Here is a 72,089-nt window from a genome sequence, read left to right as displayed (position 1 = left end):
AAAGAATAAAAATAAACTTAAATGAAAACGCCAGCTCGGCATAAAAATAACTGGGGAGAGAGAGAGAGTGTACAAACACCCGATACTAAAGCTGGCTGGGAAGAGACTGCCTCTGATCAAGGCTCGCGCACGGCCAAGCGCGAACGCATGAATCAAATTAATTAATAAGAACTTATATTCGTGCCCCTCTCTCTCTCTATACAATGAATTGGTACTTCTAATGCAAGCAAAACATCATTAAATATACTGGTAGCTCACATAAGACAATCAAAATAATCAAATGCATACTCAGCATGGTATAAAATAAAATTGCCCTCAGTGGCGGGAACGAAAGAAACAAAAGAATTTGTAGCACTCACTAATATAAACTCCGCGAATGACGCGGATACATACTGCATAATCCTCCTAGCCCAGCTGTAACGGCTGCACCCGTGGGAACGGAAAGGCGGACAACGTAACACGCCCTTCCCCAAGGGAAAATTTTGAGCCCTGGATCAAAATTTTCGAATCAAGACCCTGACCCCTCCCTGGATAAACAATCAGCAATTACGTTATCAGTCCCCTTAATATGCCTAACTTCTAAATTGTACTCTTGCAAAAGCAAACTCCAGCGGGTCAAACGCTGGTTCTTAAATTTAAACTTGTTCAAAAACTGCAGGGGATGATGGTCTGAATAAATCTTGATCACAGGGCCAAAAGGGGGCAGGTAGACAGCAAAGTGTTGCAGGGCCAGGATAATCGCTAATAACTCCTGCTCTATGACGGAATAGTTCTTCTGGGCTCTATTAAACTTCTTTGAGAAGTATGATATGGGATGTTCAACCTGGCCCTCATCTGGCTGCATCAACACTGCTCCTACCCCTACTTGGCTAGCATCAACTGCCAGCACAAAAGGTTTGTCAAAATCTGGTGCACGCAATATAGGGTGGTGGCACAGCAGAGACTTAACCGTAATAAAAGCTTGCTCACACTCGGCTGTCCACTGCCACTTCTTATCCTTGCGCAATAAGTCAGTAAGAGGGGCAAGCACTGTGGAGTAATTCCCAATGAATCTTCGGTAATAGCCGATCATGCCCAAAAATCGCTGGAGGGCACGGCGACACTGGGGTGCTGCAAAGTTGGAAATGGCATCCACCTTAGCCCAAGGTGGAGCCACTTGCCCATGTCCCACAACAAATCCAAGGTACTGGACCTTAGCACGTACGAACTCGCACTTGTCTAAGTTGACTACTAAGCCAGCTTCCTCCAACCGCTTAATGAGCATTTCCACATGATCAAGGTGCTCCTCCCACTTGGTGTCATACACAATGACATCATCGATGTAAACGACACAATTGGGTATGCCATCCACCACTTTATCCATAAGCCTCTGGAAAGTGGCTGGAGCATTCTTCAATCCATAAGGCATCACCTGGCACTGATATACTGCACCACTGACAACAAAGCTAGCCACTTGTTTAGCCCGTTCCGTCAGCGGGACCTGCCAGTATCCTTTTACTAAGTCAAGTTTGGTGATATAAGTGGCATTTCCCACCTTGTCCACGGAGTCATCGACCCGAGGCAAGGGATAAGCATCGGTCTTAGACAGTGAGTTAACCTTCCGGAAGTCCACACACAACCTAACCTTCCCATCTGGCTTCGGCTGCAAGGTAACTGGTGAACTCCACTCACTGAAACTCCTCTTGATCAATCCATGGTCCAACATATATTTGATCTCATTATCGAGAGCTTTCTGTCTGATAGGGTTGATGCGGTAAGGAGCTAATTTTACAGGCTTACTATCCCCAACGTCAATGTCATGAGTAGCCCAAGTTGTCAATCCCGGTGAATCTCCAAAAACTTTCGGATGTTTCCATAATCTGTTGCACAGCTCTTCTCGCTTTACTGGCTCAAGGTGTCGCAATTTCACCACCAGAGCAGCATAACCATTGCCCTCCCATAGGTCAGCTGGTAACATCTCACCACGACTAAGCACTTCCTCCTGCTCCTCCAACTCACTACCAACCGCCAAAACTACAGGAGCGCTCTTATCCCTGGTTCCCTCAACGTCCACTCCAAAGTCACCTTCCAGGGACTGTGGCTGTAACCCTGGTCCACTACTCACATCACCGGCACCAACAGCTCCCTCCACAGCACGTTCCCTTGATGCCACGTCCTCCTTTCCCCGTCCTTCACATCCCAGGTGAGAGACATCAGCAGTCATCCCACAATGAGAATCAACTGGGCGGTAGTATGGCTTCAACATATTAATGTGGCACAACTGAGTACTCTTCCGCCTATCTGGGGTAACAATTAGATAGTCAAGTTCCCCAACTCTCTTCTTCACAATATAAGGACCACTGAATCTAGCCGCCAGAGGTTTTCCTTGCATGGGCAGCAGTGCCAAAACTTCATCTCCTTGCTTAAACTCACGACTTCTGACCTTCTTATCGTAATGAGCCTTCATTTTCGCTTGAGCCCCGATTAGATTGTCACGGGCAAGCTCTAAAGCGCAATGCAGTCTCTCCCGAGTGCTGCAGGCATAGTCAAGCAGGGATTCCTGGTTGCCAGATTTGTTGTTACTCCAGGCCTCTCGCACCACATCCAAGGGACCACGAACTCTGTGCCCAAACACTAACTCATTGGGTGAAAACCCTAACGACTCAGTTGGTACCTCTCTCACTGCAAACATAACAAAGGGTACCGCTAGGTCCCAATCCTTTCCACTATCATAGCAGAAGCTGCGCAGCATGGTCTTTAAGGTCTGATGATGCCTCTCCAGGGCACCTTGTGACTGCGGATGGTAGGCACTGGACAAAATGTGTTTGATGCCCAACTCTGTCATTGTCTGCTTAAACAAATTAGATGTAAAATTCACTCCACGGTCTGACTGCAACTCCTTAGGCAGGCCAAAATGAGTAAAGAACAGAATAAGTTGCTTGACTACTGACTTCGCCTGCATGCTTCTGATTGGTATAGCCTCTGGGTATCGCGTTGTAACATCCATTATGGTTAACAAATACTTGTTTCCAGCAGAAGTAGGAGGTAAAGGGCCCACGATATCAATGATTACCCGGGTAAACGGAGGTTCAACTGCAGGAATGGGAATCAAAGGGGCCACAGGAAGAACTTGATTAGGCTTGCCCACTATCTGACACGTGTGACAGCTCTTGATGTACGCAGCAACTTGTCCCGGCATACTTGGCCGCCAAAAATTATATCTTAAGCGCTGCACTGTCTTTCTATTTCCCAAGTGACCCGCTAAAGGTCCCTCATGTGCTAACTGTATTAACGGCACCCTATACTGCACAGGAACCACCACCTGCACTAACTCACCCACTCCTCCATCCACCGTGGCGCCAGTGGGCGTCCATCGGCGATGTAAAACATTGTCTTTAATCAGGAACTCCTCCTTACCACACTCCATACTTCTTTCTTCCCCTACTCGAGCAAACAAGGGCTTTAATGTTACATCCTCCTGTTGCTTCACCCTCAATTCTGCTGGCCCAACACCCGCCAGCTCTACTGAGGACTGAGATAAGGGACTGGTCGGGACACTGGATTGCGAAGGGCGATCAATCTCAGCGTCACCTCTAGTACACTCGACAGGGGGAGGAATGTCCAGACTCCACACTGACATCATCATCACCTCTACCCTCAACAGTGACACTCTGTTCCTCAGGCGCGTTTGACGGTGGTCCTGCATCCCCGCAGTCGACCCCAGCGTCCTGAAATTCTCCTAATTCAGTCGATGGGCTGGGTTCAGTCTCCACACAGACACACTCAACACCACCTCTAGTGTCCTGAGTGGGAAGTGGGGCGGCGCCCATGCACGCATTCCCACTCTCCTCACCCACTACAGCAACACTCTGCTCACTAGGTTCCTCCATTGGTGGCCCTGCCTCACCACAGTCGACCCCAAGAACCTGTGACTTCACCAGTTCTTCCTCTCGGGCTGCAACCTGTGCCATAGATCTTGTAATTGCACAGACCGGGAACATGGCTTCCACTTCTGCATCAACTTCAATACCAATTTCTGGGGCGTCAAAACACTTCTCTGCCACAACAACTGGTGGGGGAAGAGATGGAAATACTTTCTCCCCAGGCAGGTCGTTCCCCAGCAGAAAATCAATCCCCTCTACTGGCATTACATCAGCAACAGCTACTTGAGCTGCAGCCTGAACAATGGGGCAATCGAGTTCCACATGAACATAATCATAGTATTCATCTGAGTTCATGCCTCTACACAGCACATACTTCCCTGAGTTTACAGGCCCTCCAGTCACGTTTCTGCACACAGACTGTTGTGCACAGGTATCACGAGCCACAGTAACTGGATAACTGATCCCATGAATTTTCACTGTGCCGTGACATATAAAAGGTTTACACCAGTCTAGGGACGATTTCTGAGGCAGTTCATCCGGAGGTGGCGTAGCATGTTGGGTAACCTTTTCAGCCTGAGCTGGCAGCGAGCACAGCCGGCTGCACTCCAGCTTTCCACAGACTTCTCCCTCACCGTTACCACTCTCCCAACTCCTCTCGTTCACCTGACTCGAACCTACAATTAGTGCCTCTGGTTTGGCATTTTGGGAGGCCTTCCACTTAGGGCAGTTAGTCTTGATGTGCCCACTCTGTTTGCAAAAGTAACAAACTAGCTTCGAACTGGATACAGGGCTCTTTCTCCCTGAATTCTTTTTCTCCTCTGAACTTCCCTTGGACTGATTCACGGGAGATTTATCCCAGGCAGGGCCACTCACAGTCCTCTCCCTGGAATACTGAAAATTAGCATACTTGACCCCCATACTCCGCAAGGCAAACACCCGGTCATCAGCCCACGTCGCTGCTTCCTTCACGGTCTTGAATCTCTTCTCCCTAATTTTAACACCAATTTCTTTGTCAGCCATGTTGGTAAAATGTTCCATCAAAAGCAGTTCACGCACCTCGTTATACGAAGTGGCGCTCTCACTCAGCAACCACTCGTCTAACCTCTCCTCCAGATACCTGGCGTAGGCCATATAGGTGTCAGCAGGCCTTTTCCGAGCACCACGGAACAACAACCGATAAGCCTCTGGTCTAAGTTCATATGCCTTCAGGATGGCTGTTTTAAATTCATCATAATCATCTACATCCTCAGGGCTCAACCTATTATACACTTCCAAGGCTTTTCCCTTCAGCACATTAGATACCAACCCCACCCAGCGCTGCCTTGGCCACTCAAACTCCCTAGCCTTCTTCTCAAACCTGACAAACCATTCTGTCACCTTCAACTCATCAAATGCTGGCACTAATTTTAGACTCCTTGAGAACCAACTCTCCCTATCCTCTGCACGGCCTGAGGTTTGGGTATCTGAAGTTGGTCTATTAGCAGTCACCTCCAAGCGAGTCTTCTCCAGCTCAAATCGCATTTTTTCACGCTGCAACTCCATCTCCTCTCTTGCACGCTGCATCTCCATCTCTCTCTCTTCTTTTGCACGCTGCATCTCCATCTTTTTCAACTCCAACTGCAACTGAGCCTCCGGTGACAAGACTCCAGGGTATATGGGAGTGGAATGAACAGCTCCAGGGAAAGCACTAGACATACCCGGGGGAACTGCTCTAAACTGGCTCGGCGGCATCATAGATGGTAATAGTGGGGTAGCGAAACGAGGCAACTCAGCACCATAGTCAAACTCAGGGCTCACACGGGGAGTACCTTTGCTATGTGCCTCTTGTTGTTCCATATTTTCCATATCCACAGGTGACTCAGCACGTACGCGATCTGGTGTAGACACGCATGACTCCATGGCGACAAATCAATGGCAGTACTGAATAATGAAATACTAATGCTGACTGAGAAACTACAAACACATCAACTTCATCTCAAAGCACAGAGAACGCCAAGGTAACGATATCCTAGCAAGAAAAAGGCACTGTTAGGATATCCTGATGCGAGGTCGCCACTGTTACGGTCGTGCCGGCCCGGGGCTATTACAAAAAAAGACAACAAGTCAGCCTTAGATGATCGGCCTCCACTGCGTTGCAAAATAACGCAGACCCCGGCACTGACACTCCGCAAACTAGAGAAAAACTGCACAACGGAAGTACTTACTTAAGAACGCAACACTCTGTACTTTGATAATAAAACGGAACAGCCTACCTATAGATCTAGCCTACTATCGTCACTACCGGAAGTAATACCGCCCGAGACAGTATACAGGAACACCTCCCACTTACTTCCGGTGGTGACGACTTCTACTTAACCCGTGTCCAAGGGGGAACGCAGTTAATGGCTCACGATAGTTCTCACTAGCCTTGTGCAAAGAGATGGGATTAAACAGTGTAGGGGTTAGGGGTGTGTGTGTATGTACGTGTGTTGGGGGAACGTTAATTAAGGCAGCGAGAAACTACGGTGAGCCAGACTGGCCCTCCAAAGACAACAAGGTCACAAAAAAAAAATAAAATAACTACTTTCCTCATTCACAAAAAAAAATAATAAAAATAAACTTAAATTAAAACGCCAGCTCGGCATAAAAATAACTGGGGAGAGAGAGAGAGTGTACAAACACCCGATACTAAAGCTGGCTGGGAAGAGACTGCCTCTGATCAAGGCTCGCGCACGGCCAAGCGCGAACGCATGAATCAAATTAATTAATAAGAACTTATATTCGTGCCCCTCTCTCTCTCTATACAATGAATTGGTACTTCTAATGCAAGCAAAACATCATTAAATATACTGGTAGCTCACATAAGACAATCAAAATAATCAAATGCATACTCAGCATGGTATAAAATAAAATTGCCCTCAGTGGCGGGAACGAAAGAAACAAAAGAATTTGTAGCACTCGCTAATATAAACTCCGCGAATGACGCGGATACATACTGCATAATCCCCCTAGCCCAGCTGTAACGGCTGCACCCGTGGGAACGGAAAGGCGGACAACGTAACAATATATATATATATATATATATATATATATATATATATATATGTATATAAATATATATATTGTGTGAGGAAGAAGGAACCAAGGGCCAGGAGCCCGCAAAATTGCTCCTTTCATGAGAAAAACAAAATACAAGAGAGAGCCAAATTCAAGATCCATTCATTTCGAGATGCCTGGACACACTGCGTTTGAAAGACTGGAGATCATAGGAAGCAGGAAATACAGACAGAGGGAGACAGTTCCAGAGTTGACGTGTTGCATAAGTGAAAGACTGGGAGTAACGGTTAACTCTTGCATTAGAGAGTTGAACACAAAAGGGATGACAGTTTGCTGCTATACGGGTGCTACACGCCCGTCGTAGAGGTGTAGCAATGCATGCAGACAGTTCAGAGGAGCAGTGACCATTAAAGTAGCGATAGAAAAGAGATAAAGATGCAACACTGCGGCGAAGAGACAGAGGTTGAGGGGAGTCAGTAAGAGAGGGAGAGTTAATGAGATGAAAAGACTTTGACTCCATCCTATTGAGAAGAGCTGTATGTGGGGAGCCTCCCCACACATGAGAGTTCTACTCCACACTGAAGCGGATAATACCCCTGTATAGAGTCAACAGTTGTGCAAGGATAAAGAAGGAACGGAGTCAGCTTAGCACACCTAATCTCTTGGAAGCAGATTTTACAAGAGATGTAATATGATCTATCCAAGATAAGTCCCGAGTAAATGAAACCCCAAACATGTTCAAGGATGATGCTGGATTAAGCTGAATATTATTAAACATTAGTGGGTATACCTGTGGAAGATTTTGTTGGGTTGTTAGGTATAAAATCTGAGTCACTGATGCATTAAAAACAACCAGATTATTTTAAACTCAGTCAGAGATACGAGCCAAGTCAGACATTAGGTGTTCCATAGCCTCATCCCTTGTTTGTTGAAGTAACTGCTGAGATGGACGTTGCGGGAACCGAATGGAAAGGTGAAGGGTGGAGTCATCAGCGTATGACTGGATAGGGTTAGATGTACAGTTTAGAAGGTCACTGATGAATAAAAGGAAGAGAGTTGGTGATAGGACAGAGCCCTGAGGAAAACCACAGTTAATAAATCTAGGAGAAGAACGATGGCCGTCTACAACAGCGGCTATAGAACGATAAGAAAGGAAGCTAGAGATGGAGGCACAGATAGAAGGATAGAAACCGTAAGAGGGGAGTTTGAAAATTAAAGATTTATGCCAGACTCGATCGAAAGCCTTTGAGATGTCAAGTGCAATGGCAAAGCTTTCGCCAAAGTCCCGAAAGGAGGATGACCAGGAGTCTGAATGGTAGGTGAGAAGATCGCGAGGGGATCGTGCCTGACGGGATCCATACTGACGATCAGAAAGAAGGTTGTGATATGAAAGATGCTTTAAAATTGTTCTATTAAGAATTGACGCGAAAACTTTTGAGATACAGGATGTTAAAGCAATTGGACGATAGAGGTTGGGAATGGTCACCCTTCTTTGGGACTGGCTGAATGAGAGCAAACTTCCAGTAAGAAGGAAAGGTACAAGTTGACAGACAAAGGCAAAATAGTTTACCTAGTCAGGGTGTAAGCACAGAAGCATAGTTCTTAAGAACAACAGGAGGGACTCCATCAGGCCCATATGCCTTATTAGTATTGAGGCCTGTGATGGCAGAAAATACATCAACTTAAGAAAATTTAATGTCAGCCATGAGGAAGTCAGAGGGGGGGAAGTGATGGAAGAACAGCATCAGAATCATCTAAGGTGGAATTGGAGGAGAAAGTCTGAGCGAAGAGATCTGCTTTATCAGTAGAAGAAATAGCTACAGAGCCATCAGAGTAGAAAGGAAGAGGGAACGATGGTGAGGTAAAGTTGTTAGAAAGGTTTTAGGCAAGGTGCCAGAAGGAGTAGGAAGAATTCGAGTTACTGAGTTGAGAGCATTTAGTATGGATGAAATTATTTTTAGCAGAGCGAAGAACAGACTTAGCACGATTCCGGGCAGAAACGTATGAAAGATGTGATTTAGGGGTGGGTTGGCTCTGGTACCTTTTATATGCCCTCTCCTTGTTGTGAATAGCATTAGAACAAGCGTTATTAAACCAAGGCTTTCTTGCATTAGTCAAAGGATATGAGAAAGGAATATATGCTTCCATGCCCGAGAGAATAACCTCCGTAATGTGCAAGCCACACCCAGGTGGCTCCCGGCCATGGAAGCAAGAATCATTCCAGGGAAAATCAGAGAAGTACTGCCTGAGGGCCTCCCAGTCCGCGGCTCCAAAATGGCACAGACGACGTTTCCCTGGAGGGTCCACAGGCCGTACTGGAGCGATAGGACAGGTTAAGGTGATAAGGTTGTGATCGGAGGAGCCCAATGGAGAGAAAAGATTAACAGTGTAAGCAGAAATATTAGTTGTAAACAAGAGGTGAAGTATGTTGGAGCTCTCTCCAAGGCAGTCAGGGATACGGGTAGGGTGCTGTACAAGCTGCTGTAGGTCATTAAGGATAGAAAAGATGTAGGTTTGTTCACCAAATGGATCAGTGAAAGGAGGAGAGAGCCAAAGGTGGCGGTGAACATTGACATCTCCTAGAATGGAGATTTCAGAGAAAGGAGAAATGGATAGAATGCGTTCCATTGTAGAAGATAGTCAAAGAATTTTTGATAGTCAGTAGAATTAGGAGATAAGTAAACAGCGCAGGTATATCTAGTCACAGAACGACAGGAAAGCCGAAGCCAGAGTGTAGAGAATTCAGAAGAATCGAGTTCAGGAACACGAGAGCAAGATAAGTTGTTGCATATATATACACAGCATCCACCTTTGGCTTTGAAATGAGTATAGAGAAAGTAGAAGGATACAGAAAAGGGTTTGCTGTTTGTTGCCACAGACAGCTGAGTCTCAGAAAAAGAAGGTGAGGTTTAGAGAAGGAGAGGTGGTGCTCAGCAGAGCAAAAGTTAGAGGAAAGGCCGCAAATGTTGCAGAAATGAAGAAGAGAGTCAGGCAGTGGTTCCAGGCAGCTCGAGTCGTCACCGGGAGGGGGGCAGAAGGTGGGGGCATTTATATTCCCCCCCCCCCCGGGGACTCGGAGGCCACGTGTTTTGTTGCCATATTTTTTTATTTTATTTTAGAAAAGGAAGTATGATGTGTACTGTGCATGTAGTTTCGTGTTGATAGTTAGAGAAACTTGTATTGGAGAGCAGGGTGACCTACTCTCTGTTACTGAGACACTGAAAAAGTTCAGCAAAGGGGGATGGTCGGGACCTAGTCCTGAGGGCTGATGAAAGCGGAGCTCCAGCTCTCCTTGTCATCAGCTTTCCATCCACCTTGGGAGTACTGCCCTGCTCGAGTACAGTATATATATATATATATATATATATATATATATATATATATATATATATATATATATATATATATTCTGTATATATACACTGGTCCTTCGTGTTTAGCGATTTCATTAGTCAGGCGAAACTATCGCTAAATGAGAATTGTACTTTATGTGGGAAAAATATCAGTTAGTCTTTGTGCATCCTCCAGGTCACCTTTTTGACCTCCGAATTTCTATTTTAAGCGCTGAAAGTGAAACATAGTGTATTAGGAAAACATTATACAGATACAGTACTGTATGGTTATACATCTATTTACCTGCGAAAAACGGCAAATGCTTTGCACTGAGAGAAAAAAAAAGCAACCATATTCGCAAGATGCTCACAACAGTTATAACAATGGCGGCCTGATGATGGACGGACAAGGCATTGCACGCCCACATCGCTAAACGCGCAAAACAATCGCTATATGCACAGGATTGGTATCTTTTCTAACCTATCACTAAATGCAAAAATCGCTAACTTGAAACACGCTAAATGTGAGGGACCACTATATATATATATATATATATATATATATATATATATATATATATATATATATATATATATATATATATATACTTGGAGCATTGAACTAACAAACGTAATAGGATGAGGATCACCAGGCCGACCACAAACATCATGGCGAAGTTAGGGTCTGTCAGAAATTTGATTTTTACAAATCGGTATCTTCACTTGACACCAAAAGTGTAAGAAATTTCTGGTAAACAAATCATAGATCCTCACTCGAGGCCCAAAAATTTGTCCTTAAATAAATTCACGTAAGTCTCTTAGGTTTCAGTGTACTGTAACTGATACTTTAACTCACCTAATTATTACTCTCTTATCTCCTAGCTAATCCTCCATTGAATTGACCAATTCATAAAGGTTACTTAGCCAGAAAGAGTCGGACAGCGGATGACGACGAGCCTGACTTTTAGGTCAGTTGCCTGGGCATCCAAGCGTCCTTGAGGTGTGTATTCACAACGTGCTAGCTCGACGATTTCTAGGAGCAAAGTCAAAGTACACAGCAAGCTTCTTTCTTCCTCATAGGATTTGAAGGTGCCAACAATTAATTAATTACAGTGCTAAATACAGGTAGATTACATCATGTTATACTGGGCAAATGTGACTAGTTAATCTTAGTTTTAATTAAACTAAAGCCAAACCAAATATTCCCTTAATCTATGTAAATATATTAAACCCACATCTGCTTTTCATGTGAGGCTTTTCATCCTTAAGACATGTCATCTTACGCACACACACAGTTTAGGTCAATGGGACTTTCCAAGTAATTTCATGTATTTACAAGATAGTTGTCCACAACGGTTAGATGCAGTAGCATTTAATTTATTAATAATAAGAATTATTAAAGGGAACGTAATGTCTGGGTTATAAAAACCGCTTGAATAGATATTAACGATCTCAGGTTTTCCTCTGCTCTCTAACCAGGGAGGACTATTCTAAAAGTAGAGAGTGCAACTGCTCTGGGGGAAAATATTTCCCACAGTTTTAGGGCCGGGCGAAAAATGATATGCTGTATCATGTAATGTGACACTTAGCCAGAAGTTCTCTCCACAGGTCTCGAGAACCCTGTGCTGCGGCCCTGTTAGGTCGCGCATCTTGACCCACTTGATCTCCCCCATCCCCTGTATCCAGGGTAGCTGCTAATTCAAGGGGTACCAGTCTATCAATAGTTTTTATGTTGGTACGTCCCCTACATTTTATTTTTACGAGTCCTAGCACCCCCTCTGAATCTGGGTGCGTGGAGATCACCTTAGCTAATGGCCACTGGGATCTTGGTTGTTCTGTCTTCACCAAGACCACATCTCCTATGTTTATAGCGGACTTGTTACTGGTAGCCTGAGTCCCATAAAATCTTTCTTTTAGGACCAAAAGACATTCTTCGTTCCACTGTCTTCCAAGTATCCAATACCCCTTTCCGACGTTGATATTCCTCCCACAGATGTTGTCCTAATTCATTATTTTGTGTGGTAGGATCATCTACTTCTTGGATATCCACACAAGGCACTGGATGGAGCTTCCTGCCATATAACATATAAGCTGGTGTCAAGGTCCCAATCGAAACTAGTGTAATCTTAATAGGTTAGAGGTCTAGAATGCGAACTATTTGCAGAGTCGTTTAATCTCCCGCAACTAGTAAAGCAATCAGCATGACTAATGGATAGATAATCCTGACAATAGTTCCCATCTCTTGGAAGTAGCTCTGACTAATGCCCCAGATCAATACAGGATAGAGGTACCATCACCAGCTGGGTCCCCTGACCACAATCTCATCAAAGCCTCACTAGTTAGTTGCCCCAAACCTACCCGTTCTGAACCGGACAGGGCACTTTGATAAGGCAGACTGGGATGGATTTAGAATTTTTCTTGCTGATATTCTCTGCCAGTCTTTGTTCACCACTGTAGTCAGTTCTACCCAGTCCCATATTAATGACTTAATACAAGTCGGTATGGAGTTGTTCATACCTTGTCAACAATTTAATAAAATATCAGACTCCCCAAAAATACAATATTCCGTGCAATTCTCGTTTCTGTTAATAAGAAGTTTAAGAAGTCATCACCCATTCCCTTACTAAAATCTTCAGATGGAAACAGTATAAATGGCTCTCATGGAAAAGCGAGTATCTTCGCCAGTATGTTAGCTTGGAATTCTACTCTAGAGGAAGTCAATCAGAATGTCTCTGTAATAGAAATTGACTCTCCCGAAACTTCTCCACTAAAGATACCGTACAAGCTAGAAGCGAAAACTCGATCTTAGACAATTTACCATCCAAGAAAGTTCAAAGTCCTGATGAAATTCCTCCAATCATTTTGGAAAAAGTAGTGGTAGGTGGGGGTGTCACCATCCACTGCTGCTCTCGGATGCCCGTCCTTTCCTTTCTTCCTTCCTTCTTTCCCTTCCATTCTTCTTCTATCTTTCCTTCATTTTTCCCCTTCCTTCTGTCTACAGGTGACCCTACACTGAGTTACAAGCCAATTGGTTTCCTCTACACCAAGAAACCAATCACTAGGCTGGGTGGTAACAACACAAGCATATTATGGCACCTGGTGGTTCAGTGGGTAACTAAGGTATTCCAGTCGGCCTAAGCTGTGCAGGGTTATATCCAGGGGGTTGTTGGGGTTTATTGCTCACGCAATGCCACTCAGGGTTGAGTGAGGCTCATCATTCTAATCATAAATGTTTGGAGCAACTTGCCTAGTCCCGGGCTCTTACGCTCCTCATGAGGCAAAACTGGATTGACTGAATGAATGATGTTTTGGAAGTTTTCCCAGACCTTGTTCCTGCATATTCACACTATGCATAGATACTCTTTCATTCCCGAATTTTTGGAATAAAGACAAAATCCACCTAAATCTGAAGAAAGGAAGTTCCTCTGACCACTCTAGTTACAGACCAATAGCTATTTCATGGTCTGTTGGTAAACTATTTGAGTTTGTAATTAATAGGCACATTGTCAAATATCTTAAATCAACAACTTAATTAACAACAGACACTATGGTTTTCGCCACAAAACATGCACTCTTGATATACCCAATCTCTTTATTCATAGGCTAGCATTCATCAGGCAATTGACACACATAGAGAAACCCATGCAATATCCCTTAATATTTCTAAAGCTTTTGACGGAGTATGGCACCATTCCATGCTATCGAAACTCCCTTGTAATGGTCTGTCATACTTTTGTTCAAATGATTTCCTTGTGTCTCTGCAACAGAAAGAAAAGAGTAAAAGTAGATTATGTACATCTCAATTTCCACTCGATTAATGCCGGCCCGCCACAAGAATCAGTCCTGGATGCAACCTTATTCCTAATTCATATTAATGATCTCTTATTTATCACCCATAATACCATTCATTCACATCTAGATGACTCAACACTTCACAGCTCCTTCACACTTAAACCACCCGTTCACAAAGTAAAACTTGCAACTCAGTAAAGCTATCTCTATAAATCAAGACTACTCTAAGCTCATTGAATGGAGACAAAATAACATTGTTTCATATAATGTTAGTAAAACCAAATTTATACAGTTTACTGATAGACGGATATTATCTGATATATGTACTATTAACGTTCCTCATTCTTAAAGTATTGAAATTCTTGGTGTTTTACTTAACAATACCCTCAGCTAGACCTCTCATGTTTGATCACTTGCTAAAGCCGCACCAAAGAAACTTGGATTATTGTGCAGAATTTGTAACTTCTTCACTGACGAACAGTTACCTACAATTTACAATAATGTGCATTCTCAGCTGAAATATTGCTCACCTTTGTGGGGTGGATATGCAGAGGGTGCCCTAAAACAAATGGGCAAAATTCAGAACAAAGTTTTAAGAATTATTAATAACCCCGTAACTACAAATGAACCACCTCCCCAAGAAATAAGCAGAAATGTTGCCTCCCATTCATTACTACTTCCACCATGGAGGTTATGTTTTTGCCCGTGTTGGTTTGTTTGTCTGTTTGTGTGTCTGATGTTGGCAGGATTACGCAAATAGTTATTCATGGATTTTGATGCAATGTCGTGGAACGGTGTGCCTTGGGCCTAGGCATAAATGATAAAATTTTGGGCCGGATCTGGAATATCTCGCACAGTATCTCCAAAAGTTCTCAATGAATTTCAGTTAAGTTTTGTGGAAGGTGGACCATGGTCCAAGAAAGAATTTATCAAATTTTGGGGCGGATCCGGATCTGGATCCTACAGCCACGGATCCGGATCCTTTTTAATGGAAATGGCATTGGTGGAGGCATGCGCTTTTTGAGCGCTCTCTAGTTTCACAGGTACTTTTACGGCAAATGCTCAGACGAAGTTGCATTCATTGTGCCACATCTCCACGCCTTCCCCCGTGCTACACGGCCACCTGGCAGCGCTCATGACTGATCTGTTATGCTGACATATTAAAGAGCTATGACTGTATTGTTATTCAGGTTTGAATGAACACTGCAGTTCTGCGGTGTCGGATCCGTTTAATGATTCAACCTGGTAAATACAGCTTCATAAATAATAAACAACAAAAGAATGAACTCAGATTCACTTCCCAGCAATAATCGCAAACACACGTCATATATATAATTACAAAGAACCTTAGTATGATATCAAATAATAATATCACACTATACAATGTGACCGACCATACTAAATATGCAAAATAAAATGGACAGTTATTCATGAACTTAAGCATAATTTGAAACTTCAAAAAATGCAGTAAACTTACAACATGGCCGCACTGTCTTCCAAACATCCACCCGAATAACATCAGTCCACATACAGTATAGACAATTTCACACACGACAGCTGCCAGACCTAAACTCGGGGCCCCTCTGCTCAGCTCCTTAACCTCGTACCAACTGACTCCAGGACTCCCGGTCCGGCTGTGAGCCAGGCTTGAAATATGGCCACGTGACTGGCTACTAATAGTTTATCACAAACTGCCGCCATTCGGCTTGTTTCACACGTTAACCGTACAGCTTAAATTTAACCATTCATAAACAAGTATCAGTTAAAACATTGAACCTCGCAAATACAACATTTTCAAGACATTCCAATATTAACTAATATTAACAGTACACTATGATTATACATAAATGTAACTTAAGCTTATATCACTAACAGTACCAAATCACCCAAGGGTATCAACATACTCCTCGTTATTCCAATAAACAATCAGTGAAATCTTAATACATACAATATACAGTATATACAGTATTTACACATAAATAATCCTACACATATACATCCACAATTGTGATAGACAAATATGCATCTAAATAATCACCATAGAATAGTAATACAAAAATATCGTGATTTCTGATAATCACGATACACTCCCCCGCCTGACATTTAAGCTATCTTGATTACTGCTCCTCCACCGGAAGAAGTACAACTAAGCTATGAACTGATCTGGTTACATTTACATCCCGTTGGCCTGAATATTTGCCTCCTGGCTTATTAATTTTATACCGGAGCAACACATCCCTGACCTTTCCATCTTTACTTCTGAGAGCACTTACGACCTGTGCCATTTTCCATTCCCCTTTCAATACATTAGAATCCTTTACCAAGACTATATCTCCAGTCTGGACATTCCGTACATCTACATGCCATTTCTGCCTAATAAGCAGACTAGGGAAATAGTTTCGCATCCATTTCTTCCAGAATGAATCAATAATTCTGTTCATGAATGCATGCCTCTCACTAAAATTGCTACTTTCATCCCACATCCCACTTGGCACTGTGACTGTAGAACGACCCAAAAGAAGATCATTAGGACGAACAACAGAAACATCTTTGAGGTCAGATACTTTGTTACATCCAATCGGTCTTTCATTGAGAAGGTTAGCTACCTCAAACATTACTGTTTGTAACTCGCCATATGACAAGATACAGTCCCCAACAATTCTACACAGGGATCTCTTAACCAACCTAATCAAGGCCTCACTGCATCCGTTCTGCCACGGTGCATCTGCTGACTTATTAAACTCCCAAGAAAGACCCTCAAATCTTCCAAATTCAGTTAATTCCTTAAGATTCCACTTAGAAACCATGTCTCTCAACTCCTTGTTTGCTGACACCAACTGAGCACCATTATCTGAGAACACCTTTCTTGGAAAACCTCTAATAGATGTGAATCTTTTAAATACCTTAAGGAAGCTGCCAGTATCATAGCCTTCTGCAACATCTATATACACAGCTCTGGTAGCCATACAATTAAATATGACTCCATATACCTTCCTTTTCACCCTTCGTTTTACAGAATCACAAACAGAATAAGGTCCAAAAAGATCAAGTGATACATTGAAAAATGGTGGTGAAGGTTCAAGTCTCTCTTTTGGTAATTCGCCCATGCATTGAGAGGTCACTTTCTTGTCAATCATACGACAGGTGGTACAGTGCCGTTTCACAGATTTAATAACTCTTCTAGCACCAGGCACCCAAAATTTTAACTGCAATTTAGCAAGACAAGCCTCTACACCATCATGATTTTCCTGATGTATCTGACTAATGTATAGTTTTGTGAATGGGTGGTCTGATGTTAAAAGAATGAATTCATCACGGTTCCAATTAGCTTTCATCCACTTCGATATTCTGGTTCCTACCACTACTACTTTCTGATCATTTAGCGTGGGCCCCAGTCGTTTGAACCTAGTCCTCCAATCTGGATGGATTGAGACTTGAACTTGTCTGATCCAGTAATTCTCTGCTGCTTGTAGGCATTCTGCGGTAGGCTCTTCACACAATCCTTTCAATGACTTTGCCTTGACAACTTGCATTACCCGAGCTGTGACTGAAAGCAGTTTCTTGTAGCTGCTAAACCTACCAATATCTATCACTGTCTTTACCTCCTTAGCCTCACATGCATGGGTAGTTGCTTTCACAAACACAGTATCAGGTACATCTCCCTCAAAACTCTGCTTCACCGGCCATTGATCATGATCTAAGTAGAGAAATTCTGGGCCTCTTTGCCACACAGAATCTGGTCCTAATTCTGATGGGGTACACTCCCTTGTTGTCAGGTCTGCTGCATTATTTTCAGATGGCACCCAATACCATTCTGTTGGTTTTGTCCTAGATTGGATTTCAGCCACCCTATTTGCAACAAAAGGATTAAATCTAAAGGATTCCTTTTGAATCTGAGCTCGTACTATAGAGGAGTCTGTGATATGAATAACTCTTTGGAACTTAAACTGCATTTCCCTTTCAATTGTAGATCTCAAACGACTAGCTACAACAGCACCACATAATTCTAATCTCGGTATACTGATCTGTCTTGTTGGTGCAATTCTGTTTTTGGAGCACAATAGATATGATCTAACTGAACCATCAGACAATTCCCATCTGACGTATGCAGCGGCCCCATATGCTTTCTTACTACCATCAGAGAAAACAACCAATTCTGGGTGGCCTACGGTGGGTATCGGTTTTATACATCTGGGAAATTCCAACTCTTCTAACAGGAACATCATCTCAAACAGTGATTTTGCCTTTTCATACAAAATTTCATTAATTGGTTCATCCCACCCTCTTGGTCGATCCCCCTCACTGTCTGTAACTACATCTCTCATCAATAGCTTAGCTTTAAGGGTAAATGGAGTAATAAATCCAAGAGGATCATACAAGGTTGCAATCTGACTAAGAATCATGCGCTTCGTCAACTGGCTTGGCAAACGCCTTTCTAGATCACCTAACAAAACATCTGGTTCAGACCTTCCTTGACGAGTTTTCCTTGAAAAATTGAGTTTGGCTTTGAACAAAAAGATATCCTCCTTAGGTTTCCAATCTAGACCTAAAACCTTTTCATGATTTGTATCCAAAACTTTCTCACTGATGCATCCATCATCTCCAGACATGATCCACTGTTTCATTACAAATCCTCCTGCTTCCAACACTTCTTCCACTTGTCCCATCCTTTCAACAGCTATTTCGGAACTATCAAAGCTTCCTAACACATCATCCACATAAGAATCTTCAATAATAGTCTTTATAGCCAAAGGATATTCCTCATTCATTTGAGCAGTCTTCCTCAATGCCACCATAGCTATTGCCCCCCTGGTTTATCTCCAAATGTCACAGTCTTCAGTATATAATGATCAGGAACTTTCTCTGCATCTAAATCTCTCCATAGAAATCTATGAGTATGCATATCAAACTCTGATATTTTAACACTGTTGTACATTTTCTTGATATCGCCAACTATGCCAATCCTATTTTGTCTGAAACGCAAAAGAATCCCCAACAAATTATTTAGAACATCAGGCCCTTTAGCAAGAAAATCATTTAGAGCCATTCCTTGAAATGATGCAGCTGAATTAAACACAATCCTTAGAGGTGTTGACTGAGATTCTGGCTTATGGATTTCATGGTGTGGCAAGTAAAAAGTAGGGCCCTCATAACTCTCCAATTCTTGTTGGGTCAACTTCTGCGCAACTCCTCTAGATACCATGTCATTAATTTGTTCCTGATACTTTAAACAGTACTTCATTCCCATCTTTTTTAATCTTTTCTCTGTAGCTCTTAATCGAGCCAAAGCCATGGGGAAGTTATTAGGTAACTTAGAAGGGTCACAGATCCAAGGGTATTCTGAAATCCAACATTTATTTCCCCTATCATAGTGCAATCCATCTTCAATAAGTCTAAGTTCCCTTTCTTCCTTTATAGTTAAATTTCCTTTAATGGAACAACCTCACACTTGCATCCCCCACATCTTGGGGTACACAAAGTTCCTAAGCTTTCAGTCAAAAAGTATTCTTCAATTACTTGACAAGGGTTTAGCCGAGATGTAAGAAGCCACTCTTCAGGCTTAGAACATGCAACATGATTCACCTGAACATTAAGGCTAACGCTTTGCTTTCTTTCTCCATCTATACTTCCTCTAAGGCAAAATCCAAAGTCATTAGCCAACAGTTGAAGACTGTGCACTGTTTTTACAACTTGAGGTAAAAGAGCACAGTAATCTGATCCAATCAATAACTCAATACGTCCGCTGGGTCTCTTTAACTGCCATTCCTGTAACCCAAACATATGTGCAAATGGAGTCACGTCTATCTCACTTGACACACCAGTGATTTCAGTTATACCACAGGCATCAATTATTTTTTCCCTCCCAAATTTATCTTTCAACAAGACTTTATACACGTAACTTTCTACCTGTTCTGTTTGCGCACCAACCTTGGTTAAAGTTAAACTCACAGGAGTCCCAACAAGACCCAGTTTCCGTGCCATCCTATTGGTGATTAAACTTAAATTACTTCCTGGATCATAAAGGGTGGGTATTACCTGATTAGCACTGTTCACATAACCCGTCATGAGCATTACTCCATCTCTTGTCACATGGCTACTTGATGCTTCCACAGTAGTACTTCCATGGCTAATGAATATGGGATGAAGGGCAGAATGATGATATTTTCCACAGCATTCCCCATCTACCAGAACTCTACATGAATATCCTTGACTGCAATTCCTTGCTAAATGTCCTTCCTTCAAGCACATATAACATATACCCTTAGATTTCAGAAATTCAAATTTTGTCTCCTTAGGCCACTGTTTAAAGGTTGCACAATCTTTTAGATCATGAGTATCAGACTCATGCACACAACATCTCTTGGTATTTCCCTTTGGTCCAAAATTTGACCCATTTCTGCTTGGCATTCCCTGAAACTTATTACTAGCAAAGGATAAGTTAGATAAACATTTGAACATTTGATTTTGAAATTTTTCCTGACCTGTAGCTAACTGCTTAATCGCCTCTGCAAGTTCAGAGTCCTTGGAAGTCTCTTCTTCACACACATGAACTGTCGCCCTAGCACTTGCAATCCTTGACTCATCTTGCAAATACTCTATAACTTTGCGCTGTTCAGTCAAGAATGTTACTAAGCTTTTAAACCTGTCAGTACCGATAGACTGTACCTTTATTGCCTATTCTCTTTCAAAGTAGGTGGCAACAATCTCTCCACTTGAGTAATTACAGTAGTGTTTTCAAGTTCCTGTAACTGACCCAAATTATCAATATCCAACCACACTTTCTCTACAGTATTAATCATGTTAATAAGCCTTTTATTGTCACCTTCAACCACTGGTTTAGTTGCTCTGATATCTCCTAAAATAGAATCTATCATTTTAGCTGGATCACCATAAGTCTCTTTCAGACGAGCCCACATTCGGTTATAATCGTCTAAATCTTCCACTAATTTCCTAGGTTCACCTTCCAAGGAATTCCTCAGCACGTACGGGTCCATTCCTTGCTGAGACACAACTAACCTTTCATAATCCTTAACAAAAGTAGGAAATGCTCTGACAGAACCACGAAATTTAGGAGGCTCCAGTTTCTTTATGGCAAGTGATGGTTTTTGTTTCACCTTCCCAGTCTCAGTTATCAAAATATTATAAACTTCATGTTTTATATTTTCAAGTTCAGTTATGTATTGTTCATACTCATCATAAGGTTCAGATTCCTTTAAAAGAGCGATCATTTCCTCATTCCTTTCATCCACCACTTTGAAGCACGTACTAACCTCCTCATACATTCGTTGAAGCACTTCACATGATAACTTCTTTCCGTGGGCTTCCTTGAAGATGTTGACCTTCCTAGTGAACCTTCTCTTGGCTGCTGTCCGGTTTTTCTTGAGCTCATCCATGGTTGCGTGTTGTTGAATTGTATTGTTATTCAGGTTTGAATGAACACTGCAGTTCTGCGGTGTCGGATCCGTTTAATGATTCAACCTGGTAAATACAGCTTCATAAATAATAAACAACAAAAGAATGAACTCAGATTCACTTCCCAGCAATAATCGCAAACACACGTCATATATATAATTACAAAGAACCTTAGTATGATATCAAATAATAATATCACACTATACAATGTGATAAACCATACTAAATATGCAAAATAAAATGGACAGTTATTCATGAACTTAAGCATAATTTGAAACTTCAAAAATGCAGTAAACTTACAACATGGCCGCACTGTCTTCCAAACATCCACCCGAATAACATCAGTCCACATACAGTATAGACAATTTCACACACGACAGCTGCCAGACCTAAACTCGGGGCCCCTCTGCTCTCAGCTCCTTAACCTCGTACCAACTGACTCCAGGACTCCCGGTCCGGCTGTGAGCCAGGCTTGAAATATGGCCACGTGACTGGCTACTAATAGTTTATCACAAACTGCCGCCATTCGGCTTGTTTCACACGTTAACCGTACAGCTTAAATTTAACCATTCATAAACAAGTATCAGTTAAAACATTGAACCTCGCAAATACAACATTTTCAAGACATTCCAATATTAACTAATATTAACAGTACACTATGATTATACATAAATGTAACTTAAGCTTATATCACTAACAGTACCAAATCACCCAAGGGTATCAACATACTCCTCGTTATTCCAATAAACAATCAGTGAAATCTTAATACATACAATATACAGTATATACAGTATTTACACATAAATAATCCTACACATATACATCCACAATTGTGATAGACAAATATGCATCTAAATAATCACCATAGAATAGTAATACAAAAATATCGTGATTTCTGATAATCACGATACAATGACCTATCAAATTTTTTTTATTTTTTGAAATGTATCTCTTTGGAACTCATTTCTGCAGAATAGTTTCCCCCCAAACTTCAACCTACAGCAGTTTATGTCTACCTGTTAATGATTTTTTTTTTTTTTTTTCGTGAACGGAGGACACCTGTAATCTGGTGTATTTTTTTTTTCCCCTTGCTCTCTCTCCATCTTCTGTTTAAAAAATAATAATAATAAAGATGTAACAGTACAGCGAAGAGAGAGATGCTGAAACGAGTCAGTAACAAGAATAAAGTTGATTAGACAAAAAGCCATTGATTCCACTGTTTAGAAGAGCTGTGTGTGTGTATGTGTGTGTGTGTGTGTGTCTGTGTGTGTGTGTGTGTGTGTGTGTGTGTGTGTGTGTGTGTGTGTGTGTCCCTCCAAACGTCCAAGCTGTATATACTTCACACAATGTGAATAAGACCCCTGTACAAAGTTAATAACTGTGCAGGGATAAAGAAAATATGGCGTGGGCAAAGCACATCCAATCGCATAGCAGCAGAATTTCCAAAGGAGTAATGGTATTTCTCACATAGTTTCCGAGAGAAACAAATCCCCTTAAACATTAAAAGGTGATGAAGGTCTGTAAAGTATATTTTATAATATTAAGAAATACTACTGTCAATGATTGTGACAGATCTAAAGATGCAGAAATCGAATTTTTGGTGTGAAAAATGTAAGATTTCTAATACCCCATTCAAAATGATGGTCAGGTCAGAAATTACATGTGACATTGCCACATCCAACCATGTTGTCCTGAAATGGATGACTGTGGAAATGATGGCACAGTATATTTATCTCTGTTTTCTTGAACTAGGCATTATTAATAAAAATCCGATGAGAGTGATGTAAGACATTTGTCTGTGCAAGTTTATTTGAACATTGCTATGGTAAAACTAATGAGCTGTATTTTTTCTTACACAGGGGCACTTTGTTGTGATGTGGCTCTTGCTGCTGCCACTGCCAGGTATGTCCAGAGATTTAATATACTCTTTTAGCTCTCAAGCCCTTGTTTAGAGTTCTGTATATTTATATTTTTTCTACTGTGGTTTTATTTCCAGTCTGGAATGTATTCTCCTGCAAGGCGAAGTAGAGGATAATTTTAGCTTTTCTCTGTATGACAATTATTTCTAATGCTGCTGGAAAAGGTAAGGTCTCAAGTGAATGGTTATCTTACCCTGTTGACTGTAACATACCTCATATGGAGGTGTTTCGATAAGATGTGACATACCTCTTATGAGCGTGATTTTCAACAATGCACCACATTGGTTCTAGAAGGATCAGCATGATAAAAAATTTATGGGGGAATAAGGTAACGGGTAGCTTTCGTTACCCCAACAACGATGACCCAAAAGTACGCACTTTGTAATGCATTTCCCGCAAAATTATCACCCTGAAAAGGCAGTCATGGGTCAAACTGTCCAGAATAACATAAAATATAATCTAGGGTCAAAGGGAGGTAATGGAAGAGGAGTAGGATGGTAAATAAGCGATGTACAGTCGCCCCAAGAATTGATGGCAACGTTTCAGATTGCTTCAGACACTCCATGCCATGCGTTCTGTGAAATCCTATTGAATTCAAGGTAAAACATTCTGTACTTCATCACGTCATATATATATATATATATATATATATATATATATATATATATATATATATATATATATATATATATATATATATATATATATATATATATATAACATAGTGTATCATGCTAATAGTTATGAGAAATATGTAACATGAGGAAATGGTATATTTAAAAGCTAACCTGTAACATATGTTTTCCCGATTTGAATGTGTAATGTATTACTCCGCGTGTGGTGCACAGTATATGCCCGTACTCATGTTTATGCCCCAGGATTTCAAAAACTGATTATCTACTGTAGTTTCGAAGGCCAACCTAGGAAAATACTTTTGAATGCAATATGCTACTTGTTTTTCAAATGCTATGATGATGTTATAGGAACAATAAGGATGACGCAAAAATTAAATCATTCTTAGTAAGGATACCTCTACCCAAATCTGCAGCAAGACCTTTTCGGCCTCTTATTCCTTGCCATCTCCTAGCATATAATAAATGGAATTAACTACTTTATTCCCTATTGATGCAAAATTACTAGGTATGACAGATTATTCCTTTTTCTCTTACACTGGGCAGTAAAGACGACTAAAATGTGGGCTTACAAACTTGTGCAATGCAAAAGCACATACTTGTTCGATCTTTTTAATCTGGAATATCTTTCATTTTAAATAAACAGATATGTCCTGTCTAACTGAAAATGCTGATTTGGAAGTTTTGAACTCATTGATACTGTATGTTTATTGCATTTTATTACTCTTCCCAGTCTTTCAGGTACCGAGGATACTAGACTGTGACAAGTTTGCATTCTCCATGGAGCTCCGACCCTCGGCAAATTTGCGAGGTTCTTTTACATTTCCTTCACTGATAGTTCTCAGGCTTATACTAAGTTCTCCACAGATGTTTCTTAGCGGAAAAATGTCCAAATGCGGTGTAACAGCTGCACGTCTATGAGTAAAAGCTGTCTTCATTCATGATTGTTGATCGAACCATTTAAAATAGCCTACGGGTACTAACTTTCCGCCACATTCCCGCTTTCTGTCGTCATCCATGGAGACAACAAAAAAGGAAATACATAATTTTTAAGTATTCGCTAGTAGTCTAACAGTAAATATTTAATTAATAAAAATGACAGATTTTCATTGTTTACTGAAGGCCTTTTCTTTTCAGTCTTACGCTACCAAAAATAATTGCTTGCTACCGGACTAGAATTAAACTCCGCAACTTATTCCTTACTATCCTTGAGCGAGAGTTCTGAATTTTTAGTTAGTTCCATATAGGATTTCTTGTTATCGTAACTAACAAACTGTCTCCTACAATTTTGAAATTCTTAAGTACTTTGCCATTCATTGTTTTCTATTACTATTTTACATAATAGGTGTCTTCTTGCGAAGATATAAGAGGATTATTATCCATTACCACTGACCGAAAACTTCTGGATACTCCGCCGTCACTAGTCTTCTTAGGCCGACTGTACAAATAGCGCGCTAAGCCCGTTTGGAAGTATGAGGAGCGAGAGGGGTCTGGCGACAGCGTGTTTCTCCTGCCGCCCTAATACGCATTACTGTCTCTCTCTCTCCCTCTCTCTCTGTTGAAGCATTAGGAGGGAGCTAGCAACACATTCTTACTGCAATTCTCCTTACCTCCTCGACACCTCTCTCCATCCCTTACACACACACACAACTACCACCATCCTCCCTCACCCAAGATTTCATTCTTCTCCCCTCTCTCTCTCTCTCTCTCTCTCTCTCTCTCTCTCTATGTTGTGTTGTGTTTCATTCTTTACACACAACTTGCATTTATTACTGTTGTTTGAATTTGTGTGTGTGTGTGTGTGTGTGTGTGAGTGTGTGTGTGTTTTATCATGTGTCGTACGTAAAACTTTTCCTGTATTATTTTCCATGTTCCTTGTTTTTGTGTTTTACACAATTCACACACTAGTTTCTCTCTCTCTCTCTCTCTCTCTCTCTCTCTCTCTCTATATATATATATGTTGTGTTGTTTTTGTTTCGTTCTTTACCCGCAACTTGCATTTGTTTTTGTTGTTGTTGTTGTTGTGTGTGTGTGTGTGTGTGTGTGTGTGTGTGTGTGTGTGTGTGTGTGTGTGTGTGTGCCATACGTAAAACTTTTCCTGTATTATTTTCCTTGTTCTTTTTTCATACTTTAGACTATTCACACATTCATTCACTCTCTCTCTCTCTCTCTCTCTCTCTCTCTCATGTTGTGTTTCATTCTTTACCCACAGCTTGCATTTGTTATTGTTGTTTGAATGTGTGTGTGTGTGTGTGTGTGTGTGTGTGTGTGTGTTTTATCATGTGTCGTACGTAAAACTTTTCCTGTATTATTTTCCATATTCCGTGTTTTTGTGTTTTACACAATTCTTACACTAGTTTCTCTCTCTCTCTCTCTCTCTCTCTGGAAGCATTAGGAGGGAGGTGGCAACACAATCTCACTGCATTTCTCATTCCCTCCTCGACACCTCTCTCCACCCTTTCCCTCCCTCCACACACACACACACACACACACGCCTTCCTCACTCCAGATATTGCTCGACTACTGGCCGAGTGATATGCTCAGCTTCGTAAATACAACGCTGATAATACTGGGAACAATGATGCCTTTTATCATTCCAATAATTACATCCAATTCAGGTGCAGTAGTATTGTTAGAAAATAATTGTCTCTACACTCACATATACGCCTCCAAGCATTACAATGGGGGAACATATTCTGGCTTCCACCAATTGATCGATTTCTTGGTTGGGTGGCTTTATTGCTAATGCTAGGAAAAAACTAAGTTCACCACATCATTAGCAATAATAAATCATCACACTGATATGACTGCATCCAGCTAAGGTACTATTTTTAAGGTGGAAGAAAAATATTGATAATAAATATACCCTGTCGTCACCCAACGTCAAAACTGCCCTTCTCCTCAGAGCATAGTTTTCATGTTCCTGCCAGAAATGCAAATTCTGACAATTATTTCTCCAAAACTACGGTGATTAAAAAAAAAAAAAAAAATCCCTTTGTAGCTGCGCATTGCGATTTCCTAGCCACTTATACCCATTTCACGGAGATCTGTACGGTGACGAAAATTGCCAGATCGCAGCACCACGGGGGATGTTTGCAAGACCCCTCGCCGCAGCCCGTGTGCTAAATCCTAAGTTCTTGATTGAAAGGCCATAATGTACTGAATATAGAGCAAAATATGACAGGATGTTCAAGGAGTTTTCGGCGAAGATAATTTTCCATTGTCATTGATAAAGATAATATCTCAATTGTTTATTCCCCATACATTCTATGAGACCGGTATGTCATGAATAAAGCATTCTCAGGGACCAAATTGTGTAAGCAGAATATCACAGAATTTCAAGAACTATTTTTCACCATATTTCTGTATTAGTTCCTTTTCACTGGCTGTTGGAAGAGATACTGTCTACACTAAACAATACCTTTATCTCTAGGCAAAAATGATCTTAAGACAAAGCTTTATAAAACCGAATATCAGAGAAATTGTAAGGCATGTTTACAGAGCTTTTTTTTTCCACAAAGTTAACATTTCCTTTCTGTTGTAAAAAAAAAAAAAAAAAGACAAATTACACCTTTGATAGCTATGCTATTCCTGCAGTAGTGTGTCAAGAAATATGTATTCACGAGTTACGTGAAGAGGAGGCTGGCCTCAGGGGGTCCCACCCCTCAATTAACTTTGGTCCGTGTGAAGGTCTCTGCAAAATTTCGTGTGCCAAGAGATAAACTGGAGTGTTGCTTCCTCCAGGGGGAAGCTTTCCCGTGGGGGATGGCCATATGGGGCCTTACTGCCTATATTATGACCTCAGTGAACATCTACCAGTATGAAATAATTTGAGTTCCTAAGTTAAAAACCATGACTGTGCACAAAAGTTTTCACCAAGAACCCCGCAGGACACCCCATCCCCTGGAAGGGATGAACTTTAGTGTCTCACCCTACCTAAACCGAGGCTGTGGTGAAGATCTACCATTGTGCAGAACTTCAGGTTCTTAAGTAAAATGCTATGACACTGGTGTCACTAGGCGCCGCCCGCTGGCCTGTACATGGTAACTGAGGTTTCCACCCCTGCCTAAAATGTGGCCAGGGTAAACTCCAACCAACAAGCAATTTTTCCAAGTTATTAGGATAAAAACATTGGCCGTTCTTAATGGCTTTACGGGGATCCTAAGAGGCCATTGCAATGCCCTTAAGGGGTGACCCTCGGTGGTTCCACCCTTCCAAAAACGTGTCCCGGGATAAACATCTAACAAAAGCAAATATTCATATCCTTTGGTTAAAAACTTTGGTCATACATAGCGATTTTGTTTAAGACCACCGGGGGCTACCCTGCCCGTAGGAAAAAGCCCTCAGGGGTTTCACCTTGTTTTTATGCCGGGATGAATTAAGTTCTGCCATTGTGCAAAAATTCCTGTTCTTAGGTTAAAAATTTACTATGCCTAACGGTTTTGGGTGAGACATCCGGGAACCATTGCCTTTTGGGGGCATAGCCTTTGGGGGTCCCGCCTTACCTGAAACATGGTCCAGGAGAAGGTCTACCACTGCAAAATTTCGTTTTCCTAATGGCTCCTTCCTTGAAGAGGGCACAGTAATTCAGTGAGTGTGTGAGGAAAGGAGGGAGTGACACAGTTAGGGACAAGAACAACATTTGGCCACCCCTGTGGTTGCGGCAAAAATCTGGTTTACTTTCCGTACACTTTTTGAGACCAGTGCTGTAGAAACTAGGATCATAGTGCAGGTGCATAGCAGGCATCGGATCACCTCTTTCATATTAGATTAATTTAGCTTAATACGTCCTGACATTCACATGTACTGTATATGGCTTATACCGTTTTAATATCGTTACAGTTTGCATCAGTGTTATACAAAAGAATATTGAGGTGTAAGGTGGAGGATAAATCGCCCAGTGTGAGGTGCTACGAAATCTTCATAACAAATTAGAATGCACGTCTGTTACCGAAGAAAAAGGTAAAAAGGATACGAATGTTATGAAGAACTTGCGGTGGAAATGAAATATTGCAGAGAAAGCCTACCCTGAAATCAAGTGCCAAAAATCTTAAATGAAAATGGCAATCTTGCGAAAAAGTAGGAGAGGAAAATGGGAGAATGAATATGAATGAAACTGACATGATGAGAAAACTGCCTGGGGAAATTAGAGAGTTGAGCTCCTTCACTCCGGTAACGTATTTTTCACCTTGTTTTTGTTACTTCCAAACGGTTTTTTTGGGGGTTTAGGTAATAACTCGTACTAAAGGGTTAGTGAAGGGTATATCTAACCATCTCTGTTTCAATTTCCCTTTAAGCTGAGTGAAATAGTCTGGAGATACCGAAAACATTAGACTGAAGTGTGAAAGTGCACATGCATGTGTCATGGGAGTTTTGGAGTTTTTATGGATATGAAACTTCGGGGCGAAACTATCACGGGCAGGAAATCTCAGCCGTTGGAGAGAGAGAGAGAGAGAGAGAGAGAGAGAGAGAGAGAGGTGGTACAACCCTTGACGGAACTAAAAAGTGGAGAGATTTTCATCACGATCACCATCATTATCATTATCGTCATCGTTGTCATCATCATAATCCAAATTTTTCCCACCTAAAGATGTAGTGAGCAAGAGAAAATTTGGAAATAAAAACACTGAACTTATATACTTTTCCTCGACTGTTAACTAAACTCATGTCATCCGTTCGTTTTAAAACTTCCTCACCTTATTGTCCCTCTCCCCCCCCAAGCTTGTTTTTGTCTTCGATTTCTGTTGTTGTTGTTGAATATTTATGTAGGTGGTGGCCTTATTTTGTCTGCCATATTGGTTGGGATAATTTTTATAGACGCTTTGGAACGTGTAAACCAGAATAGACTCGTACTGAAACAGTGTTTGGGGTGAGAGATCGATTCTCGGTGAATCACCTTGTTCCACTTTTCAAACTCCCATCATCTCTGCAATTAGAAAAAGGCATATACTGTGCATATATATACATACACATCTATCTATCTATCTATTGTGTCCCCCCCTGTGGCGGGGGGGACACAATCTGGCCGCACTATGGGGTGGTACTACTACTCTGCGGCCAGGTTGTGTTAGGAAGAATACTGCCACCGTATTCCCTGCGTGTCGTAAAAGGCGACTAAAAGGGGCGGGGTGAGGGGACTAGGGACCCCCTCCTCTGTTTTTTAGTTCCTAAAAAGAGACAGGCCAGAGAAAGGGATGGGGGATGGAGTTATCCCCATACCCTGAAGATTGGGTCTATGAATGTGCGTGGATGTAGTACGATTGAGGCTAAAAGGGAGGAGATTGGGAGAATGTTTGTGAGAAGAAAGTTGGATGTGTTAACTTTGAGTGAAACGAAGATGAAAGGGAAGGGTAAGTCTATGTTTGGAAGTGTGAATGGAAGATTGTCAGTTGTTGATAGAGGAAGGGCAAGAGAAAGTGTGGCCTTGTTAGTGAGTCCGGAAGTACAGCAGTTTGTGATTGAATGGAAGGAGGTGTCATCAAGACTGATGTGGGTGAAAGCGAAATTTGAACGTGAGTTGTGGGTGTTTGTGAGTAGTTCTGTTATTTAAAAAAAAAAAAAAAAAAAAAAAAAAAAAAAAAAAACATATGGGCCTGGTAGTGAAAGGGATGAAGAAGAGAGGGAGTCTTTCTGGAATGATGTTGATGAGTGTCTGCAGAGTTTTGGAGCGAATGTGAATGTGGTAATGATGGGAGATCTGAATGCTAGAGTGGGAAATGTAGCAGTTGAAGGTGTAGTTGGTATGCATGGTGTGCCTGGAAGAAATGAAAATGGGGAACGAATGATAGCGTTGTGTGTTGAGCGAGAGATGGTGATTGGAAATACGCTGTTCGAGAAGAAAGATATTTATAAGTATACATGGGTGAGACAGGAGGGTGGAAGGGTTGTTGATAGAGTTTTGATGGACTATGTGGTTGTGTCTAGGAATGTAATAGGAAGATTGTTGGATGTGAGAGTTCTGAGAGGGGAGGGTGGAGGTATGTCTGACCACTACCTGGTGGAGGGAAAGTTAAGAGTAGGTAAGAGATGAGTGAGAGCTAGGAGGGTTAGGTGTGGCAGGGAGGTTTTGAAAGTGAGTGAGTTGGATAAAAGAGAGAAAAAGACAGAGTATCAGGAGAAATTGAAAGATCAGTGGAACGCAGTGAAAGATCGGGAAAATGGCAGTGTGGAGGAGGAATGGCAGTTATTTAAGAGTGCTGTGGTGGGGCATGCAGAAGAGGTGTGTGGTGTGAGACGTGTGGGTGGTGGTGTAAGAAAAGGAAGTGAATGGTGGTGCGAGGAAGTAAGTATGGCTGTGGCTGAGAAGAGACGTGCATATGAAGTGTGGCTGCAGAGGAAGGATGAGATGTCATATGAAAGGTATAAGGAAAAGAGGAATAGAGTGAGAAGGGCTGTGCGTGATGCTAAAGTGGCAGCAGATGAGAGGTGAGGTAGGCAGCTGACAGAGAATTTTCAACAGAATAAGAAAATGTTTTGGAAGGAGGTGAAAAGGGTGCGAAAGGGAGAGTCTGGGAAGGAATAACGAGTAAAAGCAGAGGATGGAAGGATGTTAATTGAGATGGATGCAGTAAGGAAGAGATGGGCAGAGTATTTTGAAAGATTATCAGAGAAATTACCAATATGCCGGGAATCGAACCAGGGACTCTCAGATGAGAGCCAGGCAGCATACCACTACACCACGACCAGGTAAAAGTTAACTCACGTTGTCACAATCTTGTAACCAACGTCCCTCCGCCCCCACTGTGGGCATCAAGAGGATGAGTTAACCCCCTGGCACTCGGGCAAGTAGATGCTTTTAATCTATCCCAAACACTTACGGCAAGTCAGAATGAAGAGAGAACCTGTATTTTTTTTTTTTCACAGGAAAAATCATCAGAGAAATTACCAATATGCCGGGAATCGAACCAGGGACTCTCAGATGAGAGCCAGGCAGCATACCACTACACCACGACCAGGTAAAAGTTAACTCACGTTGTCACAATCTTGTAACCAACGTCCCTCCGCCCCCACTGTGGGCATCAAGAGGATGAGTTAACCCCCTGGCACTCGGGCAAGTAGATGCTTTTTATCTATCCCAAACACTTACGGCAAGTCAGAATGAAGAGAGAACCTCATCTGAGAGTCCCTGGTTCGATTCCCGGCATATTGGTAATTTCTCTGATGATTTTTCCTGTGAAAAAAAATACAGGTTCTCTCTTCATTTTGAAAGATTGTTAAATGTAGAGGAGGAAAGGGTGGCTGAGATTGTGGCAGATGGAAGGGTGCAAGGAATAAATGTGTTGGGAGAGTTGAATGATTCTTTGATCACGAAGGAAGGAAGTGGAGAAGGCAGTAAACGAGATGAAAACAGGGAAAGCTGCAGGTATGGATGGGTGTGCTGTGGAATGCCTGAAGGGTGGTGGAGTGACTATTGTTGACTGGTTAGTAAGACTGTTGAATGTGTGCTTTGTGAAAGTTATGGTGCCAATTGATTGAGCAAGTGCTTGTGTGGTCCCGTTGTATAAAGGCAAGGGTGATAAGTATGAATGTATTAGCCTTAGGGGTATAAGTCTGTTGAGTGTTGTAGGTAAAGTGTATGGTAGAGTTTTAATTATGAGAATTAGAGGGTACAGAGGGAGCGACTGGTGATGAGCAGTGTGGCTTTAGGAGAGGAAGGGGATGCGTGGATCAGGTGTTTGCGGTGAGAAAAGTGTGTGAAAAGTATTTAGCGAAAGGCAAGGATGTGTTTTGGGCATTTATGGATTTAGAGAAAGTGTATGATAGAATTGATAGGGAGGCTTTGTGGACTGTTTTAAGATTGTATGGACTTGATGATAGGTTACTAAAAGGGGTGAAAAGTTTTTATGTAAATAGTAGAGCGTGTGTAAGAGTCGGAAATGCTGTGAGTGATTGGTTTCCTGTGTGAGTGGGGCTGCGACAGGGATGTGCGATGTCGCCTTGGTTGTTTAATATTTACATGGATGGTGTTGTAAGGGAGGTGAATGCAAGAGTTTTAGGTGGAGGTCTGAGTCTGGTGAATGTTGATGGTGGAGAGTGGAATCTGAAGCAGCTACTGTTTGCAGATGATACTGCACTGGTGACTGATTCAGAGAAGAGATTGAGACAGTTGGTAGAGGAGTTTGGAAGGGTGTGTGAAAGGAGGAAATTGAAAGTAAATAAGAATAAGAGTAAAGTGATGAAGTGTACGAGGTTGGTAGATGGTAGGGGGATGAATATAGTTTTGAATGGCGAGTTGCTTGAGGAGGTAGAGTGTTTTAAATATCTAGGGTCACATGTTGCTGTGGATGGAAGAATAGATGCAGAAGTGAAGTTTAGAATAAATGAAGTAGGAAAGGTGCTAAGAGGAATGAAAAAAGTGATTAGATGTCGTTTGCTTAGAATGGATGTAAAGAGAAGGCTGTATGAGGGTGTTGTGGTACCGACTGCATTATATGGGACTGAAACATAGAATATGGGTGTAGCAAAGAGGAAAAGTTTGAATGTAATGGAGATGAGGTGTCTGAGGAGTATGTGTGGAGTGACGCGTATGGATCGAGTGCGAAATGATGAAGTGCGAAGGAGAACTGGAGTTGTTCGGGAGATGGCTGGTAGAGTTGAGCAGAGGGTGTTGCGATGGTTTGGGCATATGGAGAGAATGGATAATGAGCGATTGGTGAAAAAGATAACTAGATCTGATGTGAGAGGTGTAAGGCTGAGAGGAAGACCACGAATAGGATGGATGGACAGTGTGAAGAGAGCGCTGTATGCGAGAGGGATGTCTGTTGAGCAAGGAAGAGTAGCTGTGCATGACAGAAATAAATGGAGAGAAATTGTGAATGAATAAGTGATGATGCAGCCCTGAGGGGATATTCTCCTGCATTTGGTCTGATCAGCTAGTCAGGTCAGGTGAGGGTAAGGGGATGAGTCTGTTATGATGTGGCAGGGGTAAACCAGTTCTGCTGTCGGGCCCTGCTGCAGATGTCACTGATTGCATTGTGCAGTTGACCCTTGTGCGGTGTGGTGCGGTGAGGATCTGTCCGTTCTCCCCTTTGGGGCTAAGATGCGAATGAATGTGTTGGAATGGATGAGTAAATGGGGAGTGTGTCGTCCTGTCTCAGCTACCTCCCTTTCCTTGGGGGAAGCAGCCTAGGTATATAGATAGATAGATGGACAGATATAAAATATAATATATATATATATATATATATATTTATATATATATATATATATATATATATATAAAAGAAACGATCATTGTTTCTAAACGTGTATTCAACAAGAGATACAGATGAGAGATGAATTCTGTTAGAGTTCCTCATTTCTTATTAGCATATACTCATTACCATCTCAGCAAACAGCTGGAGGCATTACCGTATTGGTTTGGAAAGTGGCCCTGAGCAGACATGCATCAATGGTTGAGAGGTAGAAGACGTTAGAGTTGGTTATGCTCAAGGCCCTTGCACTTTCTGCCTCTCTCAGCCCTCCCACTTCAATGCCCCGTCTCTTTTATACTGAGCACAAATTGTGAATAAGACTGTTTGCATGTGAAGTACGGAAATAAACTATGTTCATTTTTTTTTTTTTTGAAGATTAATGAAAACTCGTCACTTTAGTATACAGTATATCTACCTTTATGCAATATTATTCATGATATTAAGGGCTTCTCGTAATGAAAGGTTTTATAGTTATCTTAGCCATCCAATTTAAAAAATTTCCTAAATTGCGTAAGTCTTCAGATTACATGAGTGGGATGCAAAATACGTTCTCAGATTGAGAGTGTAAGGTTTATATGAGACTGTTCCCTTATATTTTTCAATGGTTTCTTGCCTAATTTTCACTCTAGTTTCGCTGTGATGCTTTTCATTTCATTGTTCTTATCTCTGGGCAACTTGTTCTTATCTCCGGACAACTTCAGTCAGCTTATGCAGGATCTCTAGTAGTAAAAGGTGTCAATAAAGGATTTACAACCAGCAGTTCGAAGACCTCTGCTAGGTTGAATACATTCGCCAGGAGATGTCCCTTCAAACTGGGGACGTCTTAATCCAATTAATCTTGCTAATATCCTTTCTTGGTTCTTCCCTTGCCTGCCATCGGCCCCCCACCTCTCCTTAACCCGCCCCGTCCCGTCGACGTATGGGTACGTTGCAACGATTTGCATTTGCCAGTCCTGGCGATGTACCAGTACGTCGTGCAATTGCAAGGTCCCTAATTTGCACAATTTTCAATTTTCGTGCGTGATTTTTCGTATGTAAACACGAGACACCTTCCTCTATTCCTCTACAAGATGCCAAGCAGGGACAATGCCTTACACCACATAACCTTCCCCCTCCCCCCCTCACGCCATTGTCTCGGCAATGGACCTGTTACCAGTGACCTGGCTAGTAAAGATATTCAGGGCCAGAGTGATTCCCCAATCGATGACAATGTGGAGGACAATGTTTACATAGCATTAGAAGAAGAAACAGCCAGAAATAATGATCAGGTAATGTGGCAAAAAAGGTCAGGTATGGTGATTAGTTAGTGAGTGAAACAATGCTTATAATGCCTTTATTACTGCTTGAAAACCAATATACTCTCATACTACATATACATTCGTACCAAGTAAATAAATAAATACCGTTTATGAGTGGATAAAATAGTTACCCTCCCATAGAACTCGTTTTCTTTGGTGCCAGCATGTTAGAAAACCCAGTCAGGTAAGGAGGAACTCCTACCTGGATTGGGTATTTTAAACCTCAGGTGAGCGATTTCTCTATGAATTTTCGATGTTTCTCACCAAAAGCGAAGGTTTTAGCCAAAATTTTTTTTTTCGAAAATACCTCGGGACTGGGGGATGTCGGAGGTGCGGAAAACCTCGGGACATGACGGCTTAATCTTCTCACTCTCGCTTCCTTTTCTTGGGCGATCGGTTGGGCAATATGCCATAACGAAACGTCAGGATATTTCTATTACACAGTAGTTTGACCCAATGACCAGTAGATGAATAAACAGATGGGAAATAGTAGCTTACCTGTTCCTGGCTATCTTAGGTATGGATTCATTGCACTTTTATAGGTTGTTGGCTTGAGTGCATTAGAACAAATGGGCTGCTTCTGGGCTTACAACAACATACTGAGTATGGATAAGAACTTTACATCCGATTTCAAGTGAAGTAGGAAAATTAACAGCCTTCTGATTACCCTTAAACCATAAGTTATTTCTAGATTCCACTTTCATTAAAAATCTATTTTTCTGTATTTCTTTTCTTTAAAAATCATCGCAATACATTATTCTGATTATAAATGGCATTTACTAGACTTTGTTCGAACATCAAGAATTTGGCTAAGGACACTGCTTTCTGCTTGTTTGCTCAGCAAAGACTCTTATGTCCTAATGTTTTAAGAGGGTTCTGAACAAACCCACTCTATATACAATAATCCTATGCTGACTGAGAAGTGCCCTGCCACAGAGAAGTTTTATTCCAGTATAAACTTGTGCTTCACCGGTCATGAATATCCTACCAATAGCAGCAGTCCTATTAATTTTCAATTACACATGACATAACCTCTTAAAATCATATCGTTACGCTTAACATAATAAACAACATGAGTACGAGAACACCACAACTCGTCTCACCCTACCAGTGATCCTCAATCACTAATATCCTACGACACTTACATAATTAACCCGGTGCCTCCCAGCAGATTTTTCACCAATGACCCCCCCTCCCATCCAGGCAGATTTTTGAAGTTTTTTTTTTTTGGCTCAAACCTCCGTTTTTTATGAGAAACATTGGAAAATACCATAAAAGTGTTTACCTGTGCTTATAAGTGCGTTATACAGGTGATCCTCCGAACACCTGGTACTGTCTTCTTTGGAGCCGAGCTGCTGCTGTCACGTTTTCTATGGTAGCGATAACTATTGCAAGCCACTAAGAATGGGTAGATATTTGGTCATTTGGTACGAATTTATATGTAGTACAAGAATATGCTGGTTTTCACACGATAATATAGGTGATATAAGGGTTGTTTCACTCACAGAACACATCAAAATACAACACCTTCCTTGGCGACGTTACCTCCTCATCACTTCTGCTCGTTTCTTCCTCTGGCACCACGTAACGTTTGTCCTCCACATTGTCATCAACTGGGGAATCACACTTGTCTGTGAGGGCATCAAGGTAGGCCTGAATTTCTTCACCGGAGAGACTGCGGGGCGACATGTCTTTATGGCCAGGTCACTGCTAACAGGTGAGTTGTGGAGACAATGGCGTGCGGGGGTCACATGGGATCAGACAGTGTCGCCGCCTGGACACTGGTGGAGGAAGGTCTCCCACATATGCCTGCCAAAAATCACCTGTGAAACTTAATGTGCAAATAACGGACATCGCAATTGTATAATGTACCGGTACATCGTCTTGTCTCAGCATGAGAAAAAGTTGTTACATACCTATACATCGACGGGACGTGGCGGGTTAACCCACCCCGTACCGACCAATTTATTACCAAACCCACCCCCAAAACCCAACAAATTTTTTTACTTGTTTATTTTTTATTTTTTTGGTTCCAACCTCTGCTTTTGGTAAGGAACAATGGAAAATCACCAAGAAAGTGCTTACCTCAGCTTCAGTGTAGTGCAGCTCTCGGGTGTCTGCCCTGTCCTCTCCTCCATCCTTCTTTCCTTCCATCTTCTTTTATCTTTCTTTCCTTGATTCTTTCCTCGTCCTTCTGCCTATGGGTGACTTTACACTCCCTCTTCTGTCTTTTATTCCTTCATTCTTTCCTCTTCCTTCTGCCTGTGGGTGACTCTACACTGAGTGACAAGCCAAATGGTTTCCTGTACACCAAGAAACCATTTACTATGCTGGGTGGTAACCATATAACCAAATTTTGGCGCCTGGTGGTTTTTAGTGGGTAATTATTGTGCTCCAATCGGATTGAGCCGGTGAAGGTTTATATCCAAGGGGTGGTTGGGGTTCATTGCTCACGTAATGCCACTCAGGGATGAGTGAGGTTGGTCACTCTCATCTTAAATGTCAGGACCAACTTCCTAACCCCGGACTCCTACGCTCCTCATGGGGCAATGTAGGATTGAATGATGGATGGATGGATGAAAAATGGTCAGGACAGGTAAGCCTTCATTCACCTGGTCTCGTACTCTGTTGAGGCGCAGTGCATGTGCCACGTGTTCTATGGTGGGGATAGCTATTCAAAACCACCTAGAATACATAAAATATACATTTATTTGGTAAATATTTACATGTAGTACAAGAATATATTGGTTTTCAAAAAAAAAAAAAAAAAGGCGATATAAGCGTAGGTTCATTATCGGACACCTGATAATCACTGGTTTTTTGCACAATTGACTCACTGAGACTGTTGTTTCAACTTACATTCTATTTCTTACCTTACATTATACTTTTCTACAATCATTATGCCATTTTCAGCTTTTTATAACAGTTTATCACATATTGACAGGCCTTACTATTATAGTGAGTGTAATATTATCGCATACTGACGTGCCTTACTGTTATAGTGAACGTGATATTCTAGCAAGCACACAGTATTACATTTTAATTTTCAACTTTGATTATAGTTTTCCACAAAGATTATACCAACTATCAGCTTCTATAATTGTTATCACATATTGACAGGCATTACTATTATAGCGAGCATTATGTTACTGCATATTTACATGCCGAGCGTGATATTCTCGCAAGCACACAGTATTACATTCTATTCTTCAACTTCCATTATACTTTTCCACAAAGATTATTACCATTTTCCGACTGTTATCACACATATACATGACTTACTATTATAGTGAGCATGATATTCTTGCAAGCACACAGTATCACATATTGACTGGCCTTACTAGAGTGTGCGTACACACACACAGTAATGTAGTAGGGTGTGATATTCCTTGAAACAGGGCTCAAGGCACAAGCCAACATTACAATCCACACACTCATATCTTGTGTTTCGTCTGCCAGTGCTCACTCTTACTTAGGAGTTGCTGCATACAGGACAGCAGCGCTGTGGTCCGGAGTGGTTTGCTTGAGAGGGGATGGTGGTGAGGAAGTGGCATCCTGTGAAGTGTAGGGGCCTCTGGCTGGCAGTGGCACTGCAGGTGCGGGGATGGGGCCTTTCCTATGCATATTTCCCGATGATCTCTCGGGATGGCTCCCTCACAAACCCCTCAAAGGTCCCGGAGGTTCATGTAGTCAAGGCGTGGAGGTAGTGGCAGTTGAGGACTGTGATATCGAGCAGGTGAAAGAAGAGTTTCTTGTACCATCTCATCGTGATCCTGGCACATTCCACACTGGAAATCATGGAGTCAGACTGGTCTACCTGCCTCATGTTCACATTGTACAGTACTCCATTACTGACTCGGTTTCCAGAAGTGGGCCCTCCTCTGGCCAGTGTACTCCACGGAGTCTGTGCAGTGCATCAGGGGGCAGTGTACTATCGACAAGAGGGAAACTTCTGTCATGTGGTTTGATACAGTGGTGAGGATTCTGTTTGTCTTGAAGAAAACCACCTCATTCCTGTCGAGTTTCCTCCCAAGTTTCACCATATGTTGGCGGTTTCTCTTGACAGTGCCACAGACTCCAGTGTCATGAAGGTGGAGGTACCGAGCGAGTAGAGGGCTAGCGTACCAGCTGTCCAGGTACAATACGTGACCACGATGAAGGTACTCCTCTATCACTTTCTTCACCATGGCCCCAGAGAGCCCAATACTTCGATCTTCTGTTATGTCTGTCTGTGTGCCGGTGTACAAGACTACGTCTTGCACATAATCAGTTTTACATTCACACGTAACAAAGATCTTGAACCCAAAACGGTGTCTCCTGCTGGGTATGTACTGGGGAAAGGAAATATTGCCTCTCCACAGCACAACACTCTCGTCTATGACGAGGTCTCTGTAAGGATAAAATGACGAGCGGAATGTTCCCCATAGGTGATCAAAAACAAGCCTAATTCTCCTCATTTTATCTGTTTTTTTTTTGCATTAGGAGGGTCATCTGCATCATAAAAGTGGAGGCGGTTCAGAATCTATTGAAACCTTTTCTGACTCATAGCTTTACCAAAGAATGGTGTGTAAGTAATCGAGTCAGTAGACCAGTATGCCTGAATTTGTCCTTTCCTTACAATATCCATCAACAGAACCAAGGCCAAAAAGGGAACATCTCACCTACTGTTACTGAGTAATCATAGCGCCATGAGTGCCTACTCGTTGTCCCCTCATGCTTGCTTTCACAGCACATGCTCCTGGCGAAGGTGTTTGTCTGCTCCACTATCCGCTCCACAGACAGCAGAGAAGTAAAGGTGGAAGAAATCCACCCTGCGGGAACCTTCATGGATGTGTGGAGCAGTGCAGCCAGACCGCCACTCCTCTGTGAAGATTTGAATTGTTGGTATAAAATCACTCCATTCCTCCCAGAACCACGATACATCACCGTCTCCAGCCTCGTCTCCATCATTGCCTTCGTCGGGGTGTGGAGGAGAGGGTGGTGGGGGTGGTTGGAGAGGTAGAGAGTGGCGCCCTTCCCCACTTGCGCTCCTTTTTCCTTTCCCTCTCCCCATCCCCTTCCTTTTCTTCCCTTTCACCACATCACGGAGCTGTGAGGAGGAAGCGTGGGAATAACGTGGGGCAAAAGAGGTGCTTGGGAGTGGCTTTGCCTCACCTGCACGCTGCCCAGGTGCACCACATGGGAGCGGCTCCACCTCATCTGCCCGCTGACCAGGTGCACCACGTGCTCACCTGGGAGTTTCCTGCCTGCCACCACCACTTTCACTTTCCACACCACTCACTCCCGCCTCTTCACTTCCGCCTACCCAAGACAAAACAACAGGCCCATACCTTACTCTCCTCCTCGCCCCTTCCATTCCATGTGGCAAGATCCATTCTGACCCCAGCCACATGGGAATAACCCGTCCACTTGCTCCATCCTCATCCTCGTCCTTGTCCGACCTTTCGTGCACAGGATGGAAAGAGGTGCGTGCACATCCTTGTGGTCTAGCCTGGCCTTCCCCTGCCTGACGATATGTTGGATACCTTTGCTTTCTTGGTGATGGTATCTCCTTGTCACTACTGCTTGTCTCCTCATCAGCCAGCACATAGTCTTTGTCGAGGACATCGTCATCAACTGGAGAATCACTGTCATTAGTGAAGGCCTTGGCTGGGTAAGCATCCAGGACGCCTTGGATTTCCCCACCAGAGAGACCTCGGCGTGCCATGTCTGTCCTGGGTCACTACTAACAGGTGAGTGGCCAAGTCAAAGGTGCACATGGTCTATGTGGGGTCGGAGAGTGTCTCCACCTGGCAGTGGGTAGAGGAAGATGTCATGCATATACGTATCAAAAATCATGTGTGAAATAAGGAAAATGTGCAAATGACAGATCCTGCACTTGCAAAACATATATATATGTCGTGGGGACTGAGTGTGAAAAAAAGATGCAACGTGCATCGTATGTCGTCAGTACAGGGCGCACATAATTAGTGCACAGAATCAGTGAATATAATTAAGTAATACTTGAGTAATGCATTATATATATATATATATATATATATATATATATATCATCATCATCATCATCAGCCATTTGAGTATCCACTGCAGGACCAGCCTATCCCGACCAAAGTCGGGACAATACAGCCAATGTATCTCTACCAAGTGGCTTAGGCTGTCTGGTAAAGATTGTGTGTAGGGTGAAAAGTGCTTGTAAGTGTAATTGTAGTGTTGGAGTGGCTTTGGATGTGTGTGTAGTCTGTGAACCAAGTGTAATCGGCCCGTGCAAGCAGACTGGGTGCATGCATACTTTATAGTAAGTGACACTTGTTCAACCACAACACTCCTTGTGTCCACCAATGCAGAACAAGGCCAGGTGAACACTCTCAAAGTTTATTGCCCTGGCGGAGGGCAAACCCTGGCTCACCCATGTATGAAATGCACACTTTACCACTGTACCACAGAGGCTATATAAATATATATATATATATATATATATATATATATATATATATATATATATATATATATATATATATATATTAATTCCTACAAGATCCGATGTAACAGAGCCAAAGTCATGTCCAGGACTTGGTTTTGTCTGGGACTTGGAAAAAATGCCCCTGGACAGAAGCTTACAGACCCCAACCCAACCTAACTTTGAAAGCCACCTAAATAACTCCTTACCGGACATGAACGGCACCTATTTACGACCCTATGCACACAAATAGTATAGAAACCATGAAATAAATGAAAAGGAATCAAATAATGAGAAATTAGAAGTAAGTATGGAAAATATTTAGCAGTGTACAGTGTACTCATGACAAGTCCGTGGCTGTCACGAAACTAACTCACCTCCTCTAAGGCTCTGACAGTGGTGAAAGTCCCCTTGAAGCATGTACAATAATCTAATGTTGTGCTGCACTGTGAAGTATAATTGTTTAACACTGCACATTCTGTTCTTACTTGTGCCACCCCAGTTGCAACCCACCAGTGTTGCACTTTGCACTTAATCTTTTGCACTCTGATTTCTAATTTCTTAACACTGCGCAACACTGTAAGTTCCCACGTGGTCTAGTGAATAGATCACTGGTCTCTGCCATGAGAAAGTCTCAGAGTCTCTTGTCGTTGAAGTAATCCAGACCCTTCTCAAGGTGCTTCATTCCCTTTTTTCCCCGGGTTCTTAAGACTGTCACACATATTTTTAAGGTCCTCTGATTTTAGCCCTCTGTCCAAAAAGCAAGTCCAATCAGGGTGGCTGATACCAAAGGTGGCGTTTAAACGCTGCGGTCCCCTGTTTCGTTGGGTCGCAGAGAGTGTGTTCCTCTTCAAGCATTTACAGATTCTGCAGAAACTCCAGATCCACATGAGAGCTAAGTGAGCAATAGCTGCGCGAGCCCAAGCCTTGGCATACAGCAGGGCAACAAAGAGACAGATGTTGGTGATGCCTTTGAGCTCACATGGCGTCATGTTGAACTGATCATGAAAATGAAAAATTTCGAGCATGTAGATAGCTCTTCCCATCCACCTGGCTCGCTGGTAGGCTCCCGGTTTTTGGACTGGAGCCACTTCAACAGACGTTGCTCCCAGAAACAGGAGAACCAGCTGTAAAATCTCCTTATAGTCGTCATGTGGCTGGTTTGTTAGGAGCGACTCCTGTACAACTTGAACAGTTTGTTTACAAAGCGCTGCCAATGTTGTACAAATAACATTGCTGTCCATAGTGTCCAGTGGAGTAGTTACAAGGAAGTGATCAATATGATTCCAGTGCTTTTGAAGTTGCTTAAAAATCGCGATATCTTGTCCTGAAGAGAGCCCCACTTCCGCCTCAAACACACAAGCAAGCACAGTCTCATAAATTATGATGTCTGCATGCCAGATGGAGCAACTCTCGGCCCAGAACGTCTTCAGTTTTTGCACAGGCATCAGCCAGAAATCCGGTGTTACATGCTGTGGTGCCAAAAGAAAGACCAATGATCCTTCCTTCTAGGCTATGTGCTCTCAGCAAATCACAAAACACATAAGGAATCACAGATCCAGTACCTGCATCACCGTTTGGGACTCCGAGAGGTTTCTCCTGGACTTTGGCAGATACCAAGATGGCAGTTCGATCTACTGTTCCTTCATCTGTAATATCTGGCAGGATATTCCCATCAAAATGCAAAACCTTGGGTTTTTGTACACAGAAATTCTCTTCTTGGTAAGCCTCTGCAACATGCTTTGTCAGAGATTGGTGTGCCCAGTACATCAAGGAAGGAGAAATAGATAGTTCTGTCAAGTCGTGACCCAGTGATTTCACTACGATAGCATAAGACGTTGCTGCATCACGATGCGACAAGTTCATCCGATCAAATGCAACGAAGACTTAGTTTAATATCAAATTCTTCAAGTGCTTGGAAGCAGGCAGAGACGTGGAAGTGACACTTTGAAATTAGGATCATCATTTTCTGAATCCATGGCCGAAGAAGTGCAGCTTCCTGTGTACCTGTTGGCACATTCAGTGGCCTTCTGCACTTGCTCCTCTTCTTTTGTCCATCTGTGCTCACTCTCCTTGTCACGATTCCTCTTCCTGATTTCCTTCTTGTGCAGTTTTGCATCTACTCCAGCCATGATATAGTCTGTTGGGTCCTCCTGTTGGCTATGGTAAAAGAGTTTGTCCTCCTCATTCTTCATCATCGTGAGGCCATTGCTGTGTCCGATATCAAAAATCTCGTTCATCATCTCTAACTGGAACATCTATTCTTGTACAGAGAATGATTCTTGTAGTCTCCTGGAGTTTTTTACCAGTTTATTGTACCGTGCCAAGAGAGCTTCCACGTTGCAAAGTGCATTGTCTCGCCTCATAGTAGGAATCCTGGCTTTGTGCCAGAATGAAAGTATGGTGTCCAGGAAGAGATTCAGACATTTGGTTCTGCCCAGCATTTCCTGTGTTTGATGATACTGTTCTTCAGTTTCTTCAAAACTATCAGTTTTGTTGGCAAACAGCAACCTAAAATGTCTACACTTGGCTGTCCAATCAACCACACCTCGGAAATGTTTCGATTGTCTATCACACCGCACACCGACAACCTTCCTGGCTAAGTGCTCGTTACAGACTAAACAAAGAGTCAGTCTGCGGGACCAATAAACACTGTTGTATCATGTCTAAACTAGTTCAGACACCATTTCACATTTAAACGAATACAGGCATCAATGAGGATCAAGTGTCCCTCCTGTTGTTCTCAAGAACTGTGCTTCTGTGCTTACACCCTGCCTAGGTAAACTCTTTCGCCTTTGTCTGTCAACTTGTACCTTTCCTTCTTGCTGGAAGTTTGCTCTCATTCAGCCAGTCCCTAAGAAGGGTGACCACTCCCGACCCTCCAACTATCGTCCAATTGCTTTAACGTCCTGTATTTCAAAAGTTTTCGAGTCAATTCTTAATAGAAAAATTTTAAGGCATCTTTCCTATCACAACCTTCTTTCCGATCGTCAGTATGGGTTCCGTCAGGGACGCTCCACTGGCGATCTTCTCACCTACCTTTCAGACTCCTGGTCATCCTCCTTTCGGGACTTTGGCGAAAGCTTTGCCATTGCACTTGACATCTCAAAGGCTATCGATCGAGTCTGGCATAAATCTTTAACTTCCAAACTGCCCTCCTACGGTTTCTGTCCTTCTATCTGTGCCTTCATTGCTAGTTTCCTTTCTGGTCGTTCTATAGCCGCTGTTGTAGACGGCCATCGTTCTTCTCCCAGACCTATCAACAGTGGTGTTCCTCAGGGCTCTGTCCTATCACCAACTCTCTTCCTTTATTCATCAATGATCTTCTAAGCTGTACATCTAACCCTATCCACTCATATGCTGATGACTCCACCCTTCACCTTTCCATTCGGTTCCAGCAACGCCCATCTCAACAGTTACTTCAACAAACAAGGTATGAGGCTATGGCACACCTAATGTCTGACTTGGCTCGTATCTCTGACTGGGGTAAAAATAATATGGTTGTCTTTAATGCATCTAAGACTCAGTTCTTACACCTATCAACCCGACAAAATCTTCCACAGGTGTACCCACTAATGTTTAATAATATTCAGCTTAATCCTGCATCATCCTTGAACATGCTTGGGGTTTCATTTACTCGGGACTTATCTTGGAAAAATCATATTACATCTCTTGTAAAATCTGCTTCCAAGAGATTGGGTGTGCTAAACCGACTCCGCTCTTTCTTTACCCCTGCACAATTGTTGACTCTATACAGGGGTTTTATCCGCCCCTGTGTGGAGTACAACTCTCATGTGTGGGGAGGCTCCCCACATACAGCTCTTCTCAATAGGGTGGAGTCAAAGGCTTTTCGTCTCATTAACTCTCCTCTTCTTACTGACTCCCTTCAACCTCTGTCTCTTCGCCGCTCTGTTGCATCTTTATCTCTTTTCTATCGCTACTTTAATGGTCACTGCTCCTCTGAACTGTCTGCTTGCATTCCTCCACCTCTACGACGGGCGCGTAGCACCCGTCAGGCAGCAAACTCTCATCCCTTTTCTGTCCAACTCTCTAATGCAAGAGTTAACCGTTACTCCCAGTCTTTCATTTATGCAACAGGTCAGCTCTGGAACTGTCTCCCTTTGTCTGTATTTCCTGCTGCCTATGATCTCCAGTCTTTCAAACGCAGTGTGTCCAGGCATCTCAAAATGATCAGATCTTGAATTTGGCTCTCTATTGTATTTTGTTTTTCTCTTGGAGGGAACTGTTACTGCGGGCTCATGGCCTTTGGTTCCTTCTTCCTCGCATAAAAAAAAAAAAAACCTATGCCCTGTGAAACCCCCTGATATATATATATATATATATATATATATAATCACGCTTGTTCTAATGCTGTCTGCAGCAAGGAGAGGGCCTATAAAAGGTACCGGAGCCAACCCACCCCTGAATCACATCTTTTATACGTTTCTACTCAGAATCGTGCAAAGTCTGTTCTTCGCTATGCTAAAAATAATTTCATCCATACTAAATGCTCTCAACTCTCTAACTCAAATTCTTCCTGCTCCTTCTGGCACCTTGCCAAATATCTTTCTAACAACTTTACCTGATCACCCTTCCCTCCTCTTTTCAATTCTGATGGCTCTGTAGCTATTTCTTCTACTGATAAAGCAGATCTCTTTGCCCAGACTTTCTCCTCCAATTCCACATTAGACGATTCCGGTGCTGTTCCTCCATCACTTTCCCCCTCTGACTTCCTCATGGCTGACATTAAAACTTTCTTCAGCTGATGTATTTTCTGCCATCACAGGCCTCAATACTAATAAGGCATATGGGCCTGATGGAGTTCCTCCTGTTGTTCTCAAGAACTGTGCTTCTATGCTTACACCCTGCCTACGCAAACTCTTTCGCCTTTGTTTATCAACTTGTACCTTTCCTTCTTGTTGGAAGTTTGCTCTCATTCAGCAAGTCCCAAAGAAGAGTGACATTTCCAACCCTCTAACTATCGTCCAATTGCTTTAACATCCTGTATCTCAAAAGTTTTTGAGTCTATTCTTAACAGAAAAATTTTAAAGCATCTTTCCTATCACAACCATCTTTCTGATCGTCAGTATGGGTTCCGTAAGGGAAGCTCCACAGGCGATCTTCTCACCTACCTTTCAGACTCCTGGTCATCCTCCTTTCGGGACTTTGGCGAAAGCTTTGCCATTGCACTTGACATCTCAAAGGCTTTCGATCGAGTCTGGAATAAATGTTTAATTTCCAAACTGCCCTCTTACGGTCTCTATCCTTCTATCTGTGCCTTCATCTCTAGCTTCCTTTCTGGTCGTTCTATAGCCGCTGTTGTAGACGGCCATTGTTCTTCTCCTAGATCTATTAACAGTAGTGTTCCTCAGGGCTCTGTCCTATCACCAACTCTCTTCCTTTTATTCATTATTGATTGACCTTCTAAGCTGTACATCTAACCCTATCCACTCATACGCTGATGACTCCACCCTTCACCTTTTCATTCGATTCCCACAACGTCCATCTCAGCAGTTACTTCAACAAACAAGGGATAAGGCTATGGCACACCTAATGTCTGGCTTGGCTCGTATTTCTGACTGGGGTAAAAATAATTTGGTTGTTTTTATTGCATCAAAGACTCAGTTTTTACACCTATCAACCCAACAAAATCTTCAACAGCTATAGCCACTGATGTTTAATAATATTCAGCTTAATCCTGCATCATCTTTTAACAGGCTTGGGGTTTCCTTTCCTCGGGACTTATCTTGGAAAGATCATATTACATCTCTTGTAAAATCTGCTTCCAAGAGATTGGGTTTCCTCAGCCGACTCCGTTCCTTCTTTACCTCTGCATAATTGTTGACTCTATACAGGGGTTTTATCCGCCCCTGCATGGAGTACAACTCTCATGTGTGGGGAGGCTCCCCACATACAGCTCTTCTCAATAGGGTGGAGTCAAAGGCTTTTCGCCTCATTAACGCTCCTCCTCTTACTGACTCCCTTCAACCTCTGTCTCTTCGCCGCATTGTTGCATCTTAATCTCTTTTCTATCGCGACTTCAATAGTCACTGCTCCTCTGAACTGTCTGCATGCATTCCTCCACCTCTACGACGGGCACGTAGCACCCATCTAGCAGGAAACTCTCATCCCTTTTCTGTCCAACTCTCTAATGCAAGAGTTAACCGTTACTCCCAGTCCTTCATTTATGCAACAGGTCAACTCTGGAACTGTCTCCCTCTGTCTATATTTCCTGCTTCCTATGATCTCCAGTCTTTCAAACGCAGTGTGTCCAGGCATTTCGAAATGATTGGATCTTGAATTTGGCTCTCTCTTGTATTTTGTTTTTCTCTTGGAAGGAACAGTTTTGCCGGCTCTTTGCCTTTGGTTCCTTCTCCCTCACATAAATATATATACCGGTATATATATATATATATATATATATATATATATATATATATATATATATATATATATATATATATATATACCTAGGCTGCTTCCCCAAGGAAAGGGAGGTAGCCGAGACAGGACGACTCACTCCCCATTTACTCATCCATTCAAACACATTCATTCGCATCTTAGTCCCAAGGGAAGAATGGACAGATCCTCACCGCACCACACCGCACAAGGGTCAACTGCGCAATGCAATCAGTGATATATATATATATATATATATATATATATATATATATATACTGTATGTATATATATATATATATATATATATATATATATATATATATATATATATATATATATATATATATATATCCATCTTTGTTCACTATATCACATGCCATTTCCAAACCTGTAAGTATCATAAACATTCTGTGGAGATTTTGCCAAACTGGGTAGAATGACTGTGGATTTGCGTTGGATGAAAAGAGATGCGTCTGGAAATAATAAGCCGAGGTGGGACTCAAGAGGTAAGGTCAACTAAAACAGTTTTTATATGAGCCAAAGATGGTGGAATGGTTGAGAGTTTAGCAACAATGATGTAATTCAATGTTGAGAATGATCATTTATAGGTTAGGGTCACAGGGCATAGTCAAATGTTGGACCGGTTTTTGTAGAGAGTGGGTGTTGCACTCTGAATCATTGTTCTTGTTCCTTGTATCGTCCCATTTACCAATTGAGTCTCCATTTTAGCAGGCAGTTTAGTCACAGCTTTAGAAAATTTGGTAACCGCAAAGATTAATAGCGTACTTATATACTAGCTGTATTCTGTATAGTGTGGCTATACCAGTAAGTATTTATGTTTTCTGTACAAGCAGATGAGAATGGAAAGTGGGGGATATCCTATCCATATCTTGGTGCTAGAAAGGCCTTCAAATATTTCAGTGAACACAGAGGATCCATCACGGAGAAATGGTGAGAATTATTTCTGCTCTCATTCCTACACGTGTTATGCTTTTACTTAGCATACCGAGTTTTTAAAAATCAGTCATGGCCACAAAATAACCTACTAAGCTTCAAGGTAATTTAAAAACAAAGAGTTTTTCCGTAGATAACGGATTGTTACTGAATTCTGAATATTGTGGACTGATTTTATTTGACTACCTCATTTCATGGATAAGATTTGTATTAGTTAAAAACTTGATCGAAAAAAAAAAAAAAGTGTCTTGCACTGATTTGGCTGCTGCATGAAGCAGTGCTGTTACATAGATGATGTAGTTGAATTTGAATTTTTGTTTTACTAACAGTGCCATTACAACAGATTAAAGTTTTATTTGATGTTGATAGAGAAGATCCCTTCGAGTATACTTCACCCATTTATACTAGACTGATTTGTTTCATATACTAATACACAGAATCACTTGGCAGACATGCATTTCTTATTCTTTAGGTATGAGATTCATGGATAAATAATGTTCTTCCGTTATGTACGGTGGGAGACAAATGATCATCTATTTTTTTTCATTTCGAATACTTATTGGCTGATAATACCAAACTGAGAGAAGTCTTGTGCCTTCTGCTGTTCCTTGCCGGGCTTTGATAGTCAGGAAGGAAAATGACAGATATGCCTTAAGTTACATGCAGATTCAGTGGAATAGTAGGCAAACTTCTGTCTTTGTTAGTACGTGATCCTTGCAAAATTTTTGCTTCTTGCTTCAGGCAAAGCAGGTGGTGTACTGAGTTAGCATGTCCAGCGTGCAACTGGAAGAACCCATGTTTGATTTTCGAATTGATAAAAGTCTTTGATATGGTTTTCCTCCATGCTCCTGTTGTCTAGCAGTATAGTTGAAGGCCAAGAAGAAATATCTGTTATTGCAGATCGTATTCTATGCCGGGGTTGGGACTATGCAGAAACTACTCATATTCCTTAATGACTCGTGCTGTCAGTAAGAGTTATTCTAAGTTTTCATCTGAAACGGTCAAAGGCAAAAGGGTAACCTCAAAGTCCATTGCTAGTTTCTTCCTTATTCTGACTACATGAAACACAGTTGAGCCCTGGATTGTGCCTTGTTAAAACTGAACTGAGAACCGGTTCACTTCCATAACCCATAGCTCCAAAAGACACAAATTCATCAAAATCCAGGGGAGTGGCGAGATATAACTAAGTGTATTAAGTTCCGTAGTACTTCTTCCAGCTATACATAGTTATACAAGGTTATATATTATCTACACTAACATTACATAAGAATAAGCAAGATTGAAAAATATTATAATGTCCAGTATATAAGAAATCATTGATAACAATATACTTGGGGTAATTAAAAAACTGTCTCTCCTGCCACAATAGGGAAATACATAGATAAGGAGTTAGTTGCCTCGTGTATAAAGAAATAATTGAGTAAAAGACTATGAATGTGACATATAATAATGACAGACCAATACAACAATGGTTAAGGTAAAGTAAAGAAGGTACAGTGGTGCAGTGTAAATAGTTGGTATATACAAGATAAGATAATATTGTTAGGATGTGAGATTTGCAAGTTGGGTGTTCGAGAGGCTTCTTGCTGCTTCCCAATATTTACAGTGGTTTCGGTACAAGTCAGAGTTGCCAGTTTGCCTGCTGTTTGTGAGTGACGTTATTTCGTAAGTTATGCATTAATTTTTTTGCTCTCTTTCTCAATAACATTATGTGACTGTTATATTATGTAATTGAAATTAAGTTTGTATGGTAAATAATTTATAGTGTTACAGTATGTACTGTAAGAAAACTGGCATGTTTTGGTTGTCTCCGAGTTGGTAACTGTGCTTTCTCTCTCTCGAATACACCAGAACTATGGAGAAGTAGAAGTTTCTCGAATAATGCAACCTTATATAAGGATGGGGAAGAGAGTATTTCAAGTTCATTCGGGTTTCACTTCAGTTTGAATGAAGATCAGTCGGTTTTCAGTTCAGTTTGTGTGCAGTGCTATGTCAGTGCAGTGTAGTTTGTATATTTTCAGTACCTGTGAAAAGAGTGAAGTGTTGCCAAGTATTAAGGGTAATAACAGTTAAGTGTTGTCAAGCATTAAGTGTAATAACCGTGAAATGTTGTCAAGCATTAAGTGTAATAGCAGTTACTAAAGTTTGTATAGCTCCAGTGCTTATGAGAATAGTGAAGTGAAGTTGGAAAACATTCAGTGTAATAATTTGGAAAATACAGTGGACATAAGAAGCCAGTGTTTTTTTACATAGCCTCAGGTGATCTTGTGTACTGTACACCTTAAGGCTGACCACAGGAAGAAGAACTCACTGGGCAAAGTCCTTCCTGTACTGTACTGAACTACGCTGTTGGAGCCTGTAGCAGTGTGGGGTGGGGATGTAACACTGGTGTCAGGAGCGGGATTATTATTAACCCTGGAATAGTAGCGCTGTCAGCATCACGTGCCTACTAGCGATGTCTGGAATCCCGGACAAACTTTGGGGGTAGAAATATATATATATAGGAATGGTACAGTTTATTTCAAAAAATTTTCACTTAAATTAGATGCTAATCTTAACTCTAGGAACTATGAACTAAATGTATTTAACTAAAACAACATTATAAAAAAAAAATAAAGCAAAAAATGACAAACAATGCTACATCCTTGTAATCTTTTCACCATTGCCAACCACAGTGTTGTCTGATGGTGATGACTTATGCCACACATGAAGTCCAGACGTCCCCCGATATGCTCCAGCCTCCCTAGACAAAATTCGAAATTTTACATTATATGTTTCATAGGCACACTCACAAGGTCCTATTTTAATAGCATTGTACGGAATACCGGACAACTGGCTACAGCAGATGAGAAAAAAACGAGAGCAACACGAACACACCTCACACACACAGGACAGAGTACAAATTTCTCTATCTATCTTCACCAAACTACATGCACAGTACACACTACACTTCCTATTCAAAATTTACCAAAATGGCGTCAATTCACCTAGCCTCGGAGTCCCCAGGGGGGGGACCATAAATGCCCCCGCCATCTGCCCCTCTCCCGGTGACGACTCGAGGTGCCTGGAACCACTGTCTGACTCTCTTCTTCTTCATTTCTGCAACATTCGCGGCCTTTCATCTAACTTTCGCTCTGTTGAGCACCACCTCTCCTCCTCTAAACCTCACCTTCTTTTTCTAACGGAGACTCAGCTGTCTGAGGCAACTGACAGCAAACCCTTTTCTGTATCCTCCTACTTTCTCTATACTCATTTCAAAGCCAAAGGTGGCTGTTGTGTATACATACGCAACGACTTATCTTGCTCTCGTGTTCCTGAACTTGATTCTTCTGAATTCTCCACTCTCTGGCTTCGGCTTTCCTGTCATTCTCTGACTAAATATATCTGTGCTGTTTACTTATCCCCTAATTCTACTGACTATCAAAAATTCTTCGACTATCTTACTTCTACGATGGAACACATTCTGTCCATTTGTCCTTTCTCTGAAATCTCCATTCTTGGAGATTTCAATGTTCACCACCACCTTTGGCTCTCCTCTCCTTTCACGGATCCACCTGGTGAACAAGCCTACATCTTTTCTATCCTTAATGACCTAGAGCAGCTTGTACAGCACCCTACCCGTATCCCTGACCGCCTTGGAGAGAGCTCCAACATACTTGACCTCTTCCTCACAACTAATCCTTCTGCTTACTCTGTTAATCTTTTCTCTCCGTTGGGCTCCTCCGATCACAACCTTATTACCTTAACCTGTCCTATCGCCTCCAGTACGGCCTGCGGACCCTCCAGGGAAACGTCGTCTGTGGCATTTTGGAGCTGCGGACTGGGAGGCCCTCAGGCAGTACTTCTTTGATTTTCCCTGGAATGATTATTGCTTCCATGGCCGTGAGCCATCTGAGTGTGCCTTGCGCATTACGGAGGTTATTCTCTCGGGCATGGAAGCATACATTCCTTTCTCATATCCTTTGACTAACGCAAGAAAGCCTTGGTTTAATCACGCTTGTTCTAATGCTGTCCGCAACAAGGAGAAGGCCTACAAAAGGTACCAGAGCCAACCCACCCCTGAATCACATAATCTTTACGTTTCTGCCCGGAATCGTGCTAAGTCTGTTCTTCGCTCTACTAAAAATAATTTCATCCATACTAAATGCTCTCAACTCTCCAACTCGAATTCTTCCCGCTCCTTCTGGCACCTTGCCAAAAATCTTTCTAACAACTTTACCTCATCATCCTTCCCTCCTCTTTTCTACTCTGATGGTTCTGTAGCTATTTCTTCTACTGATAAAGCAGATCTCTTCGCACAGACTTTCTCCTCCTATTCCACCTTAGACGATTCCGGTGCTGTTCCTCCATCACTTCCCCCCTCTGACTTCCTCATGGCTGACATTAAAATTTCTTCAGTTGATGTATTTTCTGCCATTACTGGCCTCAGTACTAACAAGGCATATGGGCCTGATGGGGTCCCTCCTATTGTTCTCAAAAACTGTGCTTCTGTGCTTACACCCTGCCTAGGCAAACTATTTCGCCTTTGTCTGTCAACTTGTACCTTTCCTTCTTGCTGGAAGTTTGCTCTCATTCAGCCAGTCCCAAAGAAGGGTGACCACTCCCAACCCTCCAACTATCGTCCAATTGCTTTAACGTCCTGTATTTCAAAAGTTTTCGAGTCAATTCTTAATAAAAATTTTTTAAGGCATCTTTCCTATCACAACCTTCTTTCCGATCGTCAGTATGGGTTCCGTCAGGGACGCTCCACTGGCGATCTTCTCACCTACCTTTCAGACTCCTGGTCATCCTCCTTTCGGGACTTTGGCGAAAACTTTGCCATTGCACTTGACATCTCAAAGGCTTTCGATCGAGTCTGGCATAAATCTTTAATTTCCAAACTGCCCTCCTACGGTTTCTATCCTTCTATCTGTACCTTCATCGCTAGCTTCCTTTCTGGTCGTTCTGTAGCTGCTGTCGTAGACGGCCATCGTTCTTCTCCTAGATCTATCAACAGTGGTGTTCCTCAGGGCTCTGTCCTATCACCAACTCTCTTCCTTTTATTCATCAATGATCTTCTAAGCTGTACATCTAACCCTATCCACTCATACGCTGATGACTCCACCCTTCACCTTTCCATTCGGTTCCCGCAACGCCCATCTCAACAGTTACTTCAAGAAACAAGGGATGAGGCTATGGCACACCTAATGTCTGACTTGGCTCATATCTCTGACTGGGGTAAAAATAATATGGTTGTCTTTAATGCTTCTAAGACTCAGTTCTTACACCTATCAACCCGACAAAATCTTCCACAGGTATACCCACTAATGTTTAATAATATTCAGATTAATCCTGCATCATCCTTGAACATGCTTGGGGTTTCATTTACTCGGGACTTATCTTGGAAAGATCATATTACATCTCTTGTAAAATCTGCTTCCAAGAGATTGGGTGTGCTAAGCCGACTCCGCTCTTTCTTTACCCCTGCACAATTGTTGACTCTATACAGGGGTTTTATCCGCCCCTGTGTGGAGTACAACTCTCATGTGTGGGGAGGCTCCCCACATACAGCTCTTCTCAATAGGGTGGAGTCAAAGGCTTTTCGTCTCATTAACTCTCCTCCTCTTACTGACTCCCTTCAACCTCTGTCTCTTCGCCGCACTGTTGCATCTTTATCTCTTTTCTATCGCTACTTTAATGGTCACTGCTCCTCTGAACTGTCTGCTTGCATTCCTCCACCTCTACGACGGGCGCGTAGCACCCGTCTGGCAGCAAACTTTCATCCCTTTTCTGTCCAACTCTCTAATGCAAGAGTTAACCGTTACTCCCAGTCTTTCATTCATGCAACAGGTCAGCTCTGGAACTGTCTCCCTCTGTCTGTATTTCCTCCTGCCTATGATCTCCAGTCTTTCAAACGCAGTGTGTCCAGGCATCTCAAAATGATCGGATCTTGAATTTGGCTCTCTATTGTATTTTGTTTTCCTCTTGGAGGGAACTGTTACTGCGGGCTCATGGCCTTTGGTTCCTTCTTCCTCGCATAAAAAAAAAAAAAAAAAAAAAAACTGAAATGTCGTGGCAGCTGAGCGCCATAGGCCTTGGAGCGTCTCCTCCACAATGCAAAGTAGGCCTAAATTCGGAATCCCGGACGACGCTACTGAACTAGGGTTAAGGGCTGCAGTGAGGCTAACCTTCGACATGGAGCAAGAAGGTGTCCAGACAAGAGGCCGAGCTAGGCAGGAGGAGGCATTGCTGGGTGCAGTTATGAAACTACTACAAGCACAATTACAGGCACAGAATAAAGGACAGAAAGAGCTCAGGAACGAAATCAAAGAACAATTACAGGCACAAAATGAAGGACAGAACGAACTCCAAGAACAATTAGAAGCCCAAAGTGAAGAACAGAAAGAGCTCAGGAAAAACATTAAAGAACAATTGCAGGCACAGAACGTAGATCAGAAAGAACGATATTAACAGCTTCAGGAGGCATTACAGGAGCAACAGAGGGAAGTACAACTCAGGGTACAAGGACAGCTAGATGCATTCATGGGGGAAATGAAAGAAAACAGCAAGAGCTTAAGGAGGAAGTAGATGCCAAGCTAGAGCAGCAGAAGTATGAGGTAAGCAATAATGTGATGGAGTGCAGACAGCATGTAAACAACCAACTGAAGCAAGTAGATGACCAGTTGAAGACAATTAGTGAGGGAATTGTGATGGATTGCAGACAGCATGTAGACAACCAGCTGAAGCATGTAGTCGATCATGTAAAGATAATTAGTGAGAAATTTTAGGCTGTAGAAAAATATTGCACTGCTGAGCCTCAGATTAGTGTACAGAGATATGAAAATAATGGACAGTGTATGGTGAATCTTGACGGATCCCAGGCATCTAAAGATAGCATTACAGGGTTGAATAATCGGAATGCCGAAGTTTTAAGTCCTGGCCTTAATTATGATGGCCCAGTTTTTAGGCCTCAAACCAGTGAAGTGCATGGCTGTAATGGGGGTCCAATTAAAAAGAAACCTCAGGTATATGATGGTAGAGTATCTTGGGAAGCTTACCGCGCACAGTTTGAGTTACATGCGGATCAGAATGGTTGGGATGACAGGCAGAGGGCTGTGCAGCTTGCTACTAGCCTTAACCCGTTGAAAGCGATATGCCTCATTTGGGACTTATCAGAGTCGAAAACGACAGGCCTCAAATGAGCGTGATTTTCAAAGACTTAACAAAACTGTGCCACGAGGAGTAGGTGGTTGAAATTTGTATGGGAAATAGGGGCAGGTGGCAACTCTCGATACTACCCATGCACTGCTCCATATACGCTCAGAATATGCGCGCGTGGACGCGGGCACCATGAAGCGCACACTAATTTTCCCCCCGGTGATGCTGCCAACCCGGCACCAGGGGCTAGGAGAGCTACACACACACACACATACACACACAGACACACACACACATGAGAGAGAGAGAGAGAGAGAGAGAGAGAGAGAGAGAGAGAGAGAGAGAGAAATGGTATCTGCACACACACACACACACACACACACGAGAGAGAGATAGAAAGAGAGAGAAAGGGCATTTTTCTGAGAGAGAGAGAGAGAGAGAGAGAGACAGACAGACAGACAGACAGAGAGAATAAATACGGGAATGGCAAAGGAGCATCCCTTTGAGTCAGGAGATAAGGCATAAACATTATCCCTCTTCTCTCTTATTCTCCATTCCCTCCCTCGTCTCTCGGAAAGAGAGAGAGAGAGAGAGAGAGAGAGAGAGAGAGAGAGAGAGAGAGAGAGAGAGAGAGAGAGAGTTACGGGTAGGCCTAAACCGTATAATAACATATGCTTTGTCGGCAGTGCGTAAGGTAAAGGTATTTTATCATAGTTTGAGAGAGAGAGAGAGAGAGAGAGAGAGTGTTGATGATACAGTAATCATGTGATCCATACCAAGGCCGTGGTAAACATAGACTGTTTTTCCTGGATAATGCCCCCTTCCTTTCCTCAATCACCGCAGATGGTGGGTGGGTTGCTAGTGGCACCTCATTTTCTGGCCACTTTATCTCACCACCATGTGACTTCATGTGGTCGTATATATATATATATATATATATATATATATATATATATATATATATATATATATATATATATATTGTCGGATGCGTGCGAAGATGTCCAAAACGATGATGTGTGTTTCATTCAATTCTCTAAGACTCGAAATTTCAGCTAAATCGTCGCTTGGCGCCTGGTACCTATGAAAGCATGGTCACTCTCCACGGGTTAAGGGTGTTCCAATGGAAATTCTGGGCCAGATGTCAGTGCTGGAGAGGAACAGTTATTACTCCCTTGTAGAAGTGCTGGAGCGCAGATATCGAATCATGTACCAGACTGAGGTTTACAGAACAAGATTCTGGAGCCGTGTACGGGCTTGAGGAGAATCCCTACAGCAGCTTGCTCATGACCTGGAGAGTATGGCATACAAGGCATACCCTGGAGCAGCACCTAACCTGTCGGCTGTTCTACTGAGGGACCAGTGCAGAGTTGAAAGTGCAAGTGAAACAGTCACAACCCAGAAGCATGCAAGAAGCACTAGACAAGACTCTAGAATTTGAGTCCTACGTCAGGTCCAGTACGTCCACCTTTCAGGCAGGTCGAAATGCAGGATTCATGGCAAGAAAGGGGCAGGTATGTGAAACGGAAAAATTTTAGTGAAGTTACTGGTACTATGAAAAGCCAGGACACAGAAAAGAGGACTGCTACAAGTGGAAGAGGGACCGGGAGAAGACCGGAGGAGACTGCTGGTTCTGTGGGGAGCTGTGACACAAGAAAGAGGATTGTCACAAATGGAAGAAAGAGCAAGAACAGAGTAGTGCAAGGAAATCTTCAATTGTAACAAAAGGGTGTTGGACGTGTAGTGAGGTGGAACACTTCAGTTCTGAGTGTCCAAAGAAGAAAAAGGATGATAAGAAGGTTGCAGAAGACCAGAAGGAAGCAGAAAACTAGTGGAGGCTCGTGATAAGGAGCAACCACCAGCCGGTTTTTCCCAATTCGCCCCACCACCAAGAAAATGAAAGAGAACGGCAATAGACAGTGTGTGAATAGACGGAAGGACAGATGGAAAGAAGTGTTCCCTGGTGACTGATTCGGCCTCAGAGCAGACTTTCGTGAGGCCTGATGTATTGCATCATCAGTATCTGCCTGAGTCATCAGAACAACTGTGTGGCAGAACTGGGCACCGTTCAGAACTGAGGGGACCCCTGGATGTCCCGGATTGAAGTGGCAAGACAAGAGGCTACTCTTCCAGTCTACGTGGCTGACACGGAGGATCTGCCTTCTGGGTCTGGACTATCTGATGTCTATGGGATGTGAGCTATACTTCTGCTCCATGAAGCTGAAGGTTAGAGGAAGATCGATTCCCATCATGGCAGTGAGACGTACCAGTTCTGGTGGCAAGGTGAGGGCACTCCGCACTACAATGATACCCCCAAAATCAGAACTACTGCTCCAGTGCAAGGTGAGTGGCTCTTTTTGGCAACTGTTTAGGGGTAGTGGAGCCTGATGTACGGTGGAAGACAAAGGCCAGAGTGATGGTGGGGAGAACTCTGGTGGAAACAGGTGCAGATGAAGTGCCGGTTATGGTGGCCAGTTTCTCCCGTGACCCACAAAAGATCAATGAGGGAGAAATTCTGGAACTGTGCCAGGCAGTGGACCCTGAGTGGCACCAGAGGAGGGCCTGTAAAAGGAGTGTAGTCAAAGGAGATGTGTATCTGCCAGAGCACTTACAAGACCTTTTCTCAAGGAGTTGCCAATGCCTGGATGGTTCACAATTGCTGAAGTTGAGGCAGCTGCTGATGGAATTTGCTGATGTCTTTTCCACGGGGGACCTAGACCTGGGGTGCACTGATCTGGTGGAGCATAGTACACACACCAGGGATCAGCGACCGATTAAACAACCAGCTCAGAGGATGGTCCCAGCCCAACATCAAGAAATGGAGAAGGTGATGGAGAATTTCCAAAGTCAAGGAGTGATGGACAAGTCCAGCAGTCCTTGGGCATCAGCAGTGGTTCTGGTAAGGAAAAAGGACGGCTCAGTAAGGTGCTGTATAGATTATCGAGCCCTGAATGAAGTGACGGTGAAGGATGCATACCCCTTGCCAAGAAATGATGACACCCTGGATGCTCTCTCAGGTGCTAAGTGGTTCTCCACCCTAGACATGAAGGCGGTATGCCACCAGGTGAAGGTTGCAGAGAAAGACAGAGAAGACAGCCTTTTCATGCGGGGAAGGCTTATTGCAGTTTAAAGTGATGCCATTTGGCCTGTGCAATGTCCCAGCTACTTTTGAGCACCTCATGGACTGTGTACTTGAAGGCCTGCACTGGCAGACAGCTCTCATCTATCTGGACTATGTAATCGTCTTTGGACGGACTTTTGACCAGGATCTGGAGAGGTGCTACTTGTTTCAGAAAGAAGTATAGTACCTAGGACACACTGTAGGTGTAAACGGTGTCTGTACTGACCCAGAGAAGGTGGCAGCTGTGGAAAACTGGCTAGTTCCATCTTGTGTGAGAGAGCCACGGAGTTGCCTAGGCTTGTGCACCTACTATCGTCGTTTCGACAAAGAGTTTGCAATGATAGCTGCACCTCTTCACAAGCTGCTAAGGAAAAGGCACAAGTTTGCATGGACAGCAGAGACTCAGAAAGCCTTTGACGAACTCAAGCATGCATTGGCAAGCTCTTCATTATTGCCGTACCCAGACCAGAATTAGCCATTTATCTAGTACTGTGGAACTAGTGACCATGGTATTGGTGGAATCCTGTCTCAGAAGAAGGATGACAAGGAGTATGTGGTGGCGTATTACAGCAAGAAGCTCAGTCCACCAGAGCGGAACTACTGTGTGGGCTGTAAGGAGCTTTTGGCAGTGATGAGGAGCCTTGATTTCTTCCATCCCTACTTGTACAGGACCTGCTTCATCATCAGGACAGACCAAGCAGCACTCAAGTGCCTGCAAATGCTAAAGAATCCGTTAGGACAACTGGCACGGTGGCTCGGGAAGCTAGACTAGCACAAGTATGAGGTGCAGCACCGTCCTGAGCAGATACATAATGCTGACAGCCTGAGTCATCAGCCTTGTGGTCCAGACTGTCAGCAGTGTAGCAAAACGGAAGATCATAGTTAGAAATGCAGCCATACTGCAGTGACAGGGCCAGCATCAGATGACCTGAAGAGGATGCAGATGGAAGATGCAGATTTACAACCAGTGCTAGAGTGGCTGTAGCAGAGTACAGTGTGACCATCTTGGGAAGAAGTTTCCAGGTAAGCCCTGTGATCAAGAGCTACTGGAATCAGTGGGGCCTTCTTCGTTTGAACAACAGACTACTGGACTGTCATTGGAAGACACCCGATGGCCTCAGCAAGCACTGGTAACTGGTGGTTCTGAAGAAAATGAGGTTGAAGAGTGGTGTCAGGCCTGTGATGTGTGCTGTGCCTAGAAAGGACCCAAGAAACGTGGTTGCACCCCTCTTCAGCTGTACCAAGTGGATGCACCGATGGAAAGAATTGTGGTGGACATTGCTGGACCTCTACCACTGATTAAAAGAGGGTACCGGTATGTATGTGTCACCATGGACTACTTCATAAAGTGGCCAGAAGCCTATGCTATACCAAATCAAGAGGCTGTGACTGTTGCTTAGGTATTGGTTGATCAGTATTTCTGTCATTTTAGGATGCCACAAGAGCTACATTGAGACCAGGGTAGAAACTTCGGGTCTGCTGTGTTACGTTAGTGCTGCAAGTTGGTGGGGATCAAGAAGACCAGGATGACCCCACTAAGGCCACAGTCAGATGAGATGATGGAGAAATTCAACAGGACCCTAGGACAAGAACTGGACAAATACTGCGTAGATGGACAAACAGTGGGACCAGAAATTACCTACTTTGCTGATGGCTTATTGGTCTGCATCCCATAAGGCTACTGGTTACATCCCTGCAAAACTGATGTTGGGCCACGAGTTACGCTTGACTTGTTAAAGGGAAGACCACCTGATGAAGAGCTGCCTACAGAGACCACGAGCTATGTGAAGCACCTTCAGGAAAGGCTGGCTGAGGTACACCATCAAGTGTGAGGAGCCTTCAAGTTTTCAGAAGTGATAAAGTGCAAGTATGATGCCAAGGCAAGTGAGGTGAACTTCAAGGATGGTGACCAAGGTTCGTTATACAATCCTCAGTGAAAGAAGGGACAGTCTTCGAAGCTGCAAAGCCCATGGGATGGGCCCTACACCATGTTGGACCACTTATCAGAAGTAATATATTAGGTTCGGGGAGGTAAGAAGTCTCGCCCAAAGGTTGTACGTGTTAACGGTCTGTGGCATTACCATGGGCCAGGACAGTACAGCTGGGACGTCTCCAAGGAATCGTGCTCTCCCGCAGCTGAGGATGTTGAGCAGGACCACAGAGCTGAAGTGCAAGAGGATGGTGACAGTTGCCCAAGACAAGATGCGAATCAGGAAGAGGACCAAGACCTTCCAGGATGAGTGGACTGTGTGGAGGAGCAAGGGCACCGTCGGAAGCAGTGCAGAGGACCTGATAAGTTGAAGGATTATTTTGTGTATAGTTAATGTTTCATTAGAATTAAGGTTTATGTTTGTATATACTGTGTAGTTTAGTCGCGACGGCAAAGAACTAGGGAGGGGGTAGTGTTAAGAAGCGAGATTTTGCCAGTTGGGTGTTCAAGAGGCTTCTCGCTCCTTTCTGATTTTTTACACTGGTTTCGGTACGAGTCAGAGTTGCCAGTTTGCCTGCTTTTTGTGAGCGTAGTTATTTCGTAAGTTATGCATTAATTTTTATGCTCTGCTTCTTAATGTTTTATTTATGTAATTGTTAATTTATGTAATGGAAATTACGTTTGTATGTTAATAAGTTATAGTGTTTTGTACTGTAAGAACACTGGCATGTTTTGGTTGTCTCTGAGTTGGTAACTGTGCTCTCTCTCCCTTGAATACACCAGAACTGTGGAGTAGATGTTTTTCGAATAATGCAAGCTTGTATGAGGATGGGGAAGAGACTATTTCAAGTTCAGTCGGGTTTCACTTCAGTTTTAGTGATGGTCAGTCGGTTTTCAATTCAGTCTGAGTGTAGTGCCGTGTCCGTGCAGTGAGGTGTGTATATTTTCGGTACTTGTGAAAACAGTGAAGTGTTGTCAAGCATATAGTGTAATAACAGTGAAGTGTTGTCAAACATACAGTGTAATAACAGTGAAGTGTTGTCAAGCATAAAGTGTAATAAGAGTGAAGTGTTGTCAAGCATTAAGTGTAATAGCAGTTAGCAATGTTTGTATAGCTCCAGTGCTTGTGAGAATAGTGAAGTGAATTTGGAAAGTAATCAGTGTAATTATCTGGAAAATAAAAACAGTGAACTTAAGAAGCCAGCGTTTATTTACAACACCTCAGCTGATCTTGTGTACTGTACACCTTAAGGCTGACCATAGGAAGAAAAAGTCATTGGGCAACGTCCTTCCTGTACTGAACTACTGCTGTTGAAATCTGTAGCAGTGTGGGGTGGGGACGTAAAAATATAATATTAATATACCAAACATATTACCGTTGTAAAAATGCAGTAAAATAAGGGTTATAGTGGTTGTAAGAAAAGTAAAAATTATCAATACGAATCACTGCTTATAAAAATCATTTGGAATTTAAGAAATATATAAAAAAGAGAAAATTATAATGATAATAATAGGCATGCAGGAAGGACATATACACAATAACATCAAATATGAAGTGAAAGTAGTGGCAATAATGCATTTTTGACTACGTACACTGTCCTCTAAAGCACATAATGACCTCATTTATTGAAGTTGGTCTTGTAGGAACTTCATGTTGATACAAATGATGGCAATGCACAAGGGAATTACACACAATTGTTTACATAGGGACTTACAGGAATTGCTATAGTAATGTCTGATAATCATTAAAGAATGTTCGCATCAATATGTGTTCCCACCATCTCACACAATTTAGCTCTGTATAATGTGGGAGAAATGAGGTATAGTTCTTCCGTGATATGTGCTTTTTCTGGTTTATCATTATAATATTTATAATTGTGTGAAATATTTGTAAATTTTTATCATCATACCACTTAACCCCTAAAGTCCTAATCGCATCAGTTGATGCGATTTTAGTATTATGCCAAAATACCTAATCGCACAAGTTGAGCAGGGCCTGTAAAAAACTGCGTAGCACTTCCTCCACCCTGATTATGATGTACATTGCTTCAGGCCAATGAGAACTCACCCCTGAGGTGGCATGAGGGGGTATTGGACGAACCCGGGTGGTAGGGGGGCACCACCCCCTCTGGTCTGCCTCAGTGCCACCCTCCACTCCACTCCTTCACTCCCTCTTTGTCCCCCATCACCCTCTCACCCCTCCACGCACCTGCATCTCTCCTCCCACCACCACCTGTGTCCCCGCCCACTCTCGCTCCTCCTTCCACCCTGCTAGCCTTGTGTCCCCCCCAAACCCCACCCCATCCCTCTCTCCTTGTCCCTCACTACCCTTCCACCCCCTGCAGACCCCCGAGGGGTATCAGGCCACCAATCCACAACGTTCCACCTCATACATCACCCCGACCCCTTCCCCTCCACCTCCCACCCATTCCTCTGTTTCCCCTGTGACCTTCGCTATTGCCATGTGCATCGATTTTTTTTTTTTCTTGAGCGTAATTTAGAATACCACATTGTACTCTTTCAATATATTTCGTGTTATATGAAGGAAAATACTTCCATTTATGTATGGACATTTGTTTCTTTGCATGTTTTGTTGTTTCTGTGTAATCCTTGTTGTTTTTTAGGGGATTTTGCCGAGTTTGACCTGCCTCACCTCGTATTCTGGCCTGATGGACGTACCTATTAGGTATTATTTCTACTTCTTCCCTAATTTTCATGTAATTACACCTCATTCTATTCATTTCTCATATCGTGCATACACCTGCCAGACGGAACATTAGTAAAATTATTGTTTTCTTTTCCTTCCCCTTTCATATGCCTGTATCTATAGCATTATTCAACTTTATTTTGATGTCCTTGATGGTTATAAACATCTATATATGTCTGTGTTAGTGTTTGAATGACTATGAGGCCTTGCAGGCTACTCCCCACACCTGTTTTATCTCCCCACACTTAAATACACACCTGTTTTCATGGTTGATATGACAAATCCCATTGAAATGGAGGGTTTCCACAAGAGACTTTGGTTGTTGTCAAAATTTTTCTCTCGAAGTACCATCAAGGCCTTGTAGTCCTATTCCACACACTAGTTATCTCCCCATACCTACATACACACTTGTTTTGATGGCACATGTTATGGAACACACTGAAGTGCTTTCTTTTCATGCGGAAAGTAGGTTATTTCCAACCCCCGTATCTATAGGCCTACTTCCCACAGCCTACTTTATCTCCCCACAGCCTAGTAATCTCTCCACACCTACATACACCTGTTTTCATGGTTGGTGTGACAAGAGAATTTGAAGTGACCAGTTTCAATAAGAAGAATAGGTAGTTATCAAAATTTTCACATTTTAGATTGCTTTTGAGAGGTAACTATTATAAACTCTTTAACTTTGACACGCGGTTGTGCAGTAACCATTAGGCCAACTAGGGTGCAGATTGAGTTGTCAGGTGTATATATACTTCCTCTTTAGCCAGAACACAATCAATTTGCCCTTGGTGAAAGTCACCAAAACACCCCCGAATTGCAGGTGGGGGAGGTACCCTGCCTAAAATAATTGCGGACTTTAGGGATTAACCCACTGCCTCCTGGACAATTTTTCATCAATTTCCCCCCCCCCCTCAATCCTGGCAGATTTTCAAAAAGCTTTTTTTTGGCTCAAACCTCCACATTTTATGAGAAATATTGGAAAAATACCAAAAAAGTGCTCACCTGAACTTATAAGTGCATTATACTGGTGTCCAAACACCTGGCACTGTCTTCTCTGGAGCCACGCTGATGCTTCACGGTTTCTGTGGTAGGGGTAACTATTGCAAACCACTCAGTATAAGTAGATATTTGTTCATTTGGTATGAATTTATGTGTAGTACAAGAATATATTGGATTTCACACAATTATATAGGTGATATAAGCATTGTTTCACTCGGTGAACACATCAACATGCTGACCTTTCCTTGGCGATGTTACCTCCTCATCACTTTTGCTCGTTTCTTCCTCCGGCGCCACATAATCTTTGTCCTCCACATCGTCATCAATTGGGGAATTACTCTCGACTGTGAAGGCATCAATGGCAGCTAAAAATTCTGTCATCGGGTAGACCGCGGCGAGACATGTTTTAACTGGCCAGGTCACTGCCAACAGGTGAGCTGCCGAGACAATGGCGCATACTGGTCACGCGGGGACAGGGAGTGGCGGCAGGTAGAGGAAAGTCTCCTGCATATGCCTACCAAAAATCTCCCTCGAAACTTGAAGAATTTGCAAATGACAGACCTTGCAATTGCAGAACGTACTGGTACATTGTCGGGTCTCAGCACAAAAAAAAAGATGTGACGTACTCATACTTTGATGGGACACAGCAGGTTAATTTAATTTTCATTATGCCACTATTTTGCCTTCGTCTGACTCCATTTTCTGCTGTTCAGTATTAGCTTAAATGTTTTTTTTTCTATTTTCAGTTTAAAAACTCACATCAAATGTCACTAGGTACAACCAGTTTCAGCATCCTCTAGAAGTTGTACTAATCTTGTCACAGCTCAGAATTCATGTGCAGTTGTCTGACACATCAATGGAACTACACAGACAACAATAAAAAAAATACTAATAAGGAAATAATTGCATTAATGGAATGAAAAGTTTCATAAATATACAAGAAACTAGGATAATGCCAATAAGAAGGGTAAGAAGCGACAGGGACAGATTTAATAACACAAATCCAATAATTGGCAGGAATTAGGTAGAGAGTGATGTTGGATGATGAGGCAACATGGAGGCGATATGTTTGTGGCCAACCATTATGGAACTGAGATGTCTGGCAATAGATAGAGATAGAGGTAAATAGGAATGGGATGCATAATAACACAATAAGAATCATTATAATGAATTAAATGGACAGGGACAAGAGACAGTAGAAGCTATAAATAATGGTGGTATAATAAAAAAAAATGCTGAGTATGACCGAGATGGGCATCATATACTGCAAGTTTTGGACTGCACTGGCAGAGTGACTAGGGTCGACACAACTAGCTAGAATAGCAAAGAGATTGGGCAAGGATGGGCAGCAAGGAGAAGAGAGAAAAATGACTGAAGACACCGACACAACACAATTGTGATCATGTGAAAAGTAAGTACTCAGATGAAACATAAATAAGTATAGTTATTCAATAAGAAAGAAAATAGAACAAACGTAACATCACATGGAAATGCTAGTAAGATTAGATGAGTTTAATACAATTTATGACATACAGGTAGTGGTGGTGGTGGCACCAATTTACAATACTGTATATATATATATATATATATATATATATATATATATATATATATATATATATATATATATGTATATATATATATAGACTCATGTGGTAAAGCAAATATCCATGCCAGTACATTTGCCAGAAATTCCACCGTAGTGGAAGTCAGCCAAAATGTCCCAGTACTAGAACTTGACTCTCCCGAAATTGTTCCACTTAAAAATACAGAATAGATATGTAAAATCCATCTTAGACAATTTACCAAGCAACAAAGCTCCAGGGCCAGATGAAATTCCTAAATTGTTTTGAAAAAGTGTTCCATAGAACTTTCCTCTGTTCTAGCTAAATTATTCAGACTGTGCATACGTACTTCTTCATTCCCTGTTTATGGAAAGAAGCCTATATCCACCCAATTCCAAAGAAAGGAAGTTCATCTGACCCCTCTGATTACAGACCAATAGCCATCATATCTTCTCGTGTTAAAATATTTGGAACTGTATTTTACAAGCACAGTTAAACACTTTGAATTCAACAACTTATTTAGTAATAGACAATATGGTTTTCACCACGAAATATCCACCATTGACTGAATAATCAATTTCCTGACTCATGCCATCTATCAACCAATTGATCAACATGGAGAAACTCATTTAGTAGCCCATGATATTTCTAAGTCTTTCGACAGAGTGTGGCACCGTTCCCAGCTATCCAAACTCCATTGCTATGGAGTAACGTCTTTTGTTCCTCAGATTTATTCACATATCAGCGACAGAAAAATAAGAGTAAAAGTAGACAATGCATATTTCAATTTCCACTCAATTATCGCTGGCATGCCATAAGGTTTAGTTCTGGTGCCAACCCTATTCCTAGTTCATATTAATGATATCTTATTTGTCATCCACAATTCCATCCATTAATATGCACATGACTCTACTCTCCATAGTTCATTCACACTCAAACACTCATTTAGAAAGTTTAATATTTCTAACTTTCAACTCAGTTCAGTCATCTCCATAAATCAAGACTTATCTAAGATTAATGAATGAGGAGAAAATAACCTTGTCTCATTTAATGGCTTAATGCTAATAAAACCAAATATATACACTTTATAGATATTGCCAGATTTGTATATTATTATTCAGTGCTACTAATATTCCCATCTTCAAAAGCATTGAAATTCTCGGTGTTTCATTTAACACCACCTTTAGCTGGGCTTTTCATGTCGGATCACTTGGTAAAACCGCATCAAAGAAACTTGAATTATTGTACATAGTCCGAAATTTCTTCATTGATGAGCAGTTAACTAAAATTTATAAGTTATGTGCACTCTCAGGAAGAACATTGCTCACTCTTGTGGAATGGATATGGAGAGGTTGCACTAAAACAACTAGACAGAATTCAGAACAAAGCTGTCGGAATTATTAATAACCCTGCTATTACAAATAAACTACCATCCCTACAAGTAAGAAGAAATGTTGCCTCCCTTGCATTATCGTACAAATACTCTTTATGGCAAATGCTTAGATGAAGTTGCGTCCATTGTGCCACGTCTCCATGCCTTCCATGTGCTACACGGGCATCTGGTAGGGCTCACGGCTGGATTGTCACACAGCCATATTGCAAAACTTCTGCCAATCAGAATTCTTTTATTCGCTTCCCCGGAGTTGTTTCCCTCCAAACTTCAACCTAAAACTATTCAAGTGCAACTGTTACATTTTTTTTTTTTTTTTTAATGAATGGAGGACGCCAGTAATCTGGTGCATGGATTATTTTTTTATTATTATTTTTTCCTCTGTTCTGTTATTTTATATATATATATATATATATATATATATATATATATATATATATATATATATATATTAGGGTGGGTCGAAAATTGATGAAAAACAACTTTTTTCAAAATTTTACCTGGCCTGTGTTTCAGAAACTTGTAGAATGCCATAATGAGCCTACTGTTCAAATTTCATTGCAATAGACCAATATATAGAGGTGCTGCAATTCCTCGCATTGTTTGCAGCTCTTCGCTGACCTATCTTGATACGTAAAATAAGTCACCCAGAACTCACCACGAGGAGGTGGCTGCATTTCGAGTTCCACACCATACCCATCCCATCCTCACTCCATTAAATCAATTACTTAACTGCATTTGTAGTCTGATTTAGTGTCAAATTTGGGCATTATTTGTCTTGCTTCAATTCGTGTACGGATAAATCCGTCACGTTCCCTCTCTCCACATACCGAGGCCGAAGCTTCTGTAACTAATTCAACATGTCATTCTACTGCCTAAGCATGGCAAGGATATCTCTTGGAGATAGCACACACATCTCCTTGCACTATGGCTTTCAGCTCAGGGACTGTTAATTCCATGGTCATAGGTGGTTCATGTCTTGGATAATTGTTAAAAAAAATCATGTCTGTGTAATCATTTGCATTGAAGTTTAGCTTAGGTATCTCAAACTCCCGTGGAAATGAACTAGTCTCCTTTTGGTTTCTAGCTACCATGATTCTTCTTAAAGCCAGTTCCCGGATCTCTCTCCTGCTATCTGAAAGGATAGCAACTAGAATATTTTCCTGGTGGGCAAAGTAAGCATTTCTTTGAAGAACAGGCTCCATCACTGACTTAAGATCATCTGCCAAGTATCTTGAGTTGGAGATCATAAGCCACAGATTTCTTGGTCCATGACTGTAGGAGGAGTTGTGCTTAATTTCAAACCATGCTGGGGCATACACTCGCATGATGAATGTGGTTAGTGTAATCAGTTGTTCTGATGGTTCACTACTAGCAACATATAGTCGCAAGATTCTGTTGGCAGTAGTTAGCCACCTTCAATGGTTAATAGGCCCTGGGTTACGATGCTCGAGATTTGGTGGACAAATTCCATCGGAAACAGCATTACATATTTCCAAAAGGTAACTTTGATCTTTGCTTAGTTCAAGTCCATCAGAGTATATTGGAATGTTGTTGTCTTTGATAGCCATATATACCAGTTTTCTTCATATTTACTTTTGTGTTATCCTTCCTCCCATCAAAATATAAGGCCTCTATTATATTTTCTTTCCTTGCAACATTTAAGTCTCTCCTTACTTTCTTCCTTTGTCTTCACAGCTTACTTTTGTCTACTACATTTGATTTTTCCTGAGTACTAATTAGATCAAAATCCTCTAATGCAGCCGATGCTATTGCTGCCCCTGCTGTATCAGAAACTCCATATCTGTCACATGACCTTGCTAAAGATGGTAGCTTTATTCTCAGTTGGCTTGATTTTGGTGATTGTACAGGATGTACCAGAGTGGACTGCTAGAGGAAGAAGAGGTAGAGGTAGGCCGAGGGAAACCTGGTTGGGGACAATGAAAAAAGAAGCAGGAGAGGAGTGTTGGTGGGACCTGAAGGAGATGGCAAGAGACAAATATTGATGGAGAGAGTTCATGGAGGCCCAATGCATCCCGTGGGGTGCCACAGGAAATGATTGATTGATTAATTGATTTTTCAATATCATCTCCACCTCTATTACTTGTCTCACCGTCTTTCTCAATATAATCTCCACCTCTATTACTTGTCTCACCGTCATCAGAACACTCAGAATAACTCGTATCGCCAGTATCCGCTGCAGATGTTGATGGCATGTCATCAGTCACATACCTCGCAAGTCGATGTCTTTCTTTTTCTTTCCGTTCTGAGCGTTTCTGAAGCTTATTACTAGTCACATGATCAATACCTTGGATAAACATTATCCTGGAACTCCGTTGATCAATCAAAAAGGAACGTTCTTCTCTTGGAACTTTACGATTTTTCTCACAAGAACACAATGAAAAGTTCACACACACGTTGCAATATCAAAAATCTTTTTTTTTTCTTCTCTCTTAAAATCCTGCAAATTAGCTTCAAAGTCTTTACGTTTCCGGTCAGTTTTCATAATTTGTCTGTACTTATTATGACACATCTTCACTATAGCTAGTACTTGTTGCAGAGAAACTGTGGGAATTGAAGCTTTTTTCCAAACTTCAGTTACTGCGGCTGCCATTTGTTTTGCAACTTCATTGGCAGCTGGCTTCTTTTTTCCTTCATTCTTATTAAGAAGGACTGCTCTTAAATGGAGATAATGTTGAATAACTTCTTCACATGTAGGAAGTTGTTTTTCAGTAAACTCTGCCTCTCCAAAAAGGGAGACAGCTGGAAGAAGTTTTCGCTTGACCGCTTTTTAAATTTTCACTGCACTAGCCATGTCTTTAAATTGTTAATAACGTTTTATTATATTTCATATTAGTGAGCTCTCAAAACTGTCAAATTTCACCTGCAATGGAATAAATAGTCATTAATGATAAATAAATAAAATATGATATGAACAAAGCAACAGCATCAGTACTACAAGTATTCCATAGTCATTTTATTCCATTGCACTATCTACAATATAATATAATATATATATATATATATATATATATATATATAATTTAAAATAGGTCTAGGAGACATGTTGGTATGAAATACGTTTGGAATTCATATTTGATTTTGCGTCAAATTTCAATCACATTGCGGCACCTCTATATTTCATATATAGAGTCTCTGCATCCATGCACAGATTTCCCATACACAGGCTTTACGAATATCAAAAAAAAAAAAATTTCAACCCACCCTATATATATATATATATATATATATATATATATATATATATATATATATATATATATAATGTCCCAGTACTGGAACTTGATTCTCCCGAAATTGCCCCACTTAAAATACAGACAAGATACGTGAAATCCATCCTAGATAATTTACCTACCTACAAGCTCCAGGCCCAGATGGAATTCCGCCAATTGTTTTGAAAAAGTGTTCCCTTGAACTTGCCTCTGTCCTAGCTAAATTATTAAGACTATGCATACGTACTTCTTTATTCCCAAACTCATGGAAAGAAGCCAATATCCACCCAATTCCGAAGAAAGGAAGTTCGTCTGACCCCTCCGATTACAGACCAATAGCTGTCACATCTTCTTTTGGTAAGGCATTTGAAACTTTAATTAATAAGCACATTGTTAAACATCTTGAATCCAACAACTTAATTAATGATAGACAATATGGTTTTCGCCACGAAAGATCCACCATTGACATACTCAATCTCTTAACTCATACCATCCATCAATTAATTGATCTTTTTGGAGAAACTCTTGCATTAGGTCTTGATATCTCTAAAGCTTTCGACAGAGTATGGCACCGTTCCCTGCTGTCCAAACTCCCTTGCTATGGACTAACGTCTTTTGTTCCTTTGATTTCTTCATATCTTAGTGACAGGAAAATAAGAGTTAAAGTAGATGATGTATATTCCAATTTCCACTCAATTAACGCTGGCGTGCTG

Source organism: Coenobita brevimanus, chromosome 19 (genome assembly GCF_032717465.1).
Source record: "Coenobita brevimanus isolate Jiangsu-jjx chromosome 19, ASM3271746v2, whole genome shotgun sequence".
NCBI classification, from domain to species: Eukaryota; Metazoa; Arthropoda; class Malacostraca; order Decapoda; family Coenobitidae; genus Coenobita; species Coenobita brevimanus.
This window is presented reverse-complemented; position numbering follows the sequence as displayed.